Source organism: Polistes fuscatus, unplaced genomic scaffold (assembly GCF_010416935.1).
Source record: "Polistes fuscatus isolate 324 unplaced genomic scaffold, CU_Pfus_HIC Scaffold12, whole genome shotgun sequence".
NCBI classification, from domain to species: domain Eukaryota; kingdom Metazoa; phylum Arthropoda; class Insecta; order Hymenoptera; family Vespidae; genus Polistes; species Polistes fuscatus.
The window spans coordinates 527,094-599,182 of record NW_025113020.1 but is presented as its reverse complement, the minus strand read 5'-3'; the positions used below and the strand labels follow the sequence as shown (position 1 = coordinate 599,182).

Sequence of the window (72,089 nt, the reverse complement as noted above, 5' to 3'; positions counted from 1 at the left end):
TAATAAAAAAGAATGTTTAACGATAATATTATTTAGACGATTTATATTATCTATTGTATTTTTATTTGATTTTTGCTTTAAGTGAATATAGAAAATTGAAAGTTGGTTATGAGTAACTCTGTGTCTAATTTTGTTTATGTTTACGATCTCATGCCTAAGCTTTTGAAATTCATCTTTAAGGTCTTTCAGATCAATAGAGTGATGTACGTTTTGTAAAACAACATAAAACGATTGTTGATTGTTTTGAAATAGTTTTTTAACTTACTGATACTCTAATTTACTCTTTACTCTGATATTGTTACTCTACTCTTTAAACTCTTACTTTACTTTTTCAACTCTTACACTCGTCGATACTCTTTACACTCGTTAATACATTCGTCAAACTCATCAAACTCATACTCATTAAACTCATCAATATACTCAGATTACACTCGTCCAACTCGTACTCCTCTGCCCATTCTCTCACCTTATATCCTTTCTTCCTTTTGTCTTCCCCGCATCCACGCTAAATACATACATACATACATACTCTCTCATTCCCTTCATACTACAATAATAAAGGAAAACAATTCTTATACCTATACCTAACCGAAAAACAACTTTTTCCTGATTCTCGATTATTCTTGAATATTCATATTTCAACGCCTCTTGTTTCTATATTTATTCCAATCCCACATGTATGAAAACTAGCGTTAGATGATTTCAATATTCCCGTTATTTTTCTACAGGTCTCACAAGGGGACCTTACACTGGGATACCAACGGATTTTAACGAGCTTTGGTATATTAGTAGTATACTTTTAAGGTGTTATTGTGGTAAAATATTTTCGTCAAATGCCCAGCCAATTTTGAGAATAAAGCTTTAAAACATTATTTGTTATACAATTGCATGCATTAAAATTATTTATTTCTTTTTATACATTAAAATTATTTTTCAAATTTGGCGCTCCAGCGAGTGTTTATTAGTGGTCTTAGTTTTTATTTTTCTTCACCTTTTTCCTTCAGCCCGATATTCACGCGTACACCGGTCCGGATTTTGTAACGTGTACAGTTTTAAAACTATACCTGAAACTATTATGATTACTCTTTTAAGCCCTGTTGTCCTTCACGTCACGTGATTACTGCCAAAATAAAATATGCAATATTTAAAATCAAGATTCTTCTATACGTGAATACCTGGATGGGTTTCATAAGTTTTTCTTCATTAATTAACTCGTTTATAAAAAATATTAATATTTTTTGAAAAATAGTTCACCACGCGATAGTCTATTTATCCGATTCATGAAATTTCGAGTAGTTTGATACCACTGTTGTTTAATCAAAATTTTTGTTCATTAGTTATCTTATTGTTTATAAGAAATAGAAATTTTGTTGAAAAAAAAGTTCACCACACGATAGTGTATTTATCCGATTCATGAAATTCCGAGTCGTTTAATACCTATATTGTGGTACCGATTTTTTAAAACTAAGAAACGAAACTAAGAAAAAAAGAAATGCAGTCTCACTGCCTCTAATCTCGTTTATTACCACTAGTGGGGATTCGCGCATGCGCCGTGCAGCATATGAAAGATCCGAAGAGTGTGACTTTTGTCTTACTCATTGGCTTCGGAGTAAGCGACAGAAAAATTGAATATATTAAAACTGCTTTTTTCCATTCAAAAAAAATTTTTTTATATTTAATTTTTAGCTAGCCGTACGCATTTTGGTCTATAGAATCTGTCAATATTAAAAAAAAATTTATTTTTCAATATTGACTATTTTTTAATGCCAAAAAACTAAAATTCGTTTTTTGATAAAAATGGCCAAAAATTTATTGAGCTTTTTTGAGCTTTTTCATTATAAAGCTAGATTAAAGTTACAATTTAAAAAAGAAAATTTTTAATTAATGGATTTTTCGCTGAGTTAGAGCTATTTGTTTACAAGCGCTCGCACTCGGCGCCTATGTTTTTCATTAAAAAATTCATAACTCGTAAACTATTAGTCGTTGAGGAATCGGGTTTTACTCGTTCGATTTGTTATTCTTTTCTCTAAATTTCATACGCAGCATGTCTCGACTACTTTTTATTAGTTTTTGAGATATTTTAATCTAAAGCTACTTGCAAAATGGCTATTTCGTAAACGATTGAATTTCTGCGATTTTTTTCTGTGAAAATGATCTACATATTTTTCTGAATATTTAAAAAAAAAAGTTTTTAATTTTTGAGCAATTTTTTTTGGAAGTCGTAAACAAACCCTGTAATTTTTCTTGGCCGACTGGATTATATGCCGTGCTTCCTAACGTTCACTTCGGTAATGTCTCGTAGCCGTCTGCAAAGGTGCGACGTTGCACCGCTATTTACGCAACATGTTGCCGGCGAACATATTCTCCTCTGTACGCAATCCCTTCTGTGATTTGGCAACCGCGCACAATACACGCTCTCCGTGCCGTTCACTTCCAGCGGTTCGTTTGCTTTTCGGGATCTGCATTTTTCTCTGCACAAGGTATAAGAGTGGGAACAGACGAAATGTAACCACGTAACAGAACATAGAAGGCGTCAGAAGGGAGTCCTAATACAAATTAATACGGAGTTGGCCAATCGCAGAGCGAAGCACGAGTAACGTCGTGTGTACTAATTACTCCTATTACCAACAGCTCTCAATAATTTGCGTAATTTTAATGTGCATCATCTTGTCAACAAAAACGGTTCAAGGTTATGCAATAGGATCGTGCTCTGCACAACTGAAATGCCAGATATTTATTATGCCACATCGAAAGGGTCGTAAAGGATATAAACCTGATCATTTCTTTAGATGTCGAAAAGTTATTGGATAAATTAGAGAATCAAAAATAAATGTTAATATAAAAATATTATTCCAATATATATTATATGTCAAATTCATTTATGTAAAATATAATGAAAAATATAAATATTGTAACATTAGGGGAGAATAAGTGTTAAATTAAAAATTAAAAGAGAAAAAAAATATTAAAAGTATCTTAGCTATTATATTAGTAATTTGTAAATTATACATTTGGATATAATGTTAAAAAAGAAAAATTTTATTGTAGCAAGGGAATAAAATGTAAAAAAGACTTTTGAAATTTTTGCTTGAAGGTAAGCGCGACCGGAAACACGTGGGTCTGTCAACAATGTTGCCATATATGTGTCAAACCGGGGATTTATTGAGTAACGTGTTAAGATTGATGGGTAATATAAGAAATAAATTTGAAGATAAACGAATTTAGGTAGTTTCGATTATTTCGTATAGTAACTACCGGATTTAAGCATCGCTTGTCTATTCTTACACCACTGAATTGTGTTTTTATTATAATTTATTTTACTACTAGATTAACTTTCGCTTGTTCTTTTATTTCATTCTAATGATCTTGAGGAAAACAGCGAGAAGAAGAAGTAATAAAAGATAAGGCGGTAGGGGCGAAAGTATTTCAAAGGAAGAAAAACGTGATGTAAAAAGTGTGGAACGTCACAAAAGCCTAGGAGGCATAACTGTATCTACGCATAAACGATCTGTATATGTAGCTGTCCTAAATGAAAGTAACTATGCGTCCTACCCATGCACAAGGCTCAAGACACAATACTCCAACCTTGCTCTGCACGCCTTTGCATGCCCTAGCAATTCCCCTAACACCGCATTCATTAAAGCAATTCGACGCTAAGTACAAATTCTTCTCTACGGGTTAAACAATCAAAACAAAAATATTACATCGATGTTTAATAATTAATCGATTAAATTTTGATTATTATTCAATGATTTTAATAGTGTCAATAACTTGTTCTATCTTCGCAGATAGAATTAAAATAAAATATGTGAAGAGAGAGAAAGAGAAAATATAAAATATTTTTTACTTACAAAACAGAGAAAATTATAATCAATATGTGTTATTTTGTAACAATACCTTGCACAATATCGATTTGCATCATTTGTGCAACGATTACGATCGGAGATAGACATGTTAAAAGAAAAATTTTACGTGCGATTAGAGTATTAACAAGAACATATCAACCTGGACAAAAACCTGATGTAAATGATAGATGTCGACTAGTAATAAAAGTATATATATTTTACATATTTTTCTTCGAAATTTGTAATTTATATGTATATATCATTTTTATATTTTAATAAAAATTGATGGTAAGCAGATTCTTGAAATTCTAGTAATTAATTTGTCGATTATTTTTAATTGAATATTTACTTTTTATAATATTTGACTAAACTATTAACTCTTACAACAATGGATCTCAAGTTTTGTAATAATAGTAAATTTCCGATTTAAATTCGATTAAAACTAATTCCGAATTATTTTAAAGTTTGAATTAAAAAAAGAAAACAAATAAAAAATTGAACACACGTGGAATAAATGAAACAAGGTCGTTCTAAAAAGTATCGAATCATCGCTAATAAAAAACGAGTAAAATTTTAAACTTGGCATAATTTTTAATGTTAAAAATAACACTTTTACGATTGAGATTATTTCATAACACAAAAAAATTATTGGCGATTAATTTTGTAGATATATTATAGTTTGTTAGTATTTGAATTTAACGTTTTTCATACAGTGTTACGGACAAAAATTTAATTTAAAGAAGAAGAAAAAGAAATAATCTAGATACTAATAATCACATTTGTCCGGATATAGAAAAATTGCACTAGGTGTACACTTGGTGAAAGTTTAAATGTTTAATATTATTTATATCTCTTTCCTTGAAAGTTTCATTTTTAGTCGCCTTTTACGACAAGACGGGATTACTGAGGGGGTATTATTACCCGCCCACCCTACGTGTTTTATTATTATTATTTTTATTATTACATAATGATCTATTACATATGAAATTTTTTTGTCTGATTGAAACAAATGTAATTTCATTATTTCGAATGATATTTTGTTTTTCGTAAAACAATTTAAGAGAATAAAAATTAGAGAAATGAAAATGAAATATTATTTGATTCAGATCATTTTTAATCTTATCAGTTGCGGAACATATTTTTTTTAACAAAGTATAATGTTTGTAGAAATAACGAAGCGAAAAACGATGAATCATTGAAAATTTTAATATTTGGTAATCAAAATTACCACGTGTCGGTAATCAAACTAGTATTTTCAAGGAAATTCGTATAATAAAAAATAAAAAACGCGCTATGAAAAATGGGAGCTGCATAAAATTCTAAAAATAAATTTAACGTTTTCTTTAACGCATGATAACGCTTTAAACAATAAAATAATATTGTACTTTCTAAGATATAAATACGATGTTTGAATAGTGCAAAAGCAGATATTCGAGCAACACACCTGCATCGATTTAGAATAAAACATTTCGCTATAAAAAAAATAGAAAGAATAACTTCGAGTTTTCTGTTCTTTTGGACCATCTTAGTTTACGTAAGTATCGCAATAATTTAATGCTAGTAACGAAAATTAAATGATTTCATTAAACGTTTCTCACGTCACTTAGAGAGACTTAGAGAGAATTAACTGATTAATTTAATAATATTTTAAAGATGAAAAAGCAAGTGAATGATTTTTTCTGAAATACAAAATATTGTTTTTTTGTAATTTTTTAGGGAAATAATCAACATGCGTTTTCTTTCAATAATTTGCGTATTTTTAATGTTCACCATTTTTTCAACAAACATGGTTGACGGTTATACATATGATAAGAGATCCGCAGAACCTACAGCCAGCATAATCAATATTCCAATACTTTGTCCTCCTGGCAAAATACTTGTTGGAAAGAGATGTCGAGTTGTTGCTTGATAAATTAAGGAATTGAGAAATTTATATTAATATAAAAATATTATTACAATACTATATATGAAATTCATTTATGTATAAAATAAATAAAATTATAAATAATGTAACACAAGTGGCGCATAAATGTTAAATTAAAAATTAAAAGAAAAAAAAATATTAAAAGTATCGTTGCTACTATATTTTTTATTTCAGTTATATATTTTGATATAATGGTAAAAAAGAAAAATTTTATTGTAGCAAGGAAAAAAAATGTAAAAACAAAACAATTTTAAATACAATATTCATTGTATGGAGAAAATAAACAATTATTTTCTTTAATGCGTTAACTACCTAATTCAACGAATAATAATTAACGTACGTGCTTGCATTAGCTATTTAGCACTCGAAGCGATAAGACGTGTTTACGAGAAACAATAATAAGTGTTTACGTGAAGCCATAATAAGTTAGAAGAACAAATAGATATACCCGTATTGTTAATCTGTCTATACTTTGGCAGTTAGTAGTAGTGTGAGATAAACAAACTTGCCGTAACAGCAAGTTTGAATCCATACTGGAACAGAATATAAATTTAAAGCTAAACTTAATCAAAAATGATAAAAATTATGCTATTAACAATCGATGGAAATCTCGGAAATTAGAAACAACGTCAGAGTATATGGATTTTGATGAGTTTAACACTAGAGATGACGCTACGAAGAAATGGAAATTCAATCCATCAAATAGCAAAACACCAGTGAGCAACCAATTTAGCAAACTAAAGAAGTAGAAGAACTTCCAGGGAAGGATACAACGGATAGAAAAACTCTACAACCGAAACCCCCACTAATACATATAAAAGCTCAGATCAATGTACTGCTAATTGAACTATAGAAAGAAATAGATCAAAATGAGTACACGTTAAAGCAATTGAATAACAATCATGTCAAAATGCAAGTCAATTCATCTGATACCTACAGAAAGGTCACTAAACCTCTGAAAGAGCCCCTGTTACCTTTTTCGTTCAATATTTCTTTTTCCAAAGGCTTATATCAAGTAACCCGATATAATTTTATTACTGTAAGAAATATTTTAAGAATTAATATTAGTTTAGGGTAGGTATACGATAATCTAATTTTAGTTTACAGAAGAAAGATGAAAGATTTATAGCGTTATAAGACCTGTGGGTTAAGGCCCTCTTAAGAGAAAGGATCGGGCATTTGTTTCTAAACAAATAACACGTGGTGGTTTAGACTGGGAGATTCTGAGAACCTTTTAGACATACTCCCACTCTAAGGTATAACTTAGGTTGGGAAGCAAGACGGTTGATGACCAATGTTGGGTCGTTGAAAAAGGACTAGGACCGCCCTGCGTCTCCTTTCCCCCTCCAACAGCTGGAGGACCAGTGCTTAAGATAGGAAATCTTAAGGATTTCTTAGGCTAAGGGGTTCTTAGGCTTATCTTCTCATACTTCCAATCCTCTCCCTTTTTATCTGGTCACGTTATATATGTATATATATATTATAAAATTAAATAAATAAACGAATAAAAATACATTAATAAAAGAAAAATAATCAGCTAACATTAGCGAATATTATCGATAAACAAGCAGGGAGGGGGAAACAGGTTTCTTTATCAACTATATTCTATGTAAAAATAAAAGTAATAATAATAATAATAATAGTAAAAATAACATTAATTAAAAAATAAACAAGGAAAATTTAAAAACTAACAAGGAAAATTAATAATGAAAATAATAATAGTTATTATTATTTTTTTTTATGTTATTTGTTTGAAGTTATTTTTGAGGTTATTGAGGTTATATTCGTTTTGGTACGACAAATAAGTGTAACTTCTTACGTGCGTACATAAATACACACACCAGTTTTTTTTTTTTTTTTAAAGACTTTATTTGTTTCGGGGAATATACAGTAGCTTATAATGAAAGGTAGAAATAAATCTACTAACAAAAACCATAATATTAACTTAGGAAAATATACATTATAGAGGGAGATCTTGCTATTGCACATGAACGTATGTTCGGAATATTATGCGAGGAATAGCGGTGTTTAGAAGTAGAATGCAAATCCGCCGAGTATAACTTACAATATAGTGTTACTATACTACGAGAAAAAGCTTAGGAAAAAAACTTGTATACAATAATTGATATGGAGAGAATAGATAAATCTTCAATATACTAACAAATAACAATCGTATATTTTCATATACCTGTTAAAAAATAAAATGTTTACTGCAATTCAAGTAATCAATTTTCCTTTATTATTTACGCAAGATGTAAAAAAATTTATTATTCGTAATTTTTCACTAATAAATAATTTTCTCTTTCCTGTATATATTTAAAAATTAATAAATATAAAGAAAAAATTTAGAAAAAGATAGAAAAAAATTATTAAAAAAAACTTCCCCCATGAACGATCGAACACTAACTAGCGGCACAAGAAGAGAGAATGCTACTACTTACGCTAACGCGCCAATAGTTGTACGGCCGAATATAAAATAATATAAATATGTATAAAAACAAAATAAAAATTTTAAAAGTATTTTTTTCAAAATTAGCAGGGCATTCGACGATAATATTTTACCACGATAACACCGTAAAAGTATACTACTAATATACCAAAGCCCGTTAAAATCCGATGGTATCCCAGTGTAAGGTCCCCTTGTAAGAGATAGAAGAAGAAAACAGATAATAAGAGATAATTAAAGAATTTGAGACCCATGACGTGGTAAGATGGATAAGAGGGAGAAGAAGAAAGTGGCGAGACCATGTAGATAGGATGGATGACGGTAGGCTGCCAAAGGTGGCAGAAAATGAAAAAATAAGGACAACGAGATCACCTGGAAGACCTCGAAAAAGGTGGCATAAAAGCTGGACATCATCGTCACAGGAAAAACAAACGCCCTAAAAAGAGAACTATGTAGCTAATATAAAACAGGACGAATTCCCCTAATAATAATAATAATAAGAAGTGCTGCATCGTTATAAAAATAATAGATACGCATAACCTAATGTAAACATCCTAGAGATTACGTATATATTATCGTTTTTAAGAAATATAACTATTTGAAAAAGGATCAATTCTCCTTCCCATAGACGCAGACTCATAGAAATTCGTCGAACTGAAGTAGTCTAGACTTTACCCCCATAAGGATACTCTTTGTTAATTCTGTAAACCGGTGAGCCTTGTAGGCATCAATGTAACTAATAAGAAACTACGTTTTGGAAAATGGACGGGGATTATTCATAATTTTTTATAATCTAGTATTTCTGTTTTAGTTATTAAGTCGGTATTAGTCGTTAGTCTGTATTAAGTATTACTAATAAGTCCGTATTTAATTTCGATAATAAGTCTGATTTCCGTTTTCGTTAATAAATCTGTATTCTATTTTAATTAATAAGACTTAATTCGGACTTCGTATTAATTTCGTATAAATTTTTAGAAATTCTACTTTATTCATCAACATAATCTCCTTCAAAGTGATACATTCATTTTAACGCTCTTCTTACTTTTCGATACCCTTGCAAGCTGACTTTTAAAATTTTGGTCGCTTTGGACGAACTTTACCGGTTGCTGGATCTTTTTGATTCAGGCGTGTAGTGGTGGATCTATGTTTCATCGATTGTCACATACCAACACAAGAAATACTTTTTATTTCGCTGTAACAACTCCAAACAGTGCTATGAATCGTCGACGCGTTAGATTGTTTCTGGTCCGGTGTGAGGTGTGAACTTCGAAGGCAATTTGCGGTTGCCCAAATTTTCATGTAAAATTGTAAAGACACTACCTTCTGACATCATCAAGGTGTCAACTATTTCACGCAACTTCATTTTACGGTCTTTTAAAACTATTTTATGGACATTTTCTATATTTTCCGGACCAACTGCCGATTTTTGGCAACCAGAGCGTTCAGCATCATCGGTGCTTGTCCATAATGCTTATTTAGACACTGTTTTGCTTCAAAAGGATTTTTTCCCATCAAAAAACAGTGTTCAATCAACACACGAGATTCCTATCTGTCCATTGTCTTGAAAATTAAAGAACGGGGTCACTAAAACGACTTAACCTATAAATAACGGTTAGAATGCCATGAAATTTTGACACGTACTTTTTGAAGGTTAGTGCTAACCGGAAATCACGTTGGTCTGTCAACAATGTTGCCATATATGTGTCAAACCTGGGATTTATTGAGTGACGTGTTAAGATTGATGGGTAATATAAGAGAATAAATTTGAAGATAAACGAATTTAGGTAGTTTCGATTATTTCTTATAGTAACTACCGGATTTAAGCATCGCTTGTCTAATCTTCAATCACTGAATTGTATTTCCATTATAATTTATTTTACTACTATATAACTTTCGCTTGTTCTTTTATTTCATTCTAATGATCATGAGGAAAACAGCAAGTAGTAAAAGGTAAGGCACAACACTTCAACCTTGCTCTGCACGCCTTTGCATGCCCTAGCAATTTCCCTAACATCGCATTCATTAAAGCAATTCGACCCAAAGTACAAATTCTTCCCCACGGGTTAAACAATCAAAACAAAAATATTACATCGATGTTTAATCGATTAAATTTGGATTATTATTTAATGATTTTAATAGTGTCAATAGTTTGTTCTATCTTTGCAGATAGAATTAAAATAAAATATGTGAAGAGAGATAAAAGAGAAAATATAAAATATTTTGTATTTACAAAACAGAGAAAATTATAATCAATATGTGTTATTTTGTAACAATACCTTGCACAATATCGATTTGCATCATTTGTGCAACGATCACGATCAGAGATAGAAATGTTAAAAGAAAAATTTTACCTGCTATCAGAGTACCATCAAGAAATTATCCACCTGGACATAAATCTGATAAATGGTAGATGTCGACTAGTAATAAAATTATATATACAATGTATTTTTCTTCGAAATTAATAATATATATATATATATATATATATTGTTACGTTCGGAAACGCAAAACGTTAAACTTTATTAATTAACGTCTGTTTTGGACACTCTGCGTACACCGAGTATAGCCGGGACCAGGCAGGCTCCTCTTTCTCAAAGTTTCAATAATGGTAAAATTAGAGAATAAAGTTTGAGTATAGGTAAATTACAAGAGGAATGAGGAATAAATCAAAGGATTTATTAGGGGTGAATGCCAATTCCTGTTCACCAGTGCTCTAGTTCTAAAGATATTTTATGTTAGAAACAGTTACTTACAAAGAATGCGTCCTTAAACTTAGTTAGTAGCTTATTTTTACAGATTGTCTTACGAGTATCGTGTTTCTGGAGATTCTTCTTTTGTTTCTCAGTCAATCGAGTATTGCCAAAACTGATTGGTATTTGCAACCATTGAGCAGCACGCTAGCACACACACACACACACACAACATACATACTTCAAAATACAAACTTACAATTATTCGGATAACAATTATTAGTAATTAATAGTGGAATGATCAATAATAAAAATGATGAATGAAATATAATAGAAGAAATACTTCTGACTAAAGAATCAAACAAAAAAAATGAACTGACTGATTTTTGACTGAACCTCTGAACTCTGAACTAGATTTAAAAAATTATAGATTTATATATGAGACGTAGGGCCGAAAAAAGGCTCCTTACATAGGCCGAATATTTACCTTGTAAGGGTTCGCTTTTCACCCATTCCCGCGGGCGAACTCCGTCATCTTAAACAAAATCCGCGAGCATCAAAAATGGCGGATAGCTACACGTGCATTATCCGCCCAACAGCAGCTCGTAATCCAGCTTTTTTCTTTCGCAGGAAATTCATTTCTTGGCAACGGTTAATTTGTAAATTATATACTTTGATATAATATTAAATATAAAAATTATATTGTTGCAAGAGAAAAAAATGTAAAAAACCAATTTTTAAAATACAATAATCATTGCATTGAAATCTTATTGATTCATCGTTTAACAGTTCTATGTTTAGTTTTTCTAATGTTTTCCTTTTTGATTTAATTTTGATGTTAAGCGTGTTTTTCCTTATTTTCGCAAGAACCAGGTTTTGGTTTGTTCCCGTATTTGCAGATCGTATTGGCACTTTGACGTCCAGTATTTTTGTGGGGTGCATATTCCTATTGGCTATTATGTAGTCTATTGTTGATTTTTATCCTCTAGTGTTTTCGAGGGTGAATTTATGCTATGGTTTATGTGGATAAAATGTGTTGTTGATCCGTAGCTCATTCCTGGCGCAGAAATTAATCAGCGTGTCCCCGTTGTCGTTCAAGTTGTCTTCGTTGAAACGAATTTTGTTACATTATTTATTGATCTTACCTTGCGGCCAATTTTGTTTAATTCATTTTTTATTTTAATTATGTTGGACTTGGGATAAAGTCCTCGAATAACGATTTTATAGCTCTTCTCGTTTTTTTCTTGATACGTGTGGTATCCCGCGTTTTTAGTTTTTAGTGCATTTATTATCTTTCTGAACGTATCTGGTGTGGTAGTTTGTACTTTCACTTGGTTGTCTTTAAGTTGTTTTATTACATAGTTATTTTGTCCAGTTATTTCATCCAGTAACTCGAGCAGAGGGTCGATAATTTCCCCGTCGATGTATATTGGTGGTGGTTTTACTGCTTTTTTTCCTTCCAATTTTTCTGTAGTATTTTATGGTTCTGTTGACTTGTCGAGTAGATCATATGAGCTGCTAACGGGTATGTCTTGAAGCTATTTGGTTAGTAATTGTGCGGAAGAGTTATTATTGTTGTTTTTTGGTTCACCCATCCTCCGGTTTTTTAAACCCTGTAATTTGGTCGATTTAGCGGGAATCCAGTTTTGCGAATCTTCCGAGTCTGTATCCATTTCACTTTCCATACACGAGTTTCTATTATCTATTTTGATTATTCTCTTTTCTGTACGAGCAAGGTTAGAGTATTGTTTTTTCCATCGACGGTTTTCCTATTTCGGTATTAGCTCTTGTTCGAATAATATAACTGCTGCCGTTATTAACTATTTTAAGAGATGGGGTGTTGTTAATTTCCATGGTCAAAGCCTTTTTGCCATAGGCTTGAACACGCGGTTATTCGTGTGGTTGCAGTATTACATCGCTAGGAGACTGGTCACTTTACCCTTGTGTCTGCGATGTAAAACAAACGTACGTTACACGTTAAATACTTATATTCTCAGGAGCGGTAAATAAATACGTCCGTATTTACTAACGATTGAACGAAGAATGTGAAGACTTTTAAATCTTATTTCAGGACCCCACAAATATCCGATAATTGGAAATATGTATCATCTTCAAGTTGACGTTGGTGTAAGGAATATTATAATATTTTTATTTAGAAATTATACTGAAAACTGTGATTTTTCCCAGTCCATATAAAGTTTTCACTTAATATTAATTCTTTTTCCAATAATACAGAACATTTACTTAAGAAATTTTGGAGAATAAGTAATAAATATTATCCAATTCACAAGGTCGGGAGCTTCTTTATTTCTTCGATAACTTTATTTGATCCAGATAATATTCAGGTAAATTATTATAAAATAAAAATAATTATAAATTATTTTTTATTTAATTTGACTTGAATTCTACAAAAATTAAAAAAAAATATTATTAATTTATAAACCTATCGCCATCTTTGTTAGACCCCGTTTCGCAAGTTGTGCTTTGCAGTGACCATTAGAACATCTTACTGGATCATCCAAAAAAACAAAAAAAACTAGTTTGTGTACTTTTGTACGCACGTAAGAAATTATAATTCTTTAGCGTAACAAAAGATTTATTTTCGCAACCTATATGCCTTACAACGTTCACGTTTGTTTGTGATGGAAACTTCCTTTTAGATACATTTTTACAGTGATAGTAATAGGCATTAAGTTTTTCTGAATTAGTTTTAGAAATCTCAAAACTGAAACAAAATTTAAATGTATACTGATATTGGTCAAAAAGCTGTAAGAGATTATAGTTTAATAAGAATTATTGTAGAAAATAATTTATAAATAACTAAGATGTATTCATTTTCGAATTTTTCTGATAAAATATTAATGTACATGACTTCTTCCTAGTGTGAATAAAAAGAAGACGGTGTCTTCAATACTCTTTCATAATTTCAGTATCGTCGGCTTCTTCTAACCGTTGTTGAAAATAATGCCCTGTCTCTTCCAGTAAAATGATTGATCATCTATGCGGAGAGAATAAGTTTTTTAATGCTTTGAATAAATATTTTTCAAGATAATTATAATATTTGTTTCTTAAAGAAGCAAGATTATTATTTTTACCTTTTAACAGATTCATATCTTGCTTATTCCTTGTAACTGTGCTCGACTTTTGTGTGTTTCGTACAGTTCAATTTTTAATATTTTCAAATAAATATTAATTGAGTCTTGAAATGCAATCGCCGGATAAGTGTCAGTTAAAGTTTTTGCTATTTCAACTTACAACCAACCATTATAATATTTCAGTAAGTACTTAAAAATACCTTCTAGTATATGCACAATCAATATTCTCTCTGAACTCTCTTAATGTGTTCCCTCGTCGCTCGTTTTTCGAAAATTGTTCTTTGATCATCTAGACTTACTATCTGATGCATTCTTTACTATTTTTTCCAGAACGCAAACTCAGGCAAAGCAATATGCACAAACATAAAATAATCTTTAACAATATCGCATCAAAATGTTAAACGTTTTTGATGACGTTCTCCAGGGTTGTAGGAGCACTAGTATTTCATGTTCTGCTTATTAACATATCCATTAATATGGAAATCTGCTTCGTCAGTAAACCATAAATGTTACCAAGGGTTTGTGGTGAACGAAAACGTTTCAACATCGTTCTCGCTGAGGTTTCTCGTAAGGATTAGTCATTTTCGTTGAGATATTACACGATTAGCATTTTGTATGAGTGAAACTGTAGTCTTTTTTTATAATTACGTACACTGTTTGTTCTTTTATTACCGTAAAGGCTGCAATTTCCTTATAGATTTACGTCGATTGCACATATTTTCACGTTGTACTTGATCCATGCATTCTGGTGTCGCTACTGATGTTAGTGGTCCTGGATACGTCTGGTTAACCATTGTCCCTATTTGTTTGAACCTTTGAACCCATGAACAGATAAGTTGCGTGCTCGGCCCATCACTTATTCGTCGAATATTAAAATGAGTTTAAAAAGTGCCATGCGCACGAACCAACGATTTACCGCAATTGAGATATTGCTCAAGCGCAAATGTGTGATGCGTTCCCGACCAGTGACTCATTGCGTATGGTAAATTCGCAAAGCACACGCATCGAACTGTACCTCTCTTACTTACTTCAACCCATTAGTTTACGCGCAATGACAATTTGTTAAAATTGAAAGTTATTTCATATGTGATCTTTAAATATTAGGTTATCAACTATAAGTGAGTGCGGTTATTTTAATAATAATCTATAGACAAAATCCGTATTTATTTCGTTTCCAACCAAATAGATATATATATTTATAAAATATTAAATTGTTGTATTTTGAACATTAAAATATATTACCCACTTATACAGTGTAAATTAAAATTTCATTTTATTCTCTATCAATATCTACCGATTACGAATAAATTATCTAAAACTGTATTTGCATTTATATTATTTTTTTAAGGACAATATATATAAATATACCTATGCAATAGGTATAAACTTTACTCGAAGAGGTTTAGACGAGGTCAGAGTGGCATCTGCCACAAATGTAACGTCGTCTAGTTCATCCACCGGTTCCAACTTAAAATTGTACAATATAAATGCTACAAACAGTTTAAGCTCAAGCATTGCGAATCTTTGACCTGCAAAATGAGGAAAAGACGAATATAAAAAAGCAATTTTAGGGTAATTTTAGATATTCATTTCTGCATGAAACATTTACCAATACAGTTTCTCGGTCCCGCACTAAATGGTATGTAGGAGTAGGGATGTCGCCCTGTAATATTTTCCGGTAAAAATCTGTCGGGATCGAAAACATTTGGATTTGGCCAATATTCTGGATTTCTGTGCACGCCGTAAATATTTACAATACACATAGTTTTAGATGGAATTAAATAATGTTCTACAAAATTAATACGATTACATAATGAATAAAATAAAGAATCAATAGGATACACGAACGAAATTAACGTAAAGACATAATGCATTTATTTTCATACTCAGCTGCATATCCTTAGAAATATACCGAGATATTAAATGGACGCTTGGATACAAACGAAGCGATTCCTTTAAACATCTCTCTAAATACGAAAGTTCTTGGAACGACGATATCGTCAAATTATTATCTTCTCCCATAATCGATTTAACCTCGTCTCTTATATTTTCCTAAAAATAAATACATCATTTATTATTATCGTATGAACTGTTTAAATCGCAAAACCTAAAAACATTGTAAATTTTAATAATTTTTGCTAGAATTCGAGTACTGACGAAACTTTTTATTTAAAGTTAATATCACTATTAATTAGTATTAGAAACAAGTTACTAAAATTAGTGTTACAATTAATTGATTATTCTTTGTAAATGTATTAAATGTAAAATATTGTTTCTTTTGCTAATAATTTCTACTTATAATTGTTGTTGGAAACATTACCTGGATGTCTTTGTGCTTAGCAAAAAGACTCAGAGCAAAGTTCAGTGCACTTGCAGTAGTGTCGTGACCCTAGAAAATGTTACTGCGTAGAATGTTTCTCCTCTTTTGTTTCTAAATGAATACATTTACAAATACATACTTCAAACATGAAAGTATCAACTTCTTCACGAATTCCTTCCTCATCTATTTGATTATCTTTCCAAAACGCGGCTATAAGCAGATCTAGCAAAGAAAGTCTTTTTTGTTTTGCCTATCTGTAACATAAAAATTTTATTGACCTTGCTTCTTTAATTTAATTTTATTCTTATTTAAAAAATGCGAATACTTTCATTGTCATTCTCCTTCTCTTTATTAAAAGTGTCATCTTCCTCAATATTCTCATAGATTTGCAAATATTTTCCATTAGTTTGTTTATGAAAACGTTTCCTTTCCGCAATTATCTAAAAAAAAGTAACATTTTCCTAATCTAAATATTTTCGAAAAACATACTTATAAATGATTATTATGAAAGACGTACATTTCTCGAAAAATTGTGCAAGGTTTTCAACGTTTCTTTTTGTACTCTACCGAGTGGTGTAAATGCAAATATTTTATCGTAGAAGTACCAAGGTCTTACGAGTCTAGTGAACAATAAATCACATTCTTTATTGGATCGACTTCGTTTCTTAACAAAACATTATTCAATTACCTATATGCAACAATTTTGCCATAAACATGGACCGCATTACGATATTCAGATTCCAGCTTGCTTTTTCCTGTCAATTTTGTACCGAAAGCTGTTTCTACAAAAGAGATATGGCAATTAAAAAATCATTACTAATATTATTAATTATGTATACAAAAAATTGTTTTTTTCACTAACGGCATATTGCGTTGAGAGTGTACTGGCTGATAAATGTTTGTAAATCTTTGACAACAGGGTCTCCATCTCCCTCCTTTTTAAGAGATTCGACAAGATTTCGTGATTCCTCATTTAAGTTATTAAAGTAATAATTAATCATATTGAAGTGAAATGCAGGTGTTAACATTTTCCGTCGTAAGTGCCATTTTTTACCTGTCAAATAAGGATATATTTAAAATATTATTTAATCTATTCAAATATTTTAGGGCAAATTGCGTCTTATTCTCTTTTTATATAAGGATCTTTCCTTTTTTAATCGTTATTAAGTACAAACGTGTCTACATACCGCTCTCGAGTATATACAAGTATTCAAATAGTATACGTTGAGGTATAGTTTAACGTACTTAAGTTTACGTCGCATATACAAGGGTTAAATGACCAGTGTCTTTGTGAGGAGAAAAAGTGCACTCTCTTGGCTAATCGCGTGTGCAAGTTTATGGCTTAACTCATTGAACATTGAAATAAACTATATTTAACCTATTAAAATCGTTAATAACGCCCATAGTTTCATTATTCGAACAATAGCTGATACCGAAACAAATCAACCGACTATGGAACTAAAACATCATCTAACCTTGTATTAGGTTGGTTATACGAAATGTCGGATTTTAAAGTAATATATAAAACTAGATGTCTTTTTAAAATCTATTTATTTAATTAAAATAAATTCTATATTTCTCACTACACTTTCTCCAAGAGATTTTAATTACATAGCTGCCTGTCATATTTGAAAAATTAAAGTTATTATACGAAATGTCGGATTTTAAAGTAATATATAAAACTAGATGTCTTTTTAAAATCTATTTATTTAATTAAAATAAATTCTATTTATTTCTCAATACACTTTCCCAAAGAGATTTTAATGCATAGATGCCTGTCATATTTGATAAAATTAAAGTCTATTAGCGAAAAGATCCGGTGAATAAGTTGGGTGCTGCACAATTTCATATATAAATTCATTTGTAAAAATCGGGTTAGGAATGATAGGCATACGTTCAACCGATCCAACTTATTTCATTCGGTTAGTTCGTTCGATGCTCACTTATCAATTTTATTAAACTTGCCAATTTCAGAAAGATTTCGCAATATTGTTGTATGGTCGATTTTTTCTGGAAGCATGTTTTTTCGAAGATACAGTAAGATTCTTTTCCACGAATGCTTTCAGAGTATCATTTTTCATGGACATTACGACTTTTCGCGGTTTTTTTTTAGGGAAAATTCAGCAGACTGAAATTTTTTCAACCAACGTTTGTTAACAGTCTTTTTCCCAAATGTCTGATTTATATTGCGTGCAGCCTTTGTAGTATTATTACCAAGTTTATGCTCATAAAAAAATTGCACGAATATATCGGTTGAATTCAAATCCTTACGAAATTTAAAAAAAATTATAAGATTTAACATTTTTAGAAAATCTACTTTGTTGAAATGTGACTCTAACAATGGACAATACGATATAAACGAATACATATACAAAAACAAAAACAAGAATAATGCAAACCAAGAGACAAACGTTCGCTGTAAAGAAAATCCGACATTTCATATGAACCAACCTAATATATACACAAAAGAGGCTAATCAAACTCGATAATAGAAACTCGTCTATAGAAGGCGATATGCAAACGGATTCGGAAACTTCGCAAAATTGGAAACCCGCTAAGTCTTCAAAAATTTTAAAGTCAAAAAAGCGTAAGATTAATGGACCGAAAAACAACAACAATAACTATTACGTATCATTTGCAACACAATGGTTTCAAGACATTCCCCTAAGTAATATTTCCGATCTACTCGACTATTCAACAGAACCTTAAAACACAAAAGACAATTTAGAAAAAGAAAAAGCATTGAAACCACCACCAATATACATCTACGCGAAAATCAAGGACTCTCTGCTCGAGTTATTGGATAAAACCAATTTTTGTGGGTAGACTCGTTCTAGTATATCCGGGCGGTTCGTGTTTTGAGTGCTACAGTTGCAATACGAAGGTTAAAAGGTACCTCGAGACGTATTTGCGTTATTTCTTTCTCTATCTAGTCTATCTTCATACTAATTTATTTATTATTTCCTTCTGCAATAAAGCAATAATTTGTCCCGGCTTTTCTCTCAATTCCATGAGAGTTTTTATGACGAGACAAATTGTTTCATTAACGAGTAAATTGGAGTACATTGATTTACGTAACCTTCCCTATCTCACTATTCCTACGATAAAACTACTGTATATTTTGCCGACTCATGGCTTTGATAATTAGTGATTTCTTTCTTTTACTTTTTTTAAACATTACTGGACAAGATAATTATATAATAATACCTGAATGATATCCAAGTCAAAGTAAAAACTAATTTCAGAAACGCTCAGAAAGATAATTATAACCAATGCATAAACATTTAAGACGGAAGATACATGTATCAACAAAAGAACGAAAAGAGTTACAAAATGTTGGTTCAAAAGTCATCTAAAATCAAACGCAATTAAAATAATAAATGAATTAGACAGTGCTGTATTTCTTAATTGTCTAACAATTTACCAGATGTCTACGGACAAATAGTAAAGAAGTAAGGAGATAAATAAAAACAAAATAAAAAAATTGTAAAATTGTAATTAAGAAATATCTCCAGTTTACTGATTATTACGACATTTGGCTTGCACTGTTAAAAGATAAATAACTGATCCGGAAAAGCTGCTCCTACCAATCAAGCTCTACTCGAGGATAGAGTACTGGTGAAACTTTCTCGATATATGTGTTTAATTATTAAAATCGTAAACTCTAATTGTAATAGAAACGGATTGAAATGTCGAAAAAAGGAAAAAGTGCTACGAACTCTCTTTGTAAGACACAAACAAATATAGACATTACTAACGTGCCATTTTTCATTTTATTATTTAGTATATTTTATTTTAAATATATAATAAAAAGATTATTTTTAGTTTAAATTACTTACCGCTGCTAGTTAATAATCCATAGGAAAGCCAGGGCTTAAGATATTTGTAAAAGGCTGCTTTCTTAATATGTTCATTGCTCTTTAATAGTTCCTACGATGAAAATTCATATTTTTTAACTTATATGAATTGATAATTTTCGATTTACATTTAATTCTTTGAAGCAAGACATTTTACTCTTATAAATATCCAAGTTTTTTTTATCATTATCTGAGAATTTTTATTCCATAAAATGAATTAGCGAAAATTAACAATAAACTTTAGTTATGTAGCAGTAGAAAGATACATAGGTAATCCTGCTATGCTATTTTAAAGTAATGTTAAATTTTCGTGCTGGTTTGAAGAATATTTGACTATGTATTTTTTATAATGAATGAAATTTATAATAAAATTTACCTTAACGTCCTCGGATCAAGTAGAACTACTGCAGGAAAAAAAAAGATCCAAAGCTTATAAATTGGATAATACTCATTACAATCTCCAGAATTTCTCAAGTAAATGTTCTATTATTTTAAATAAGTTATTAGTAAGTGACAACTTTATCAACTGAGAAAAATCACAGTTTACTGTATAATTCCTAAGTCAAAATATTTTAATATTCCTCACCATTTTCAATTTGTAAGTGATACATGTCCCAATTATCGGATATTCGTGAGGTCCTGGAATGAGACTTAAATGTCTTCCTACTCTTCTATATCTTATAGCACAATGTAATCCAAATAGAAATAAAATTGTACCTAAAAAGATTGCGAGCATCATTCTATCTGGAACATAGAAAAAGTTAAAAATTGAACTATGAATTTTGCAAAAGCTATTTTACGTATTAATCATTATTTTCAAGGTTTATATTTTTCTAAAGATTTATGTGCTTGTTAATGATTAATCCCTTTACAAATTAAATAGTTTTATTATTCGTTTCTTTTCTATTAGTTTTTGGCACACAGATACATACAAACGATTTATAATAGTAAAATGTCAAGAGAATAGTTTAACAATATCTACAAGATTTGTTTTTCCTGTGTTTTGTATAAATATAATTTCTAGCGCATTTATGAGAAATTTGCTAAATCGTTAGACTACTACAACGTTAAATGAAGAATTCCCGAAAAGAAACGATAATATTTGACAAAATATTAGCAACATGTAGTTATAAACTATTTAATTAGTCCAATAAACATTATGAGATATTGTCTTTTTTTCTAGATACCAAAGCTATCTTATAAAATCAACAATTATTTTAGAGGTACCAACTTAATATTAGCGTTTTAAAATGTTAATAAATTAGTGCAACATGCAAAAAAATTGAAAATTCCGGTACGTGTAAAACAATAAACTGAAGTAGTATATAAAACAATACAGTTGTAAAACAAAACAGTGTTAAGGATCTATGATATAACAGTACACGAACGATTTTGAAATAAGTAATTCGATATATCTCTCTTATATTTAGTGTGGACTGATATCTATATTTGATTTTTTTTATTCTTTCTTATATATATATAACAAGGAAAATTAAAAAGGTATAAGAAAAATTAATAATGATAATAATAATAATAATTATTATTATTATTATTTTTTTTTTTTAAGTTATTTTTTTTCTTTGAAGTTATTTTTTTGAAGTTATTTTTGAGTTTATTGAGATAGATTCGTTTTGGTACGCCAAAAAAGTATAACTTCTTACGTACGTACATAAGTACACACACTAGTTTTTTTTAAAAGTTTTCTCTGGTATCTTTCTCTTTGTGAATACGATCAGAATTATCCGTTGCGATAATTCTTTTAAATGTTCCGGCAAATGACGGAACAATGTATGTATCAATTCTTCTTTCGTATCTGCAGATTGTTATTTCTTCTTTCTGTCTCCTTTTCAACGAATTCGTTCAATTTTGGCATTTATATGTTTTTTCAATGTTAGTTTGGAATTTAGATATAGTCCCAAATACTCTCTCTTGAACGTCGTTACTTGCGGAATTTCTGTATTACATAGTTGTAGTTTCAGTATATTTGGTTTTCCTCAATGCAAATGTGATATGTTTACACTTAGTAGAGTTTACTTTGATTTCCATTACGTAACCTTTCTTCGAAGGAGTTCATTTGGTTTTGTAACGACTCAATTGCTTGTTGCGGGTCTTTGTTTATGATGCATTGCTGTGGCGTCTACAAATGTTTGCAGAAAAATATTTTCCCGTTTTTTTTCCATTTTTTTTAAGTTGAGTACTCAGAAAAAACTTCCATAATTATGAAGTGTAACGTCCAACCAAGACTCGATAATATTAGTATAATTTTTATCTGGCATACTATTTCAATCAATAGATTTCTCGCTATTGTGAAATTAAATAAATATTTGAAATAGGAATTAAAATTTTAGTAAATAAAATATTGTAAAGCCAGAGACGACGTTCACCGATTTCAAATCCCGTAAACGTGTACGAAAGTAAAAGATGTAGTTTAATTTCGTTGAAAGTTGTACCTATATGCGTTTCGAGATCGCTGATTACGAGTTTAATATTTTGTTAAAAAACAATTGCGGAAAAAAATTTAAAGATAAATCAATAATTATGATGATTTTTAATTTCTTTTTCATTTTTTATGTTTTAATAAAATTTTTTCTTTAAATTATCTCTTTATTACATTCGCTTGTAATTTTTTTTATTTACAATTACACAAAATGGTGAAAAAAGTATAAGTCATTACGGTTGTGCAATATCGTAAAAAGCCCTACATAACATCTGAAAATACAACTAAAATCACCTAATTTTTTAATATAGGTTTTTTTTAGAGGTTCAATGAACATTTAACAATAACGGAGAGTGCGAATTGCGGCAGTATACGTAACTATAAGCTCGTTTGAAAACATTTTTCTCATATTGCATCAGTTAGTGACTATTATCTTTTTTATGTAAATTTCTAAGTAAGAAATAATTAAGTCTATATTTATATGTTGAAATCGGACAAATATTAACTACAATGCGCGTTTTAATAGACCGTAATTTTCGGGGCGCAGCAAATCGTAAATGCGTTATACTGTAAAATTACTAGCGTGCATAGTCATTTACTTATTAAAAACCGATGATAAAGACATTAAGAGGTCCACCATAGATATTTCCATGGTTAAAACTCTAAAGAAAAACTTGATTTTTTGACTTTTCCACGTTTTCAGGATTTGAGACCAATATGCATCGCCTAAATAGTTTTACATAAAAAAGAAACACATGCACGAACTAATGACGATTATTAATAGGATAATACAAAGACAATTAAAGAAACAAAAAGAAAAACGAAGATATTGAAAATGAGGGAGATATCTTTTACTCACTTCATATTAAAAAACATATTACGAGAAAGAGGAAAACGTACGAAAAATCAATAAATTTGATACTTACGAGCACTCGTTTTATTGCACAATGGCAATAAAAAGCAATAATAATAATTTATTGTTGCACAAGAAGTATACGTCGATGCGTCCTGTAATTTGTGTTAATCACTGGATCACTTTGAGTAAGAGAAATAGAAAAATGAAACAATTAAGATGAAGTAACTTAGAAGAATGTTATTCTAAAAATAATAATTTGTTGAGCTCAACGCCTAACAAACTGAACGCAGAACATATAATTAACTTTATTGATGTAATAACCAAACCGGTTCTTCTTCTTTATTCGCATATTTATTAAGTTTGTTGTGAATGAGAATGAGATATAAGTCGGATAAGCACGCGTTTTTATTTTATAACTCCATACATCTTTACAATTTGTCCGTAGACATTTGATAAATTGTTATATAAGTGAAAAAGATAAACGAAGAAACGAATAAATTATAGTGTTAACTCTAAACTTTATATTCTTATTAGTTTTGTTTATTAATTCTGTTGCTTAGTGAAAATAATATTAAATTTTATATCGACTTGATAAAATATAAATAAATTTACCTTTATTGAGATTCGAAAAAAAGATAAACAGATTTCAAAGTATCATTGATATGCATTTGAACACGTAGAGTTAGATTGCCCAAGTTGTACCCTATAAAAAATTAAGCGTATGAAATATGTAATTTTAATAGACAGGAAATAATTGTTTATTCGTTACTAATCTTAACCGATTTTATTTATTTTAATGAAGTTCTAATATCGACACGCGCTACATAAAATTGGATAATATGGAGAAATAAAGATGGCCACAATAACAGAGGGAATCAGTTTGCCTAACATCGGCCACTAGCTAGTCTACCTCAGAAGAAATATACGAACCAAGAAGGTATTTATATAAAAGAATTATATCTAAAGATTTTATTAGATAATTCATTGAAGTCATAAGGGGGGGGGGGGGGGGGGGGGGGTGGGGGGGGAGGGGGGGGGTGGGGGATGGGGGGGTGGGGGGGTGTTGGAGTGGTGGGGGGGGGGGAGGCAGGGTTTTTGCGCAACTTCTCAGGAACCTAAGTTCTCCCACGGAGCGGCTAGCGGGCTCGCGGCTCAGATCAGTTTATCCAACCGTTGAAACACTTGGTGGTCCTCCCGTAGAATTGTTCACTGGGAGAACTCTGTCAGGAGGACGTTCCAGTCGCTATCAGATTGCTCAAATCCCCAAATAAAACTCTACAATTTACTAATATATGTCTCGTTCTTTGGTAGTGCCTTGTTCGTAAGCCTCTAGAATAACGAGAATTTCGACAACAAGGCCCTAAAGCCCTGGAACCAATAATCCCTTCTCAAGAGAGCCTCGGTTTTTTCAGACAAAAAAAATGCCTGTTCTCGTGCACTCGGCATATGAGTTGTGATTGTAAGGTTTTCGGCACGACAAGTCGTATATCGTCGTCTACAATCTTGTATAGAAGTCCGTTTCTTGTTAATATCCGTCGATCGTCTTCTCCGCTAAATCAAAAATTCGTCGCACCTTCTCGTCATCAAAGATAAATTAATAAATTTTCGTTACATGTATAATTCAAATTCGTTATCTTGCTTCGATATGCAAGTTTATCATGATTTTTAAATCTTTAGCTATTATGTACATAAAATTATATAAAACTTAATGATGGAAAAATCATAGGTTAAAAGTTGAGATTTTGACGCTTTTACTTATGCATTTATCAATAAATATATATTAGCAGAAATCAGCGCTGTGGCTCAGTTGGTTAAAGCGCCTGTCTAAAAACAGGAGATCGAGGGTTCGAATCCCTCCGGGGCCTACTGTGTAAACCAAATCGGGTTGACAAATATATATATCAGCAGAAAATTATCTTCATATTTGTATATGTTAGTAAATCTCGGATTTTTCAATATTATCATTTCATCAACGGAAGTTGTTCATTTAACATTCAACGGACGTAACAAAGGTGAGGAATATTATATATTTTTTTATTTAGAAATTATACTGAAAACTGTGATTTTTCCCAGTCCATATAAAGTTTTCACTTAATATTAACTCTTTTTCCAATAATACAGAACATTTACTTAAAAAATTCTGGAGAATAAGTAATAAATTATCCAATTTACAAAGTCTGAAGTTTCTTTATTTCTTCGATAGCTTTATTTGATCCGGATAATATTCAGGTAAATTATTAAAATAAAAATAATAATCAATTGTTTTTTATTTAATTTTAATTTTTAAGGAACAGAAAAGCTAAAATGTATTCCATTCCATTCATCACAAAAATGCATATGGTAATATTTTTTAAACTACACGAAAATTTAAAATTACTTTATACAAAGCATGGCTTGTCAATCTATGTATCTTATACAATTTAGTTTAAAAAGACTATTTAAAATTTTTTTTCTTTCATTTTATGTAATACAAATTCTCAGATATAAAAAAACAAATTTCGATAGATTTATAAGCATAAAATTTCGTGCTTTAAAGAATTAAAACGTAAATCGAAAAATCAATTTATATGATTTAAAAATATGAATTTTCATCGTAGGAACTACTGAAGAGCAAGGAACATATTGAAAAAAGAGTTATTTACTAACCTCTTAGGCCCTGGCTTTCTTAGGATTACTAACTAGCGGCGGTAAGTAATTTTAATTACTAAACAAAATTTATAAACAATATATCTAAAATTAAGGTTTCTAATTGATGCAGTAAAATCACGCGCAGTATAAATACATCTGTGTTCTTTTGAGTCTTACAAAGAGGTATACGTTTTTTTCTTCATTTTTCTACATTCCCATCTGTTTTTTCTTATAATTAGAGTTTTTGATTTTTATTACTGTGACAATTATTTCGAGAAAGTTCGATCTGTATCTTATCCTCGAAGTAAGCTTGCTTGACATAGGACAACTTTCCCGGATCGGTTATTTATTTCTAACAGTGCAGCAAAATTTTATAACAATAAAAAAAAAAAAAAAAAATAAATAAGCACATAAAATCAAGGATGCATTTATCCTATATATCAGTGGTGGCGAATCTGTAATTTGCGCACATCTTTGAACTGACCTACGCGCCGATAATGATCAGACATTGAAAATTGAAAATATTATATGAAATCTATGAGAATATTTAGCAAATAATTTCAATTCAATGAAGAAACTTGCTCTTTTAACGGCAACTAAGTGATTGTGGATTTGTCGATAGATGGTTTTTGTACTTTCTTTTGTTGCGTTTACGTGTTCAAAGACCCTAACCTATATTTTTTTCTTATTGTTTGGACTTCTACCCCTTTAATTTAGTAATAAAATTATATCAATTAATTCTTTAGTTTTGTGTTTAACTCAATTTAAAATGGAAAAACAAAACGGTTACTTCAGACATATTTTATTGTATTATTGAAATAATAAAATATAATTATACGCTTTTTATATTGTTCAGCGCCTGGCGATAGGCAATACGTTCGTACACTCATGTAATAAGTGACAATCTACTAAAAATCGAAGCTTTTAGAAAAAATTACCGAGCACCATTGGTAATGATACATTCGATACATTATTACAAAGTTGATGAACATTCATGAATATCTATATTTGTTCTATTTGTAAACATACAGTCTTGTTGCAGTCAGCTTAAGAGAGGAGATGCTGTCAGAGGCGTGAAAAAAGGAGAATTCTGAATGATTTTTTGTTATAATAATTAAGTTTATTTTATAAAACTAATTACACAGCGTTTTTTATTATTTTTTAATTTGACTTCTACAAAATAAAAAAAAAGAATAATTTTATTTATAAAAATATCTCTATCTTTGTCAGACCTGGTTTCGCAAGTAGTGCTATTAGAACATCTTACTAGATCATCAAAAAAAATATAAATAATTAGTTTAATAAAAACCTAGTCCTCTATTAACGCTTTTATTTTTTTGGAAAATTAACAAAATAGCAGCTTTTGGCATTTTTTTCGATTTTCGACAAAAATCATGAGTTTTTTTTAAAAAAATTGTAAAAAAATTCAAATTATTCACATAAACAAAAATCCTTCGATGAAGAATAAGTTTTAGTAGTGCAATTAATAGTAGTAGAAATTTCAATTAAATACATCGAGTGGTTATTGAATTATAGTGGTCAGCTACTTGAAAAACAGTTTCGAGAAAAACGCATTTAAAGTTTTTTTATTTGGATACGGTATTATATTTCGTAAAATTTTGAGCTCGATGGATGAAGCCAAACTTTTATTATGTATATTGATCGGCTGAATCCGAACATCACAATTATTTTGCCGAAAAGTTGAGCATTCAATTTTTCAGAGCCAATTGATTAAACAATTTTTCAAAAATTACACTTTTTCAGGATGAATTAATTTCTTTTTTAAATTTTAGGCAATTTTTTTTAAAGTGCGCTTACACCTTGAATTTGTGTTTGCGCATGCGCATAATATAACCTCTTCATGACGTTTTTGATTTTTAATTAATAACTAAATAATAATAAAACAATAAAGTTAAAAGTTTTGTATTTTAAATAAACATTTTGTTAGCAATTTAGCGCACTTATTCATTTTTTTCTGCTGTGGCAAACTACGTTGCTTTACTGAGAAATAAAAAGTTTTTTTGAATTTTTAATTATCAATAACTAATTAAATAATTCATTAAAAGACATAACAAATATGGATTTCGAATTAGCAAATAGCGAGCAATAAAATGTTTATCTTCTTTTTTCTTAGTTCTAGCGGTGTCAACTTTTTTACGCTCCAGTCTTCGCCATTAATCTTGCGTGTCGTCGCTGTTAGACACAATTTAGTATAACATTGTTTATCTACTTTACTGTCCCGTTTGCACGCGACGTGGCTTAAACAACCACATTAGATTCCACAATCCTAAAAGAATTATTCAAACTTCGAGTACTGATGAAACTTTTCATTTAAAGTTAATATCACTATAAATTAGTATTAGAAACAAGTTACTAAAATTAGTGTAACAATTTAATGATTATTCTTTATAAATGTATTAAATGTAAAATATTTTTCTTTTGCTAATAATTTCTACTGATAATTGTTGCTGGAAAATTACCTGGATATCTTTGTGCTTAGCAGAAAGACTTAAAGCAAAGTTCAGTGCACTTGCAGAAGTGTCGTGACCCTAGAAAATCTTACTGCGTAGAATGTTTCTCCTCTTTTGTTTTCTAAATGATACATTTACAATACATACTTCAAACATGAAAGTATTAATTTCCCCACGAATTCCTTCCTCAACAATTTGATTGTCTTTCGAAGACGCGGCTATAAGCAAATCTATCAAGAAAGTCTTTTTTTTCTGCATATCTGTAACATAAAAACTCTCTTGACCTTGTTTCTTTAATTTAATTTTATCCTTATTTAAAAAATACGAATAATTTCATCGTCCCTTCTCCTTACCCTTATTAAAAATCATCTTCCTCAATATTCTCATAGATTGGCAAACATTCCCATTAGTTTGTTATGAAAAACGTTCCTTTAGAATTATCTGGAATAAATGTAACACTTTCCTAATTAGATATTTTTTGTAAATGTAGAACTAATTAATTATTATGAAAAACGTACTTTTTTTCGAAAAACCGTGCAATGTTTTAAAATCTCTTTTTGCAGTCTACCTTATGGATTCAGTGCAAATATATCGATGAAGTACCAAGGTCTTACAACTCTTTCAGAATCTACCACCTTTAGATTTAGTTTCTGAAAATTAATTTCACCTCGTATTTCTTTTATGCAGATCAGACGTCAGAGACATGTAAATGGTCAATACGGCATTTATGGTCAAGTAATTAACGTGCCTGTTTCAGTTAATACAATGGTCAAATCTCTTCCAAGAAAATTGATGACATTATTGTTTAAATGTACATATTAAACGTAAGAAAATTCACCGATCTAGTTAATTACATGGCATTGTTAACAAGCGTATAATTAAAGCTTGGCTACAATTTTTAATACCGTCTCCGTTATACAATCTACGATATTAAATTTTTTTATGATAATCAAATTCACGACAAAGTTGAGCAAAATGATGTCAGAGAATACATTCCCTTGTAGAAAAGAGTCTTACGGCGCACTAACAGACATGAATTGAGGGATAAAGAACAATATTTACCCGTATTGCCACCGAATTAGTATTCCAATACATTGCCTCCTGGCAAAATGCTTATTGGAAAGAGATGTCGAGTTGTTCCTTGATAAATTTAGGAATTGAAAAATTTATATTAATATAAAAATTATGCAATACTATATATCAAATTCATTTATGTATAAAATAAATAAAATTATAAAAAATTTAACACAAGTGGAGAATAAATGTTAAATTAAAATTTGAAAGAAAAAAGAAATATTAAAAGTACCGTGCTATTATATTTGTAATTTTTAAGTTATATATTTGTATATAATTCTAAGTAGAAAAGTTTTAAGTAGCAAGAGAAAAAATGTAAAAACGAACAATTTTAAATACAATAATCATTGTATGGAGAAAATAAACAATTATTTTCTTTAATGCGTTAACTACCTAAATACCGAAAATAATTAACGTATGTTCTTGACAAGTATTGGAATACTGATTATGCTGGCTGTAGGTTCTGCAAATCTCGAATCATATGCATAACCGTCGACCATGTTTGTTGACAAAATGGTTAACATTAAAAATACGCAAACTATTAAAAGAACACGCATGTTGATTATTTTCCTAAAAAAATACAAAAAAAACATTATTTTTATTTCAGAAAAAATTATTCACTTTTTATTTCATCTTTAAAATGTTATTAAATTAATCAGATAATTCTCGAAAGAAGTGAGAAACGTTTAATAAAATCATTTTATTTTCGTTATTAGCATTAAATTATTGCGATACTTACGTAAACTAAGATGGTCCAAAAAAACAGAAAACTCGAAGTTATTCTTTCTATTTTTTTTTTAGCTAAATGTTTTATTCTAAATCGATGCAGTTGAGTTGCTCGAATATCTGCTTTTGCACTATTCAAACATCGTATTTATATCTTAGAAAGTAGAATATTATTGTATTGTTTAGAGCGTTATCATGCGTTGAAGAAAACGTTAAATTTATTTTTAGAATTTTACGCAGTTCCAATTTTCATAGCGTGTTTTTTATTTTTATTATATTTATTTTTTATTATACGAATTTCCCTGAAATATTAGTTGATTACCGACACGTGGTAATTTTGATTACAAAATATTAAAATTTTCAATGATTCATCGTTTTTCGCTTCGTTATTTCTATAAACATTATACTTTGTTAAAAAAAATATGTTCCGGAACTGATAAGATTAAAAATAATCTGAAGAAAAATAATATTTAGTTTTTATTTCTCTTATTTTTATTCTTTTAAATTGTTTTACGAAAAAAAAATCATTCGAAATAATGAAATTACATTATTTAAATCAGACAAACAAAATTTGATATGTAATAATAAAAAATAATAATAACACACGTAGGGTGGGTTGGTAATAATACCACTCAGTAATCCCTATTTGTCGTAAAAAGCGACTAAAAAGGAAACTTACAAAGAAGGAGATATAATAATATTATCATTTAAACTTTATCAAGTGTACACCTAGTACAATTTTTCTATATCCGGACGAATATGATCATTAGTATTTAGATTGTTTTTTTTCTTCTTTATTTAATTACATTTCTATCTCTCTTTTATTTAATCTACATATATATTGTTTATTTTATATTATTTTTTGAAAAACACGCAATATTCAATAACTAACAAACTATAATATATTTACAATATTAATTGCCAGTAATTTTCGCGTGACGAAATAAACTCAATCGTGTAAGTGCTATTTTTAAGATTAAAAATTATGCAAAGCTTAAAATTTTACTCGGTTTTTTTTGCGATGACCGGACGCTTTTTAAAATTTCGTTCCACTTATACCACGTGTGTCTAGTTTTGTATTTGTTTTTATTTTCATTAATACTTTAAATTTAAAAAGACAAGCTAATTTTAAATCCGATAGTTACTATAAGAAATAATTGAAACTACTTAAATTTGTTTATCTTCAAATGTATTTTCCTATATTACCGATCAATCCTAAAATGACACTTAAGATATCCCCGGTTTGACACATAATTGGCAACATTGATGACAGACCCACGTGATTTCCAGGAAGCACTAACCTTCAAACAGTACGTGTCAAAATTTTATGCCATTTTGATCGTTACTTTATAGGTTACAGTCGTTTTAGTGACCCTAGTTATGTAATTTTCAAGTCAATGCATAAAAAGAAATTTCGTGTGTTAATTAAACACTGTTTTTTGATAGGGAATAATATTGTTGGAGCCAAACAATGCCTAGATAAGTATTATGGACGAGCACTGATGATGCTAAACGCTTTGGTTGCCAAAAATCGGCAGCTGGTCCAGAAAATATAAAATGTCCACAAAATAATTTTGAAAGACCATAAAATGAAGTTGCGTGAAATAGCTGTAAACTCCCCAGCACATAAGATTTCATAAGACCGTTACTTTCAATAGTGGACAATTCTTAATAATTGTAATAACCCGTTACCGTAAGATACATAAGACTCATAAGAAGGGTCATCATAACTAACATAAGAACCGACAAAACTGAATTAAACTCCTTCCTCTCTATTGTCCGACTGCCCTTTATACTTTTCCATCGAACAACGAAGCATCGGCCTCCCTCCACGGGTGACGCATACAGCCTCTGTTCCTCACACTTAATCTTAAGAATATCGATATCCTAAACAAACATCCGCACGCACTCACACTAGTGCAGGCGCCAACGTGCACGAACCTGCATGAGACGTTTACATAGCTGACACCATGACGATGTTAGAAGGTAGTGTGTTTACTATTTAACATGAAAATTTAGGCTACAACAATTAGTACTACAAATAAGCTACTATAAATAAGGCTACTAAAATTTGTAGCTACTACACTACTACAGCCAAAAAAATACGTATCTACATAAAATTTTAAAATTAAAAAATTTTAAATAAAAATTAAGAAATGTAAAAAAAATTTATATAGCTTGAGGATAGAAAAACTTATAAAAAAAATAATTCGACCCACTAAGAATCGAACGTTAATAACCGGCGCGAGAATCAAAGAGGATACTACTTACGCTAACGCGCCACTTGACAAATATTTAATTTTTTTTCCTACAATTTTTATGATTTTGAAGCTCAATAAAAATGCATTACTGTTTCCTTATAACATAATAAAAATGAATTCAAATTATGTCTAGACATAAAATAAATTCCACGTTTTTAGAATATCCTTTCCTGTATATCTTGAATTAATTTTATGTGTAGATATAAAATTCTTCTTTTTTAAATATGTATTCAATTTGATACACAAATAAATTTTTGTAAGACAAAAAATTTATATCAAATAATTATACTAATTAATTTTATGTGTCTAGACACGAAATTAATTCATTATTTTTATTCTCGACTAAATAATAATAGTTTCTGTTAAAATTAATTATTGTTTTTCTGTTATTGAAGGTTTACTATTTTTAACAATAAATAAAAAAACAGCGTGCCATAAGCATCAAGATTCGATTTAAAAACGCCGCGCTTCTACGTCGATATATAGATATACAGAACGTGGCAAGAACGTAGATCAATTGTTATTCGGTATTAGGTAGTTAAATAATTAATAAAACAAAATTTTGATTAATTCAATGCAATGATTATGTATTTCAATAATTTGTTTTTACATTTTTTTCTCTTGCAACAATATAATTTTTATATTTAATATTAGATCGAAATGTATAATTTACAAATTATAAATATAATAGCAACTGTACTTTTAATATTTATTTTTTCTTTCAATTTTTAATATAACATTTATTCTCCACTTATGTTACATTATTTGTAATGTTCATTATTTAATACGTATATGAATTTGACATATATAGTATATTGGAGTAATATTTTTATATTATTAATTTTTTATTCCCCAATTTATCCAATAATTTTTCGACATCTAAAAAATGATCTGGTTTGTATCCTTTACGACACTTTCGAGGTGGCAAAATATTAGGAGGACCGGAAAGTAATGTCGTTTCTGCGCATGCCAATACTTGATTGTCATTTGTCAGCTCATTGTTTGGTTCAGAGGCGTACCAAAGACATTGTGAGGTTATAGTGATTTCTTTACTTATAGACAATTGAATTACAATTTTTTTTGTAATTTTGGGTAAAATTGCCAGCCAAATACCAGAAGAGGTACACATCCGGCATTGCATGCTCTTTGAGTTTCGCAAATGAAATAACGCAACAGTTGCTACCAAAAACATTTGCGATGTTTATCCAAATGCACTGGACATTCGTAAATGCCAAAGGTGGTTTTCCAAGTTCAAATCGGGTAATTTTGATCTTTCCGACTCGTATCGATCAGGAAGACCATCAGCGTTAGACAACGACGTGTTAAGGGCGGAAGTGGAAGCAAATCCGTGTCAGACGATCGAGGAATTGTCAAACAGTCTCAACCAACCTTGGTCGACCATCCAAGAACATTTGAAGCAGATTGGGAAAGTAAGCAGAGCAGGTGTTTGGGTCCCGCATAATCTGTCCGATCAGAATAATGCTAACCGATCAATCACATGCAACTTATTGCTTCAACGACACAACACAGAAGCGTTTTTTGATCGCTTGATCACAGGAGATGAGAAATGGGTCCTGTATGATAACCCAAAACGCAAAAGGCAGTGGCTCTCTCCAAATGAAATCCCTCGGAGTACTGCTAAGCAAGGTTTACACCCCAAAAAAGCGCTTTTGTGTGTTTGGTGGAGTATTCGCGGCATTGTTCATTTTGAATTACTGAAACCTGGACAAACTGTTACTGCAGACCTCTACAGCGAACAATTGCAGCGAGTCAATCAATCTTTAATTGAAAAGTGGCCAGCGATTGTCAACCGAAAAGGCGTCATTCTCCAACATGACAATGCAAGACCGCACTGCGCAAGGCGAACTCTAGAAAAAATTAATGAATTGGAGTGGGAGGTGCTGCCTCATCCACCATATTCGCCCGATGTTGCACCATCGGATTTCCACTTATTCCGAGCGCTGCAACACTTTTTAAGTGGCAAAATATTTGCAAATTTGGATGATATCCAAAATGCCATCTCTAGATATTTTGCCGAAAAACCAATTAATTTTTATCGATCAGGGATTGAAAATTTACTCACTAGATGGCAAAAGGTTATTGACAATGATGGGGAATACATCATTGATTAAAAATAAAGACTCGTTAAAAATGTATGTGTTTGTATTTAGCGTAAGAAAACGACATTACTTTCCGGTCCCCCTAATAAATATCGGGCTTTTAGGTTGTGCAGAGCTCGAACCAATTGCATTACTTTGAACCGTGTTTGTTGAAAAAATGATGAGCATTAAAAATACGCAAACTATTAAAAGAACACGCATGTTGATTATTTTCCTAAAAAAATACAAAAAAAACATTATTTTTTATTTCAGAAAAAATTATTCACTTTTTATTTCATCTTTAAAATATTATTAAATTAATCAGTTAATTCTCGAGTGACGTAAGAAACGTTTAATGAAATCATTTAATTTTCGTTATTAGCATTAAATTATTGCGATACTTACGTAAACTAAGATGGTCCAAAAAAACAGAAAACTCGAAGTTATTCTTTCTATTTTTTTTATAGCTAAATGTTTTATTCTAAGTCGATGCCGTTGAGTTGCTCGAAGCTTTTGCACTATTCAAACATCGTATTTATATCTTAGAAAGTACAATATTATTGTATTGTTTAGAGCGTTATCATGCGTTGAAGAAAACGTTAAATTTATTTTTAGAATTTTACGCGGTTCCAATTTTTCATAGCGTGTTTTTTATTTTTATTATATTTTATTTTTTATTATACGAATTTCCTTGAAAATATTAGTTTGATTACCGACACGTGGTAATTTTGATTACAAAATATTAAAATTTTCAATGATTCATCGTTTTTCGCTTCGTTATTTCTACAAACATTATACTTTGTTAAAAAAATATGTTCCGGAACTGATAAGATTAAAAATAATCTGAAGAAAATAATATTTAGTTTTTATTTCTCTTATTTTTATTCTTTTAAATTGTTTTACGAAAAAAAAATCATTCGAAATAATGAAATTACATTTATTTAAATCAGACAAACAAAATTTGATATGTAATAATAAAAATAATAATAATAACACACGTAGGGTGGGTTGGTAATAATACCACTCAGTAATCCCTATTTGTCGTAAAAAGCGACTAAAAAGGAAACTTACAAAGAAGGGATATAAATAATATTATACATTTAAACTTTTATCAAGTGTACACCTAGTACAATTTTTCTATATCCGGACGAATATGATCAGTAGTATTTAGATTGTTTTTTTTTCTTCTTCATTTAATTACATTTCTATCTCTCTTTTATTTAATCTACATATATATATTGTTTATTTTTATTATTATTTTTTGAAAAACACGCAATATTCAATAACTAACAAACTATAATATATTTACAATATTAATTGCCAGTAATTTTCGCGTGACGAAATAAACTCAATCGTGTAAGTGCTATTTTTAAGATTAAAAATTATGCAAAGCTTAAAATTTTACTCGGTTTTTATTTGCGATGACCGGACGCTTTTTAGAACGACCTTGTTTCTCTTATTCCACGTGTGTTTTTTATTTTTTGTTTTTTATTTTAATTTAAACTTTAAATTTAAATCGGAATTAGTTTTAATCAGATTTCAATTGGAAATTTACTATTACAAAACTTGAGATCCATTGTTGTAAGAGTTAGTTGTGTAATCAAATATAAATATAAAAGAAAAAATTCAATTAAAAATAATATCGAAAAATTAATCGCTAGAATGTCAAGAATATGTTGTACCATCAAAATTTTTATTAAAATATAAAAATTATATATATATATATATATTGTAACGTCCCGCCACGCTTATAATTTCTGGATATTATTTTTTTCCTTTTGCATTACGTAATCTTTTTCGATACTTTTCAACTATTTGACATATCAGGAAACCCCCTCCCTGTTTCCTGCACGTGTGCGACCCGTTTGTCCTCTACGGTGCATGTTCTTCTATTTTCTTTGCACATTCCTATTTGCTTGTGCTGTCATCATCATTATTTCCGTCCAATCCGAGGCTTATTGCTAATTCCAGGAGCATTTTTATTGTTCTTTACCGAGGGTAGGTTTCTAGCCTCGCCTCTGAAATCTCCTCCTTTGTCTGGGCTTGGGACCAGCTAAGAATTAACAAGGAGGTATTAACTAGATATTAACGGAGAGTCTTGACGTCAACGGCACATCAACGGTTTTTTCTCAAGCGGGTCACCCATCCAAGCACTAATTGTGCTCAGCGCTGCTTAACTTACATGATCGAGCGGAAGCTAGTGCTGTCACCGCGCCATGGCCGTCGAATATTTTTTTTTTGTTTATTTATGGCAACAACACACGGTGTTCCCAAGCGGTCATCCATCGAACTACTAACCGTGCCAAGAGATGTTTGACTTTAGTGATCGGACTAAAACTAGTACTCTCAGCGCGATATGGCTGTTGACGATCTGAAAGTAATCTCTCAAACACAAGCAGTTCCGTCAGATTATTTACAAAAACAACGGCCGTTAGTTTTTCGTGCTTTAATTTCGTCGCTCCCGAATAACTCGTCGGATTGTAATGTATTACTCACAGATTGCGGATGAATTAATATAATCTTATCGATCGTGTTTTCACCAATTTTCTCCCAAAATTGATTCACCTTTTACTACAAACTATTTACATGCGAACTTATTGTGCAATATAAGTCACCGAATCTCATTTCAAATTAACTTAAAATTAATTATTTTTTTCGTTAAAACTATTTATATATTTTTATTTAACAGTTTTAAGAAAACAACTGTCTGATATGGACATAGATCACCTTAAGAAAACTTGGATTTAATAATGACGCTAGAACAAAGAAAGTTTAGGAACCGCTGCCGTCATTTCGAACAACACGATCCTGTATAAGTGCTTCAGAAATTTATTCTCATATTAATAATACAATCAAGAGTTAAACAATCAATAGAAAAGAATAATCAAGAAAATGAGTTAACTTTCAATCTTGAAGTTCTCTCTGAATCTCTATGAAAGTCTTGCCTTTGGTTTCCAGTGAAAAATGATACAACAAAGCCGTACTTAGCCAAACGAGAAGACAGAATCCAAAAAAAGGAAGACCATGACCATAATTCAAGGATATTGCTAAAAGAATATAAAGCTGGTCATTAATCATTGCAAGTATACCACCAATGATACCGAGAATACATGTACTAAGTACTTTGACTTCCGCAGCGAAGACCTCAGACATCATGATCGACAAAATACTACAGAAGAAGATTGATGAAATAGATGCTATTATTGGTATAAGAAAATACGATGATACGTCAATGTTAAAAAAATCCTTGGCATAAAAATAAGAGCTAATCGTTAAATCACAAATGCCAACGATGATACCTGATACGAGAATTATTAGTTTACGACCTAGTCTATCGACAAAACAACCAGTTACGATAGAAGATAGTAGCAACGTAATACCCGCAACTATATTTATTGTGTAATCTGAAACTGTACTTAATATTTCTTTAAAGATCAATTGTCCATAAAAAATTAACGGTAAGTAACTACTAAAAAAATTATTGAAGGTTAAGAGAAAAATAATAAAGAAAGCTCGTCGATGTCTCCTGATCGTAAATATGTCTTTCAACGTGCTCCAAAATCTAATTTTGTTATTTTCTTCTTTCTTTATGAATTGGTCTATCTTTGTTAATTCATCGGATACATCTATTCTTCCTCGAAGTTTTTGTAATGTCTCCTCAGCCTCCTCCATTCTTCCTCTCATCGCCAAATAATATGGCGATTCTGGTATAAACGAAAAAAGAAACACAAAACAGATCGACAGAAAAATGAAACTAGCCGTTGTGTTTCTTATCGAATAATAGGGCACTATTATAAAAGATACCAAGATACCAATATTGCACATGATGCTAATCATGGTTCCGTTAGCACCTCTCGTTTTTACCGATGATATTTCGCCTAAGTATATTGGAGCTACGACGAATCCTACTCCTACAGAGATGCCAGACAAAAATCTTGCTACGTACCACATCTGTAAGCATTAAAAGAGAGAAAAGAATATTAGACACTTTGTCGCACAAAATTTTTATTATTTAGATTCAAATCAGGTAAAGTTTATGTACAGTTACTCTTTTTATCTGATTCTGTGTGATAAATGAACTAATTGTGTACAACAGAAATATACAGCAGACGAATCAAAAATGAATCTTTACGAACTATTTTACTAGAGCATATATTTTACTTTGAAAGACCAAAATAGAAAAGTGTCAAGATTAACATGCAGTATGTCCGAAATAATATTGTATAATAATAAACTCAAATATTTGGTCTTTTACCGACTGAATCTGTTGACATTTTACTTTGTGAATCTTGATATTCCCTAATTTCGATGTTTTACGATAACATATATATACAAAGTTTTTCAGCAATATTAGATAGCATAAATATATTTTTTGCTTATAGTTGTATGAAAAAACTATATTCGTAAAAGTGGCACTATTGAGTAAAGGAAATATAATATTTAGAAGAATTTTTCCTTAAAGTTTTTTTTTTACGAAATTTTAAGAATATTGATGTTTTTCAAATGGAACCCTTTATTTTTGGCGATATTCATAACAATACGAGTTTAATAATTTTAAAAATATATATTGTAATCTCCATCCTTTCTTACTGGGCCATTAGCAAAGATACTCGTCCTATTCTTCAACTGGACGCCTGCGATCTTACAAGGAGACATTATATTGAAGCACTAACGGATTTCAACGAGCTTTGGCATATCAGTAAAATACTTTTAAGGTGTTATCGTGGTAAAATATTTTTATCCATTCGCAAGCAAATTTTTAGAAAAAAGCTTTTGAAGTTCTGCATTTTTATATATCCGTTTTATATTCTTTGAAATCTATCAATTAATTAAGCGGCACTCTAGCGTAAATAGTAGCTTTTTCGCTTCTTGCGTCGATTGTTAGTCTTCAAACCTTTTCGGGGGAAGTTTTTTTTTGTATTAGTTTCTCCATCTATAAATTTAAAAATTTTTTGTCTCATTTCTTAATTTTTAACTATATACAGGAAAGAGAATTAAAATAATTACAAAACAAAATTAGAAGCAATCAACTTCTTAACAAGTATATAAAATATATAAAATTTTAACAGTAAAAAATAACAATCATATATACTCTATTTATTAACAAGTTCATGTATATATAATATTAAAATCATGCCTTCTAACAGATCAAGTTTCCTTCCTTCGTTAGCAAGAGTTTTATTATAACTACATTGATAATACTAGCACTCTAAAAAAGCAAAGGAAATGAGTTATTAGAGGGATATTGAAATTTTATATATTTTTATATATCTGTTAAAATATAAAATGGTAACTATAATTCAACTAATCGTCTTCCTTTATTATTTGCGCAAGATTTTAACAATTTTATTGTTTCTAAATTTTTGTTATAATAACTTTATTTCTTACTTTTATATATTTAGAATTTAAAGACTGAGAAAAAAAATTTTTTTAACTTACAGATAGAAAAAACTTATACAAAAAAAAACTATTATGTGTACTTATGTACGCACGTAAGAAGTTATACTTCTTTGGCATACCAAAACGAATATAACCTCAATAACCTCAAAAATAACTTCAAAAAAATAACTTAAAAAAAAATAATAATAATAATACTATATTATATATATAATATATCGATATATCTATATATATATATATATAAAGAATAAAAAAATATCAAAATATAGATATCAGTTCACACTAAATGTAAGGGAGATATATCGAATTACTTTATGCATCAACGGCTATAGCACGATGGTAGCATTAGTTCTCGCTCAATCATTTAAGTAAAGCAGCACTGAGTCCGATTAGTATTTGGATGGGTGACCCGCTTGAGAAAAAATTGGAAGAAGAAGAGAAGACGACTTCATGCTGTAAATTTCGCTTTGTCGCGCATCGTAAATACCGACAAACTTCGTGGTGTTGTTTTTACTGACGCTCGGAAAAAAATCACTCTCGTCACATTTTCCCAAACGCGCCAAAAGAAGTATAATTACAAAAATTTCTCCTAGAAAGGATTGAACACTAACTACCACAGCGCGAGAAACGAGAATGCTACTATTTACGTTAGCGCGTCTCTTCTTAATTAGGTAAATTTCAAAGGATATAACACGGGTATAAGAAAAGTAAAACTTTAAAAGTTTTTTTCTCAAAATTGGCTAGCCAATGAATAAAAATATTTTACCTCGATAACAACTTAAAGGTATACTACTATTATACCAAAGCCCGTTAAAATCCGTTGGTGCTCCAGTTTAATGTCTCCTTATTAGACAACCGGCGAAGAATCCAGGCAGAAAGCGATATAGCAAGAGAATTACTTCCGGAACAAGTATATCAAATACTTATATCAGCGATAAGAGTGAGACAGGAGCCATAGGTGAGAACCTTTAGTACTTTGTACACTCGAAGTGAGACGGGAGCTATAGGTGAGAGAACCTATAGTACTTTGTACACTTGAAGCGAGTGAGAGGCTAGCCACAAGTCCAACCTTTGTTTGGATACCATTACTTTATATTCGAGTTATCAACCAGGGTTTTTATGTCATAAGGCTTTTCCCTGACGAGCCAATAAAAGATCACATTTTCTATTGGCTCAATCACGTGTTTTAATTTTATTTTAATTCCACCTTTACCTTCCTCATCATTAGCTAAAACGAATCACCAGAGGACTCCGCGTTGAAGAAATCTGCGTAAATACAACAACTTTTGTTGATATCTGATTTAAAGAAATGGTATAGGAATATAATATGGGAATACTGGTAAAACTTAAACCCTAATCTTCTTGATAACGGCTGCACCTATGGAGTTTTTGATAATATTCGAGTACGTAGGGTCTGTAGCCTGAAGGAACCTATATAAATTTATAAAGTTTCATAAACATCAAATAATAACAACTCCTTGTAAGTGTTGACATGCAATTGGAACGGTAAAGAGGCTTTGGTGAATAGCATGAGTATACACGTATGACCGAAAAGATTGTAAATTATCTTTACTTCGTTACAAATGAAAATGAAATACTTACGTATGCGCTTTTTGTCATTAAGATTATACTCCAGCTTGCAACGAGTGGGAGACTGCACAATAAAATTGTATATTTTCTTCCAATTTTGTCAGTTACTAATACATTTATCACTGGTGCTAGCATTTGACCGGTTGATAGCAAAGCCGTTAAAGTTGAAATATCCAATTTATTATCATGAATAGGCGAATCCGGTGATGATAACAACACGACCATTGGTGAATTCCATCCTAGCACAATGCCAAGAGATAATATTAACAGTGTGCCTAAAATTGTTTTTACAAATAAACATATGTTCACATTTTTGCTTTTATCATTTCTATTAACATAATTTAAAAAAACTTACAAGCGAATATTGAGAGGTATTCCCACGTTTTCGAGCCATGTGGTGATATGTACCTTCCTCTTCTTCTTTCCCTATTCATTTTTAATTTTTAAGAATCACAGCTTTTGTTTCCTCACTGAAGACGAATGATCAAAAGACGAAATTCGTTAATATCCTTTTGTAAACAATTTTTTTATTCTGAATCGTCAAACTAATTAAGAAACTATTTTATTTCAGCTCTTTCAACAAGTTACCTGAAATAATGCGATTGCCGTAAAAAATATTTTTCTGTAGCAACTAACAATTTGAATCTAACAAGGGAACTATCAATGAGAGACACTCTCAAGATTTTTTTCAAACTTTGCACACTTGTAGTAGTCTATGCAAATATTTATTGTGTAAACATGACGTATATATTCAGCCATTGGCGATAAATCGCGGAATGAAATTTTACGTAAATTCTTATTCTTTTAGTTGTAGTAGTGTATTAGTCTATGGTTAGCAGTGCTGTGTGTATCCTTGATGCCGTCGATATACATATCTTATCTCGACAATGTCAAGTATGTTTTCTTTCTTTGGAATTTACTCCTTAAGAATCGATTTTTATAGAAGGCGCCCGATATGAAAAAAATATGAAGAGTAAAATTTAGTGATCGAATAACATCGTTACGTTTTTTGTGCGAAACCTTTCATGCGCACCTTTCATTTTTTTGTAATGTGTGTCTATAACTTGTATACTTGTGTGCTGCCGACGTACACAGGGTATGTTGCGAAGCAGTAGACGCATTTAAGTATAAATGTGTATATACCTATATGTTATGTATATATATATATATACTGTACAGCGTCTATACAAATAATAAATATGTATATATATATAATATATCAGTTTTATTGCAGTTATACGGATAGTGAGCATCATTTTTTTATATTTTAAAGTTTTGTTGTGTTATTGATATTGATATCGATAATTAATATTATTATTATTGTGGATTATTAATATTTGTAATTATATTCACATAAAGTGAAGTGAAAATTATATAAACTATGGAAGAAACTGGTGTATATAATAGTGTCGAAACATCCAATAAACACGTGGGTGCTAGATATGTTATAATTCATGTATTATGCTCCTGAAATTAGTAGTAGATCCTCGGATAGGACGGAAATAGCGATGAAAACACGGCAAGCAAAAGGAAATATATAATGAAAACGGAAGAACATGAAAACGCTTAGAATAGGATGCTGGAGCGTAACTTCCATAAAAAACAGAGACCCGTAATTAATAGAGGAAATGAGAAAATGCAAAATAGATATCTGCAATTTTTCCGAAACAAAAAATAAAGGCAAAGGAAACCTTCGATATGGAAAATACATCCTATTCTATAGCGGGAAGACAAAGACGAAAGAGCCACCTCAGGAGTAGGCCTTACTGGTACACAAGAGATACGTAGATAATGTACTAGAGTCCAAATACATCAGCGACAGGATACTACAAGTAATGCTACAGCTCCAAAGAAGACAAGATACCGCCACACACAATTAGTGTATATGCTCCAAATATCACAAAATCACAAAACGAGAAAGATGAATTTTACGATCTGCTGCAAGCGCACCTAGACAACATCTCTAAACGAGATGAGATTGTTGAAATACCCGGGAACTTAATAAATAGGACTATTGGGAGAAATTCTCGGCCGACATGGAACACGACCTACTCGAAGCACAGAAAAAAGTATGGAATATGCTACGAAACCGAAGAAAACATGTAAACGTGTCCATGCAGACCACCAAAATCACAACAGTTGAATAGGAAAAACAATGCACAGAGCTGTACAAAAACGAGACGAAGGAGACTTATAACAGATGCGAAGAAGAAGAAGAGGAGGCACTAAACGATTGAACTATCTCATCTGGAGAAATACAAAAAACATAGACAAATTAAAAAACCGAAAAACACCAGGAACAGATTAGCTAACAAATGAACTAATAAATATAGAGGAAGACAACTAACAGAACAACTAAGTACCTATTCAATAAAATAGTAAAAACATAAAAGTGCGAACCCAATGGAAGGAGAGTATAACAGTTCCCATATTTAAGAAAAAACTAAGACAGAACCGAAGAACTACCGCGGAATTAGCCTCCGAGATGCAGTACAGAAGGTGATAACTACTAGAGTGTGTACTTATGTACGCACGTAAGAAGTTCAGCCAATCAATTTAAAATTTGCCACTATATTAGTGTAAAGCTACAGAGTTATGCTGTCGTGTATTCCTTTCTCTATTACTTGTTTCAGAATCCACTATCGTGTGCCAATAAAGACGATCATGCGAGAATGTGTTACTCTTTGAAATTTATTAGAATAATAAATAAAAAATAAGGTAAACAATAAGTAGATTATAAATTGAAGTATTATTATTTAAGGTTATAAGTAGTAATAGATAAAAAATATATTTTGAAGTTATTTGAAGAAAAGATAAGAGAAGAGAAAAAAAATAAGAGAACAAAATATAGAGTTTTCTTTTCTTGTCATATTATTATCACGCCCATATCCAGCTATATGCGTTGCAATGCCTACATTTAATTATAACAAGAGTGAAAAATTTCTTTGATACTCAAAAGCTTAAACGCTTTGAGACCGAATACTTTTTTATCTATTTTCTAACTAAGTATTCTGTTTGAGTGATCTGGGTCAATTTCTGGTTTATTAACTATAAACTATTTTAATGAATTTATTGTTGGGTGCTACTTAGATTATAAAACTAACATACCTATTATGATTTACTCCGTGTATTCTCAACTAGCTCGACTATTACTTGAGACGATCAAAAGACGGGTAGGACTAAATGATCTGAAAATTTATTTGTTGCGACAACAAAGGAAGCAATTTATTATTTTCTTAAACATGAAATGAGATTAATTAAATGATACTTACCTGCGTTTATTCGAATTTTGAGTGCTAATCTGTTTCATTGACGAATGAATCTGTTATTGCAAGTAGCAAAATGATGAAAAACGTATTTAGAAATTAAGATTATTCGAGATTGACTCAAGAGAAATCAATATCTATTTACAAACTATCTACGAGACTCTTCTGGAGCTGACTCTCATCGCTCTAAGACGGACGGTGAAAAAAACGTTTACTTTCCGCACTTTATGACAGTCTATTGAAAAATATTCGTTCTTTGTCAATATTTCACAATCCATATAAATTTCGGCGTACATGCAGTACGTTCTAAGGCTGCCTTATCGAACCCGTGAATTAAGTGGCCACATTACTCAACTTGTTCTGGCTCGTTAATGCTATGCCTATCTTTGTCGGTAATGAAGATTTCTGTCTTCGAAATCTATAACAATTACAGAAATAAAGATAGTATAGAAGATAAAATAATTTCAATAATTATAATCTAGTGACATGATTTACTTCGCTCGTGCTCAAGGAAATATGACGAGGCCGATGACCTCGAGAAACGTTTCATTTTCCAATTTTCTGTGAAAATATATAGTGTAAAGTTTATCAAGTCGTAGCCTATATGAAAAAAAGCGTATAAATTGTGTGGTTTGATGTATGAATAAGAAATATTTTTTTTTTCCATAGTTTCTGTCAACATTGATTTCATTTATTTTAATAATATTCGTAATATCGATACGTTTCTCAATGAAAGTAACAAAACTTATTAATTAAATATAATATCAGCACGACTAAAGAATGTAATAATATAATAATGTAATAATAACTTATATAAATTTTGAGGAAGAGGAATCGGATGCAGCGAAAAAATTACTCACCGATGAAATGAAAGTTTTTAAGGATGGTATTGCGCATGGAGATTTAAGTTTAGATGCATATACAACGATGTGGGAAGAATGTTTATCGCAGATATTATATTAGGAAACACACAAAAACGGTATACAAGAGCAACCTTAGCCTTCAAAAAAGATAGAGTAGAAGCTTTCGAAAGAAAATTAGAAGAAAATCGGATGCATATGACTGGTGAAGCTAAAAAAGCCGCTAGAATGGAATAAAAATTGATAGTTTTAACAGGAGGTTATCAGATAATTATTTAACATATATATAGTTAAATATATATAGTTAAATATTGACATTAATTGCAATCTTAACATAATTTTTTTTTTAGACCAGGTCACAAGCTTAATCAAACAATTACACGATTTGTGTGAACAAATAGAACAAGCCCATTTGGAACTTTCGACATTTAAATTTTTACAAAATCAAGAGGAAGCAGCAATTCCGAGGAGAGTCAATGCTCTTATTGAAGATGTTAAAAAGACAAACTGAACGTGAACGTATATTACAAATGCGATATGCACAATTGCAAGATAAACTTCAGCAATGTTAATATTATAAAGCAATGTTAATACAATTGTATTAATCTTTAAACATAATATTTTAAAGGTTACATGTGATATAAGTATGCTTAAAACTTTACTAATCTAAGTATGAAAGATTATTGTGTGGATGTTGCGTATGTGGATAGTTGCATGTTGAAATTATTATTAAAATATGTATATATTTTACTATGTATAAATTATTTTAAAAAATAATAAGTAAAGAGAGAGAAAAAGAGAAAGAGAGAAAGACAATTCAAAACAATGAACCTATAATTATTGAAAATTTTTGAAATTATTAATATCAACTTCTAAATATCAGGGCATTTTTAAAAAATAATTTTTTCAAAAATAGTTAAGATAAAATATTTAAAAATTCTGATTTTATTAGCTTTATTTTATTAATTACGTGGTAAAACTTGTATACTTTATAATTTTAACTGTCTCTATAACTCTCCCTTTTACGAGTTTGAGGGGTTCATTCCCTTTATAATCGTTTAACAAAAATCATTACAATCTATCTGCATTACTTACCAATGCTATCTTTGTGAACATAAGATTAGGCTAATAAATAAATATATACAATATATATATATTGAACAACACAATTAAACTTTAATAAGAAATAAACAAATATATACAATGAACAAAACCATAAAACTAAAAAAATCATAATTAACACCCAAATAAAGACACATCATATCTTACAGAGGCTGTCCTACTTCACTCTGCTATCTATTTTTCTCAATCGACTTTCTCGCTTCTCCCTCTCCTTCTAAATTCCCTATCCTTTCTTCTCTCTTCCAGCTCCTACATTCACTTTTCCCCACCAGAATTCAACTGATTCTCACCCCACGACTCCACTTATCTTACACATCCTGCATAGTCTTTCCTTCTTATTCATCCAATACTTACGTTCATTTATGCCCTCACCCATCTTGAAACATATCACTCTGTTGTATTTGTTATGATCGTCTCCTTGTTAAAGATAAAAAAACTTATAAAAAAAAAATTCCCCCACAAAGAATCCAACGTTAATAACCAGCGCCTTAAATCAAATTTGCAAGCTAACAACTAAAAAAATTGAATTTTGGCATTTTTTGACTGGCCTATTTGCGAAAAAACGCGGATTGAAATTTTACATAGATACGTATTTCTTGAACTGTAGTAGTGTAGTTACTTACAATATCTATATCTTATCTTAAAAGGGTTAAGTATGTTTTCCTTTTTCGTTGTTATGAAATAAGCCTAATAAATTTTTCTTTTTTTATTTTTTCTAGAGTATTCCATATTAATTTTATAGGGACTATAATTAAAAAAAAAAAAGTGCATTTGTATAATATTATAGGAAGTGTGAATTTTGTTTTGCTAACGTTATAAATTTGGTTAAGAAATCAACATTATTACGCAAGTAATAGAATTAATAATTATAAATTAAATAATATATAATAAATAACAAAAATTAATTTTTTAACGTGCCCCAAACGATATATTTTTCAGGATGATATTCGTCGTGTAGATACACGAAACATACATTTTTTCAGTATACACTGCATTTTATGAATGCAAGCTTCTCACACGTACACGAAGATTTCAAATCTTCCAGAGGGAAGCAGACTTGGTTAAGATTTAAAAAACTGGTCTTTCTTTACCTAATTTCGAGATAAAAAATGCATATTTATTGTAAATAAGAAAGATACAAGTACAATTACTAATATTTAAAGATGTATTCTGTTATTCTGTTATTGTTTTACAATGAGATCAGCATGGTGTTAGATCATATTACACTGACTGGTTCCTCGACCGTCTTTGAAAACATACTTTGCCCCAGCCCCTGCCCCTTTATTCTGTCGAGACAAAATATAGATTTTGACAAAATCAGAGACACACACAGCGCCGCTATTGTAGTCTACTACACTACTACAGTTAAAGGAATACGTATTTATGTGAAATTTCAATCCGCGTTTTTTCGCAAACGGCTGAATATAAGTATACGACATGTTTAAAGGCACAATGAATATTCTTATGGAGTACTAGAAGTGTGAAAAATTTGAAAAAATCTGAGATGTGGCCCATTGACCATCTCCTTGTTATTAATAAAAGAAAAAAGGAGAGGATATATATTTTATATATTTATTTAAAGATACAATTTGGTAGGATAAAAACGTAATTGTCTATAATTTGCCAAATTACTAATTTAGTCCAGTCAACGCGGGCCGTTTCCTTCATATCTCAGGAAAGAAGGTGAAAACTTGATATAAGGGTAAATAGACGACGCTGAATCGAATGGTGCTAATTTTTTTGAGGTGGAAAGTGCCGTTTTTGAGAAAAAGGGTAAAAAAGGGTCAAAAATAACTTTATCTTAGAATCTAGGCATTTAATCGAAAAAAGTTTCAAACAAAAGTTGTAGAGAATTGAAAAATACTAAAAAAATGTTCTATGAGTTATCTTCGTATTTTCAAAAAAAAAGCGAATAAAATTGGATTGAAGATGGGAAAAAATTGTAAGAGTGGGAGAAAGCAAGCTTATCCCTCCGTCGCGTTTTACACGCGAGCGAGCTAGTATGCGTGCGAGCGTCCGTGTGCACTAATACACAAACGAAGGATCTTCGGCAATCTTCGGGACTCTCGGTCTTGAATGCAAGTGAGAGTGAGAGAAGAAACCGATATTTCCCTCTTTCTATTTGTTTAGGCGATAACGAGTATTATTGTCCTTGGCCATCGATTGTTCAGCGTTCTGATATTTCTCTTTTTATATTTTTTCTTTCGGTAGCAAGAATTTTACGTCTTGGCCATCGAGCGTCGAGCGTTTTGTATACGAGTGCGAGTGAGAAAGAAAACCGATATTTCTCTCTTTCTATTTTTTCATTTGGTAGCCAGAATTTTACGTCTTGGCCATCGTGCGTCGAGCGTTTTGTATATCTATATATATCGGCGTATAGCGCGGCATTTTAAATCGAATCTTGATGCTTATGGCACGCCGTTTCTTTATTTATTGTCAAAAATAATGAACCTTGAGTAAAAAAAAAAATAATTCATTTTAACAGAAACTATTATTATTTAGTGAGAGTAAAAATAATGAATTAATTTTGTGCTCGCCATAAAATTAATTAGAATAATTAATTGATATAAATTCTTTGCCTCACAAAAATTTATTTGTATATCAAATTGAATACGTATTCTCTTTAAGACGAAATTTAAAATTTAAATATTTTTCCTATTAAATTATGTATTTTATAAAATTTTAAATTACTGACTTTTTGTCTCGTAAAAATTTATTAGTTTATCAAATTAAATACATATTTGAAAAAGAAGAATTTTATATCCACACATAAAATTAATTCAAGATATATATGAAAAGATATTCTAAAAACGTGGAATTTATTTTTTGTCTATACATAATTTTAATTCATTTTTATTATGTTATAAGAAAACAGTAATGCATTCTGATTCATCTTCGAGGTCTTAAGAATTGTACGAAAAAAATTGAGCAATTATCGAGTGGTGCGTTAGCCTAAGTAGTAAGGTCTTTGCTTCTCGCGCCGGTTATTAACGTTCGATTCTTCGTGGGGGAATTATTTTTTTTATATAGAGAAAAAGAAGGATCCTTTTTATTTTTTGAAATATTACATTGCACCAAACGAACATGTAACGTGAATAAGAAACGTCGTTATTTTTTGGAACTACGAAATCTATGACTAACGTGGTAGTAGATCCTAAAACTACTTTTTAAATGGAATCTACTTATCGACTGATCAAAAATATATTGAAGAAATGATCTGTTTAAATAAAACCATATGTCAATAAATTTTCAAGGAAAGCAAATAAATACGTTTATCGAATTTTTCACGAGCAAGAAAAAAACGGAATGAAGAAAAGAGAGAGAAAGAAAGAAAGATCCTTTCCATCGTGACGATTCACGAAACGGAAAGGATCGTAACCGAAGGTAAAGCTGGAAATGCGGTAGATTCTGCATGCAGGCGTGGTATACATTCTGCATCAGATAATTTGCACGCTTCGCGAAGCAGAATACTCGATTTTGAATTTACTCGTAACAACCTTGAGAGCAATAGAAACAAACGATGAAAAAATGGTAAAAGTACTATAAAACCGATATGCGATCTCTATCCTTTTGTGTCGATAACTTGAACGATCGATAAATTGAATTTACTACCCGTCCAAATTTCCTTCATCTATTCGTTGTAATATTCTCTAGTTTCATTACAATGAACGATTCTCGTAATATTATACAAAGTTAAATTATATTATACCTGGTTAAAGGTAGAAACTTTGATGCGTACATTGTTTGTCATAATAGACATGGATTATTAGAAATTCCTTGTTCTCTATAATGCGTTATTTTTGAAAATGGTCACATTGTTCAATCGTTTATGATATAACCTTATACTCGTAATATTCGTTGAATATTTCATTAACTAGTAGAAACCACATATTACCTTAAATTCAAATTGAACTATTAGTCGAACATTCCTAGTGATAAATTGCAAAGAATTTCTGGGTATATAAAAAAAAAAAGAAAACTGATAATACGAATTAAAAATATCGCATTATTAACTTACTTATTATTCTAAACTTGTGGCGGCATCTACAATTTAAACGATACTTGCTCTGTCGATAAAAACACATTTTTTAGTTAAAACTTTTCTTCAGCAGAGGGCCGGCATTTCTAGTGTTTCCTGTCTTTTTAGAACGTGATAAATATCCGGTACGTCTGTTCCTTATGTGCTTCTATAATTATTTAAACATATCTCTATAATTAATAAAAAAGTAAGACAGATAATAGTGAGAATTTGTTTAATGTGATGTTAAGGTGTAATACGAAATTTAATTTAACAACATTTTGCAAATAATCTTACGATTTCAACAGATTCTAAAAACTGCTTTGTATCACGATGTTTGTCTTCAACATAATAACGTTAAAAACAGTGAAATAAATATTTCATTTTTTCAATCATCAAACAATCGTTATTACAGATCACACTTGTGTGTTTATAAAAATAATACATTGATTGATTTAAACATGGTATAAGTTCTTAAAAAGAACTTAAAAAAATAAGTTTTATTGAAAAATTAAATGAATACTTATGAACCTCAATATATTTATAAATAATATAAATATTGATTATAGTGATATATAATTGAAATGCACAAAACTCTATATATTACTTATTGTAATAACCTTTTTTTTACAGAAATGGCAGACGTTGCTGCGACTCCTAAATCCAAAACAAAAGCTCAGAAGAAGCCAATAGAAAAGGCTTCAGAACCTGTACCGTTAAAAAAACGGCCTTTCAAAAGACATGGACGTCTTTATGCTAAAGCTATTTTTACTGGTTACAAGCGTGGTCTTCGTAATCAACATGAACATACAGCTTTATTAAAGGTTGAAGGAGCGAGAACAAAAGGTGACTCTGATTTTTATATCGGCAAGAAATGTGTTTACGTATACAAAGTAAGTGTTTTAATATTGAATTATAATAATTTGACAATGAGAGCATATAGTTACAAATATTTATCTTTTCAGGCTAAGAACAGAACACCTGTTCCTGGTAATAAAACTACAAAAAAAACTAAAGTAAGAGCCATTTGGGGTAATGTAACGCGTCCACATGGTACCAGTGGTTCAGTTCGTGCTAAATTCAAGAGAAATTTGCCAGCCAAAGCTATGGGTCATCGCATTAGAATTGTAAGTAGAGATTTTTTTTAATTATTAACTATAGATCACAAATTTCTCTAAATTTAAATCAGAAAGGTATAAATTTTTATTTTCTTCATTCTATTGCAGATGCTGTATCCTAGTCGAGTTTAATTTTATACGTAATATAAGTTTTAATTATAGTTGTTACAATAAGTTTAATTATAAGTTTTTCTATCCTTAGGTTATATAAATTGTTTTTACATTTCCTAATTTCTAATTATATATAGAAAAAAATTAAAATTATTACAAAAAATTAAAAGCAATAAATTTTTTTACATCTTGCACAAATAAAGGAAGATTTATTACTTAAATTACAAATTCATCCTGTAAATACCATCCTAAAAAATGTCTCGTTTCGGCACATTAAAAATTAATTTTTGTTATTTATTGGATATTATTTAATTTATAATTAGTAACTTTATTACTCGCGTAATAATGTTGATTTCTTAATAAATTTTATATCGTTAGTGCAAAAGTTGAAAAAAATCTGAGGTGGGACTCACTGACCGTCTCCTTGTTAAGGATAGAAAAACTTATAAAAAAAATAATTCCCCCACGAAGAATCGAACGTTAAATACCCAGCGCGAGAAGCGAAGACGTTACTACTTACGCTAACGCACCACTTGGTAATTGTTCAATTTTTTCGTACAATTCTTAAGACTTCGAAGATGAATCAGAATGCATTACTGTTTTCTTATAACATAATAAAAATGAATTAAAATTATGTATAGACAAAAAATAAATTCCACGTTTTTAGAATATCCTTTCATATATATCTTGAATTAATTTTATGTGTGGTTATAAAATTCTTCTTTTTCAAATATGTATTTAATTGATAAACTAATAAATTTTTACGAGACAAAAAGTCAGTAATTTAAAATTTTATAAAATACATAATTTAATAGGAAAAATATTTAAATTTTAAATTTCGTCTTAAAGAGAATACGTATTCAATTTGATATAGAAATAAATTTTTGTGAGGCAAAGAATTTATATCAATTAATTATTCTAATTAATTTTATGGCGAGACACAAAATTAATTTATTATTTTTACTCTCAACTAAATAATAATAGTTTCTGTTAAAATGAATTATTTTTTTTTTACTCAAGGTTCATTATTTTTGACAATAAATAAAGAAACGGCGTGCCATAAGCATCAAGATTCGATTTAAAAATGCCGCGCTTATACGCCGATATATAGATATACAAAACGCTCGACACACGATGGCCAAGACGTAAAATTCTGTCTACCAAATGAAAAAATAGAAAGAGAGAAACATCGGTTTTCTTTCTCACTCGCACTCGTATACAAAACGCTCGACGCACGATGGCCAAGACGTAAAATTCTCGCTACCGAAAGAAAAAATATAAAAAGAGAAATATCAGAACGCTCAACAATCGATGGCCAAGGACAATAATACTCGTTATCGCCTAAACAAATAGAAAAGGGAAATATCGGTTTCTTCTCTCACTCTCACTTGCATTCAAGACCGAGAGTCCCGAAGATTGCCGAAGATCCTTCGTTTGTGTATTAGTGCACACGGACGCTTGCACGCATACTAGCTCGCTCGCGTGTAAAACGCGACGGAGGGATAAGCTTGCTTTCTCCCACTCTTAAAATTTTGTTCCCATCTTCAATCCAATTTTATTCGCTTATTTTTGCAAATACGAAGATAACTTATAGAACATTTTTTTAGTATTTTTCAATTCTCTACAACTTTTGTTTGAAACTTTTTTCGATTAAATGCCTAGATTCTAAGATAAGGCCATTTTTACCCTTTTTTACCCTTTTTCTCAAAACCTCGGGATCAAATTTAAATAAAATTAGCACCATTCGATTCAGCGTCGTCAACTTACCCTTAGGACAAAGATGCACGCGTTTGCCTAAGAATCTGGAAGTTAGGCCCGCGTTGACTGGCCTAGTATAATCTCTTTGCTTTTGGTCACGTACGTTATAAGCACCCAACCGCATGCGCAATACATACATTCTTATACACTCATACTCACACCATACACACGACAAAAGAAAGAACATATTCCTTAACTTTCCTTATAAGGAAATAGTCTGCAGCTATTATCGGAACATCGATTGGCAAACTTCTAAAAGTAATCGCTCTTCGTTATCTACGTCTCAAATTTCTTTCCGTTTCCTCGGGACAGGAAATACTGCTTTATTGTTCACTCTCGAATTTCTCTTATCCTCACAATACAAAGATAAAGTATTTGTAAGTTTTCTTAAAAAATAAGAAAAAAATTCCCTCCAGAAAAAACGCAAGGATCAGTCTGAAAGTTGGACTAAAATTAAAAGTGTTCCTTTGACTCGTTGAAGAAACACTTGTAGCGCTGCGTTATCTAAATCTCTAAATTTCGAATTTTCACTTTTTGATATCCCTGAGCAGAGAAAGGATTTTAAGTGCGTAAATTTTACCGTTATATCTGTTTCAACATATAATACGAATTATAAGATCAAAATCTAGGATTCTTCAATTATATATAGCCTATGCAATATTCAACTTCGCTTAATACAATACATTAAAACTGATTGAATATGTTCGGAACGCTTATTATAAATTAAACGGAAAGATGTTTGATGATATTTATGTAATAATACAAACGTGTATGAAATTAAAATAAATCAGTTGAATTAAGCAAATTATATAAGGACTGATTATAGTTTTAAAATTTATTTAAATATATTCGTGGTGAACAATCTGACAAACTAACACGTCCAATCAATTAGGGATTATTTATTCTCTTTTCTCATCATTTTCTGAGCTACGAATTTTCCTGCACACTTTGTCCTTTCTCTTGTTCTAATTTATATAAATTACTAATTTTAATATAGTAATTATAACTCACAATTGGTTTTATCTCACGTAGTTACAGTGCAGCTACTAGTACAAACGACGTAGCCCCTAACAATGTAATCTAAAATATGTATATCAAATAGCGAGTAGTGTAACAAGTGCTCACAATCACAGTTTGTAATTTACTATCCATAACTTTTGAGATGGTGCTTACAGCATTAACGCTACAACTATACGAACTAAGTTAGTCGAATTTACTGGTTCAAGTAAAGCTAGTTTCTATTATTTGTATATTTTTTATAATATAAATAAGTTTAATAGGTAGGTATATTTTTAGCAATATTTTGTTAATTTTAATATTTTTTTTTGTTAATTTTGTTAATTATTTTGAATTGACATTGAATAGATACTTAAAAAAATATTAAAAAGTTTGTATTTATATTATTTATTTATTTTAATTAAATTTATATACCAGTCAAAAATAGTTTAAATGAAGTGAGTCTCTATTATTAATTTTTTTTACATTATAATATTATTTATATTATTTACGCATTTTTATAACAATAATTTTAACTTGACATTAAATAAAAGTTAAAAAATATTTGAATAAACATTTATATTTATATTTTCTTTTTAATTTTCTTTAAAATATATTATGTGGTTAATTTAGTTCCTGCGTTGTAGGTTTCGTTACCATTTTTCTTCGTTATGAATTTTTCTAATTACATGCAAGAATTTTGAAACAATCATTGAAGTAGCACTTAACGCTTTCAAAAACTCTAAGATCGTCGGAACTGAATTTTTATTAAGTATTTAAGCAATTCAAAATTTTTTTAATTTTTTAGCTATCCGAGACGTTCATTGTCTTTCACTTTAAAATCACTTTTTTAAAAGCGTTTAAACAGAATATTAGGAAATCCAATCCGTTAAGACTGAATCCCTTTCAACAATGTATATGTTACCGTTAAAGCTCGAAAGTCGTATATGTACACATTACCTAGTTAATCTACAGATTAATTGATTTGTTCCGTTAACGAGCGGAACAAAAGTTTTTAACATTTTACCTAGGTAATGTACACATTAAAGTAAGTTGCTAGTCGTAGAAACCAATTGCTATGTTATTAAAGAAAAAACAATATTAAGATTGCATTAATAATTAGGCATAATTTTTGGTAATGTTAATGAGGATATTATCGTATTTATTTCTTCTATATAAATTACAAACACACGCACACTCTTATCGTAGAAACAATACATAATTTTCGTCGTTTATATATACTCATTTTCCCCTCCATCATCTTTTGTTATTTTCTCGCATTCTTAATCGAAGTTTCCCGACCATTTCCGATCATATAAACTCGAGATTCTTCCTTGCTTCCCGATCGAGAATATTCGGAAGGTTTCAGTACGACCAAACATCAGACGATTATCTCACGCGACGTCGCCTGACAAATGAAAACACTCGTACGCAACAAAAGAGTCGTATTTAGTCTCCTAGCAACCTTTTCTCACACATCAAACACTATTCACTCTCTCATTTGATAAAATAAATTCAATACATATTTCACAAATTTATTATATGGTTTGTAAATTCATTTCGTTAATTGTAATTAATATTTTAAACCGTTTGATTCTTTCTATTATAGTTTTTTAATTGATTGATGATTAATACAATCAACTAATTTAATAATTAGTTGATCGTATTAATTTGATTAATTGAATAATTAGCAGATTACCTAGATAATTTGAGAAATGAAATAATTTTCGATACTTTAACGGATCACCCTAGTTAATATCACATACCTGAGTAATTTGCAAAATAACTGATTTCTGCACTTTAGCAGTAACATATACATTTCAAAAGACACTCGATTTTACAGTTGAAACTTACTAGCATTAAGACTGGATCCTTGTATCATAGTAGCAAGTAGCAGGAGTTAAATTTATCACGGTAATATACGTCTATCCCAACATTTACGCGGTCCTTTTTAGACAAGAATTTTTTTTACTCGAAAATTATATCTCTTGTAATGTTCTAGATTGTTTTTTATTTTTATCTGCTACGCTCGAGGTTTCGTCCCGAAGGCAATTGTCAGCTCTTTCTTAATTTCCTAAGCCAATGAGCCTCGTGGGCGTTAATATAACTATCCAATGAGGAAGTTCGTATATCCTGAAAACTGATTCGTTGTGGAAAGAAAGTGACTAGTCAAAGAGGTGGGGATTGGAATATGCTTATAAAGTGGATCAGAGAGTTACGCGAGTCATTTTCGTTTGTCTCGTTGGATCTTGCGCTTGTGTCTTTCGTTATTAAGTATATATTTGTTTTATCGTACAGACAGTGTATTTTTTATTTTTTTTTATTTTTTGAGTGATTGTTAACGTGAAAGAATAGATTTGAAGACAATCGAATTTGAGAGCATATATTTTAGTAAAATTAGTTATTTTTACCCGCGACTAGTACTGTTCTATTAGTGTCGAACGATGGTGTGCCAGAGGCCCAATTCCACGAGCTACTACAGAAAAAGGTAAGTATCTTGTTTTAATTCTTAACTATTATGTGCGCAGCTCTATTCCTTCAGGAACTGCATATTTTTGGGTGCTATTTTATGTTTAATAACAATTCAAAATCAATTAAAAAATATCGCAATTATCACTAATAGTAAGTTCATTTTCGTCTATAGTATTATTTAGTGCATCCAATAAATTTTCAATCAAAAATGTACTTTAAATTTAATTTTCGATTGTTCTATGCACGTCATTTTGCAATTATTTTATGTACGTATAATTCATATTATAAATTATCAAAAAAAGACTGTAAATATAATTAATTTTTAAAAGATATTTTCCTTATGAATTAAAACACGACTATTGAAATAACAAAATACTTTGCAACTTTATAAGGTGTGATAAAGAGCTACCGATGTAATGACTATGATAACCGATTGATTTTTACGCTAATCATTAATCACCGATGAATTTCTTCTCGCTAATCATTTGTTAGGGGAATATACGAGAATTCGTTATCATGGAATGTAACAAGAAAATTTATTTTTAATTCGTTATATCATCGATTGAGTTGAAGAAACCTGAAAACTAGTTGTGTGGAATATGTTAACATTCTGATAAAATACTAACCGATTTTCTGCTTAAACTACTTTCTTACTTCTCTGTCGTTTATCATTTATCGTCTATTATTTATCGTCTATCATTTATCGTGTATTGTAATTTCTTTTCGGCGTCTTTTTCTTTAATCTTCCTTTTCTTTGATATCTCTACTCCGCTCCATCGCTGGTAACTATCGATGTGTATGGCGCTCTTTCTTCGGTTACGTACGCGATGAGTACGCACACATACTTTTTCATACTTATAATTATATACTATTCAACACGACAAAAGAAAAAACATTTCCTGTAGCTTTACTTTCAAGAAAATCGTCTTTTGTTATTTTAGAAATATCTATTTGTGCACTTTCAATAGCGATTGTTCTCTGTTATACGTCTTAAATTTTTTTTTCTTTTCTTTTTTTTATTTTGTTGTTTTCTATATTATATTCATTCACACGAGACACGAAATACTGCTTCCCGTTCATTTCTGAATTTTTTTTTATCCTTACAATCTTTTTATTTATTTCTTGATCACACTTTTGTCATATTTTTATACACAGTCAAATATATTTACAATAGTTCAAATCTTGTCACCGATTTCCTTTGTTAAATTCAATTATCTTAATTTCTTTTGGGATTTCAATTTTATGATCTCATCATAGATTATTAAATAATACAAATTTTATTTCAATTTTCACACAAATCATTATTCTTGGAATATTTTGAAACTTCTTTTACAATTGCTGATTCAATTTTTAGCTTAATTTTTTTTTTTAATCACATGATTTCATGGAATTCATGTTATTATAATTGGAATAATATTTTTAATTATTTGCCTAATCCAATGAATAAATGAACATTTTTCTTGTAATCATCACTTTGGGTATGAATCAGCAATCTGATATTAACATTTTGTTGATATTTGTTTGATTATTTGTGTATACTTAATTTATTGATGATCTTTTTAAAATTTATTAATTTATTAAATTACATGTTTAGTATAAATATGCATTTAACTTCTAATTAAGGAAATTATTAATTTAATAATATAAGTATTAAATTTTATTTATGCATAAATCATTTTAATTTTAAATTAAGATGATTATTTTTATTATATAAATTATTATTACTATTATTTCATTATATATTATTTCATTAATCTTAACTTTAATTTTAATATTATTTAATATTTTTTTTCTATAAAAATTAAAAAAGATCGAGAAAAACCATCAACATATGAATATGGTTTTAACCCTTAAACTTTTTCTCGATTACCTTTTTTTGTTTAATTTTTTGTAGTTGCATTAAATTTTTTAATTTTTGATATTGAAATTATTCTTTTACTTCAATTTATTCAAACTATTTTAAAAAGAAATACTTTTTATTTTTGAACTTTATCAATATTAATTATTTATTTGTGCCTGATAATTTGATTACGTTATGAATAAAATGAACAATCAATTATTTGAATTAAATAAATTTTATATAATCTTTTAATGATATTAGTTAATTTATAACATTTATATTGCAATTAAAATTATTTTTAATTTTTAAAATTATCTTTATTATGAAAGAATTATTTTATTAATAATTATAAGTAACTAAGGTATAAGTATAATGTAAGAAATAAAATAGTAAATATCTATAATCTAAAACCAATGACCTAACGCTACGATATATTAACAATAAGTGTAACTCTCTACGTCCGAAAACAACAGCACGGAACACCCGAACCGGACTCGTCGTCGCCTATCGTAATCCTTCGCCGTTCCCCGTTTTCTTCCGTACTCTCCGTTACACTTATCACTCGTCAATTATTACCGAACTCACAGAAAAACGCCCACCCAGTCCTTTCCGTCGCCTACTTATACCTTACATCCACTCCATCGTCTCCCGTTGTTTCCCGTCACTCCTTCTGGAAACTTCCCGATAATTCTCAACACGCGCAAAGGCTTTTCCTGTATTTAATATTATCGAGAACGTTCGGGAGACTTCGATGTAGCTTCACAAAGGCGACAAGTCCGGACGGTGTAATCCTAAACCTAAACTAATATTCTTATCTAACGCTCTTACTTTATCCTCGCCCGGATGCATTCTTTCATTTCTTTCAATCACTCTCACACTCATACCATTCACACATTCATATCTATACTTCTTAAACAATTCAAAACTTCACATATATATATTTAATTGAAACCAAAATAGAGGTAAATTATTGTTTATAATTTAATTGAATTAAACTTTCTTATTAAAATAATTAAAAAAAGCTTCTAACTTTTAAATTAATAAATAAAATTCATTTTATTTCTTACTAGTTTATATAGTTTAAAAAAAACAATTTAATTTTTAAATTTATAAATTTATTTAAAATTAAATAATAATTACTTTAATATCTTCAATAATAAACTCCTCTCCTCTCTCTTAAGCTCTTTAAATAAAAAATTAAAATTAATAATGATATTAATATAATAAACGTCATATTAAAATTTAAATAGTAAAAAAATTTTAATCTGAAAATTTAAAAAATCTTAATAATATGAATTTCTTTAATCCGTATGTAATTCTATGTTCTATTAAACCCTTATTAACCCTTAGCGCTCCGTAGGCCACGCTGTGGGGCCCAATTTTTTTAGCATGACTAGGAAAAAAAAAATAAAAAAAAAATGGAAAAAGAAAATTTTTAATTTATTTTTCATTTACAAAAGGAAGGTGCATATGTGTATAAAAGAAATAAAATAAAAAATATTCACAAGCACGTGTAATTCTTCTCACTTAAAATAAAACTCCTTCATACTCGTTCCGCTGCGAAAATGTGCCCGAGTTGCTGGTAGACAATGGTACAAAAACGTGCGGAGCGCTAAGGGTTAAATATCTCTTATATATATAATTAATGAGTACTTTAAAGGATAAAAAATAATTAATTCATTAAGAAAATCTTAAATCTTATATTCTCATTAAATAAATTTTTATATTTTTAAATCAATTCCAAAAACTTAAATTTCTCGTAAATATTTAAATAAAAATTCCTATTAAACAAATATAAATAACTAATATTTTTTGAATCAATTTAAAATAGTAATTTCCAAAGAAACTAAAATGAATAAAAATATCCAATTATTAAAGATCTTATAGATAATAAAATTATGAACTTTTTATTAAATTATTTTCATTTAATAATATAAAATTATTAAATATATTACTTTTATTTAAGTAAACAACTAATAACAATCGACCTCTATAAGATACGGTAAATAAAGTAGCTAAAAATAATATAATTATAATAAAATAATTTATTTTACTTGTTAAATATATTTCTATAATTAAATCCTTTGAATAATATCCTGAACAGAAATCCACACAAAGATAATGTTCATGTAAAAAAAATTAAACTGACAAAATGATAATTATTAATTACATTACCCATAAAACGAATATCTTGATTATTTATTATTTGATGAATTAAAATTCCTCTACATAAAAATAATAAAGATTTAAATAAGGCATGAATAATTAAATAAAAATAACTTAAATCAACTTTACTTAATCTTAAAATTCTTATTATTAAACCTAATTGACTTAAAGTTGATAAAGCAACAATTTTTTTTAAATCACGTTCAAATTTTTCTATAATTCCTGATATGAATATCGTTATTCTAGAAATAAATAATAATAATTCATTAATGTTATTATAAATTAAATAAAAATTATAACTAATTAATAAATAAAGGTATTGGCTATTGCCAAAGGTAACCAAATTGAAAAAGGTAATTGAGCACTTTTTGTAATTGATCTTAATAATAATAATAATATTGATAAAATTAAAAAATTGAAATCATAAAATAAACCATTTCAAGATCCTAATATAACATATAACCTAATAATTATTATGATACCAACATCTCCAACGTGATTTATTAAAACTGTAACTATTCCAGAATTAAAAGATTTTCAATTTTGATAATAAATAATTAAACAATAAGATGTTAAACCTAAATCATCCTAATAATAAACCTATAAAATTTGGACAGATAATTAAAAAAATTATTCTTAAAACAAATATTAAAACTAATATAAAAAATCGTTTTATATTTATATCACCTTCTATATATATTAATCTATATATTAAAATAAATCTGGCAATTAATATAACTAAACTTAGAAATATTAAACTAATTTAATCTAAATAAATTAATAATGCTAAATGTATTGAATTAAAATTTATCAAAATAAATTTTACATATAAATTTAATTTATTAAATAAAAGAATTTTTGATAATATAAATATAAAAATTTTAATAATATATAATTAAATAATATTTATAATTATAATAAATTTTTAATTATTAAGTATAAATTAATTAATCACATTAATCATTTAATTCAATAAGTCTAATTGAAGTAAAATATTTTATATCTCTAATTCCACAAATTAGAATTTTTAATTTTAAACTATTTAAATTTAATTAAGTAAATAATTCCAATCCTAAAAACACCATTAAAATTTAAAGGCATTCAATATAAAACTAATAATTAATCTATCGAATTAATAACCTTCTAATTTATTAATAATTTTTTTTTATACCATGTTGACTAAATCTAAATAAATATAAAGAATAAACCGCTCTAAGAAAAACATAACATTATTATAACTACATAACAATTTAAAATTTCAACATACTAATCTGACTAATAATAATATTTCTCTAATTAAATTTAAACTAACAGGAGCTAATAAATTAGATGAAGATAAAATCAAAATAATGCTAATTTATGATTAATTAATCATGACCCTTTATTTATAAATATTAATCGTCTACCTACACATTCAAATTTAAATTACCTACATAATTAATCCTGATGAAAATAACCCATGAACTAATATTATTGTTAATCTACCTAAAAATACTAATTTTGTTAAAGTTAATAAATCTCCTATTAAAATTCCTATATGAACAATTGATAAATAAGCTACCAATATTTTTAAATCAATTTGAATTAAACAAATTATTCTAATTAATAAACCACTAATAATTCTTAAAGAAATTAAAATATAATTAATTTTTACAGCATCAATATATATATATAAATAAAATTTAAGAAAAACGTAATACACCATATTTTCTTTATTTTAATAAAATTCCAGCTAAAATTATTGAATCATAAACTGGAGCTTCAACATGAGCCTTTGGCAATGAAATATAAAATAAAAAAATTAGCATTTTAATAAAATGTCAACATAAAAATTAAATATATCAATAACCTTAATTCAATTATTTTAAATATTATAAAAATTATTATTAATCTCTCTCTTTTATAATTTATAAAAATTTTATTATTAACCATAAAAAAGGTATAAAGGTATACATCAATATATATATAGCTTCAAATCGTTCCAATTTGACCACCAGCAAATAAATTATAAAAAAAATTAGTAATAGTCTTATTTCAAATATTGAATATGTAAACGAAAGATGATGATCGATTGTTCTTCTCTGGATGCAAGGATTAAAGGGCGTTACTATTTAGATAACAGTTTGTCAGGATTAATAGTTAAGAGTACACATATATTTAATCATACATAAAATCACTTAAACATAAGGCTTCGCAATAACATAATCATAAACGTAAAAAAACATAAGGCATAAAAGACGTAACACATAAGACATAAGAACTAATAATCACTCAATAAGAACACATAACACTTTCACATAATACGACCACTTAATATCTCGACATAATACCATAAGACTTCCTAATACTTAATCATAATACATAACTCCAGTGCAATCATAAGACTTACTCTTTTCTTATGCATCGGTCCAACCGCCGTCGGAGGGGGAAAGGTTGACGCAAGGCGGTCCTCTAATCCCTTTTCCGACCCATTATTGGTCATCAACCGTCTTTCTTCCAAATCTACGTAACACCCTAGAGTGGTGGGAGTGCGTACAAAGCGTTCTCGCAATCTCCACAGTCTAGACCACCAGACGTTACTTGATCGGAAATAAATATTATATCCTTCTTTTAAAAGGACCCTTTCTTACGAATTCTACAGTTCCATAAATTCTCTATTCTATCTTTAACAAACTAAGATTAGATTATTCTATATCCTATCCTAAACTAATATTACTCCGTTACAAATAAAATATTATTACATTAAATGTTAAATAACATAAAAATACCATTCTCATTATTAAAAAAATCAAAAATTTTTTTAAATAACTTAAATTTATTATTATTAAACATTATATACATTATATTATAAAACAGTTCAAAAACTTATTAAAATTAAATAAAAAGAATATATAAATCCATATAAAATGAATTTATCCCACGAATTAATAAATTTGATGAATAAATGTTTAAAATATTATTATAAAAAATAAAGAAAAAATTATTAACTTATTAAATTTATTTTAAATAAGAAAAACCTATTCTAAAAATTATTATTATTTAAAATTTTATCATAAAATTAATATTAAATTTTCAATTAAATCATTCCCATAAAAATAAATTAATATAACATTATTAAAGTAATTCCAAGAACTCCCTCAATGACAAATACAACTATAAAAATTAATAAATAATAATCTATAAAATATATTATAAAAAATATTTATTAAATTTGTAACCACTAAATATTTAATTGATAACAAAATTATCAATAAATGATTATAAAATTTCAATAATAATATTAATCTTAAAAAAAATAAAATAAATTATATATAATTCTATATATATTTTCTAAAAATAAACTTTCATAAAATTAATATAAAAATAAATTTAAAATTTATTTTAAAAGCTTTATAGTTTAAAAAAAAACATAAATTTTGTAAATTTAAATTTTAATATATCTTTAATCTCCAAAATTAATATTTTTAAATAAACTACATTTTGTTATATAAATTAATAATTAAAAAATATTTTAATTTTTTTAAACATTTTTAATGAATAAAACTCATATTTAACTCTATTAATTTGAATAATTATAAAAAAAACTGTTATTATAAATTTAATATCATCAATTCCTTAAATTGGAGCAAATTTAGTTGAGTGAATCTGAGGGGGGGGTTTTTCAGTTAATTCACCTACATTAAATTGATTTTATTCATTACATTTTATTATACCCTTCGTAATTTTGTTTTAAGGGGTTATATCCACTTGTGATTTTCAAAAAAAATTTTTTTTTTTTTTTCCATTTTTTGAATGTAAATATATTCAAGAATATTCTCTGAAAATTTCAAATCGATCCGACAATTAGTTTCGGAGATATGAGCGTATTAGTAAGAACGTCTCCGAGCGTTCGAAAGTAGGCGGAGCACGAGCCGGAGTAGCAGCTGTTTCTGGTAGCCGCTATACTTTTGATTCGACTTATATTGTGTTTGGGACCCTAAGATAATAATACAAAAGGTCTAGTTTATACGTGAAACCTATGTTGAGGAATTTTAAGTTAAAAATATGTGAACTCATCAGTTAAAAGTGATCTTCCACGTGGACAAGTTGTGTTTTTGCTCAGTTTGTGTATTTCTCAGTGTGTATAGTTTAATTAATTAAAGTAAAAAATGCCTCGTAAAATTAGCAGAGAAACTCGTAGAACTTCCAGTGAACAGTTGTCTCGAAGAAATAAACGGAAGAACGTTTTTAATCCGAAAACCGTGGAATATGATGATAGCAGTTTGATTATGAGGCCTTACCACCTGATGTTGCAACAGCTATTTTTCCAATTTACGAAGATCTAAGTAACAAAAAATTATTGGAACGATGCGTTGGTGGTTTTACCCAGAACAATAATGAAAGTTATAATCAGCTGATATGGAAAATAACTCCAAAAATTATTCCAGCTGGCTCTAAAATTGTGGAAATAGCTGCAAACATTGCAGCCGGGGTCTTTAATGAAGGTAAAACATCTCTTCTTTATTATATGAGTGCTATGGGATTATCACTTGGACCCAATGCTCATTCCTTCGTGAGTAAAGAGGACGCAAGCGCATCTCAATTTCGGACGCAAGAGCGCAAGGGTCGACGCGCGAGGGGAGAATGGCTCGTAGACAACAACAACTAAACATTTTGGAGGCAAACGACGAAGCAGAGGGTTCCTCTTATGTGCTGGAATAGATGACACGATGTAAGTTGAAAAAAAAAATTTTTAATTTAGTGTAAATCATTCCCGAAACTTTAAACGCGTTTATCTCGAAACCGTGTTTTCAGAGTCGGTGAGGAAAATTTCTCCGAAACCGCTAAACCGATCGGTTTGAAATTTTCACACGACTTACTCAGATATATTTTTCAGGTAATGATCGAAGGAATAAGGTTTTGGACAATAATTTCGATTTTTTAAGCCACCTTGAAATGAAAAATTTTCATGAAAAACTGAATTTTTTTTTGAACAGCCGCCATTTTGTCAAAAATCAAAATTTTGACTAGTCCTTCGATCATTACCTGTATTTATTTATTACAAAACTAAACATTTTTGGTTTTTGGTTTTCAGATAATTTGGACCAGAGATATCTTGCTCACCGCCAAGCACTTTTTTTGGAGGTCTCTCCGCAGATCATCTACAGGAGCTAGGGGATCCAATATTTTTTTAAATAAATTTCTGATTGTTAAAGTACATTAAATTCTGCTTAAGTACATTTTTTTCATTAATGTATAAAATTAAATGCCTCTTTGGAAAAAATTCACAAAAAAAAGCGTTTTTTCTGCCTCGCAAGTGGATATAACCCCTTAATTATTATTCACCTAATATATCTTTATAAATCAGGATCAACTAATCGCCTAGGATTAAATAGTAATTAAGTAATATTTTATTTTTCATAAATTTTTTTTAATTAAAGATTCAATCACATTTATATTATTTTAATAATTTCAATTATTATTTTAACACTTTAAAAATCTTATATACTAGGAAACCCAGATAATTTTATTAAAGCTAATCCTATATAACTCCTATTCATATTAAACCTGAATGATATTTTTATTCGTTTATGCAATTTTATTAGCTATTCCTAATAAATAGGAGAAGTAATTGCTTTATTAATGTCAATTTTAATTCTAATATTAATACTTTTCATATCATCAAATCCTAAATCTTTTAAAATAAATTTTAACATATTCAATAAATTATATTTTTGAATATTAGTGTCTACTCCAATCAAACTTTCAATTAATGTAAATAAATAACTTAATTAAATATATAATATTATTTAAAATTATTATTTAAAATTATTTAAAATTATTATTTAAAAAAAAATATTTAAATCTTTCTTCTTCTTCTTTCTTTAGTTTAGGCAAATTGCCTGTTTCGTAAAAGACGTTTTTCTGCCTATTGCACTGTTAAATTGTCGCACCATCGTTTTCGTGGGCGTCCCGTGCTTCTGCGGCCTACAGGTGACTTATCCCGTGCAATTCTGACAATTCTTCCGTTGTCCATTCTGTTAATATGTTCGTTCCATTCTTTTTTTCTTTTTAGTATCCATTCGTTGATGTTTTCCACTTTGCATGTTCTTCTTATATCTTCACTCTCTCTCGATCCAGTAGTGTTTTCCCAGCTATTCTGCGAAGAATTCTCATTTCGGTTGTCTCTAGTAACTGTTTCGTTTTCGCCGTGTCTGGTCGAGTTTCTGCGGTATGTGACATAATAGGTCTTACCATTGCCTTGTAGATTCTTGCTTTGGTCTCTATGTCAATGTTTTTGTTTCGCCATATTGTGTCATTCAAACAACCCGCTATTCTGGATGCCTTCATTGTCTGTTCTCTTACCTCTGCTTCAACATCACCATATCCTGAGATTTCTATTCCTAGGTACTTAAATCTCATTTCCTGCTGAATAACCTTCCTTCAATTTCCAGTTTGCATCTTAACGGCGTCTTTGATGTTGTCATGCATTTAGTTTTCTGGGCCGATATTTTCATGTTGAATGATTTGGCTATGCAGTTAAATCGGTGTAGTAGACGTTGTAGATCATCCTCATTTTCGGCCACTAATACAGCGTCATCAGCATAGCATAGGATGGTTATTTCTTCGCTGCCCATTTTATATCCTTTTAGCATCTTACGTTTCTTATTATTTCGTCCATAATGATGTTAAAAAGCAGGGGACTTAAGGAATCCCCTTGTCGGATACCGCGACCTGCATCAATCGGTTCAGTCAAGGCGCCATTTATCTTTGCTTGGATCTTATTGTTTCTATAGATGTCCTCTATGGTCTTGATAAGATTGTTCGGAATTTGCCGGTTATAGAGGAGGTGTATAACATCCTTTAACTGCACTCGGTCGAATGCCTTTTCCAAATCAATGAAACACATATATGCTGGTCTGTTGTATTCAATTGATTTTTCTGTTATCTGTCTTATGATGAAAACCGCGTCTGTGCATGATCTACCTGATCTGAATCCCTGCTGTTCGTCTTCTAGATTCGTTAAGCTGTTAATTTTATTCGTTATGACTTTTGTTGTTAGTTTCAATGAAGTATTTAAAAGATTTATTCCCCTGTAATTTGTAGGTAGTTTTTTGTCTCCTTTTTTAAACATAACTATAGTTGTGCTGATTCGCCATTCATCAGGTATTTTGTGTTGGCATAGTATTTTTTGGATTAGGAATGTTAACTGTTGTGTGAGACGTTGGCCACCATATTTTAGTAATTCGTTTGGGATGCCATCTTGCCCTGAGCTCTTCCTATTCTTTAGTTTTCGAATAGCTGTTTCTACATCACTGGACTCAATTTGTATGTCGTTTTTAGTTACTATTTCTGGCGTATTTAGTTCCACTTGAGGTTCTTCTGATTTATAGAGTTCTGTTAAGTAACTAATCCAGGTTTCTCTTGTGATCTGATTTGTTTCGATCATTTCGTTGACCTCCTTTCTTTGATTTCTAATAAATCGCCAGATTTGTTTTTGTAGTCCATAGAAGTCACTCTCCATTCTCTTCGAAAAAATCTCCCAATGATGTTGTTTTGTTTGCCTTACTAATGTCGCTGCTTGATTCCGGATTCGTCTATACATTTCGTATGATTCAGGTGTTCGTAATGTCCTATAGTTAAGGTATGCCATTTTCTTTTTTTTGCATATTTCCTTAATCTCTGGGCGGAACCAAGGAGTCTTGATCATTCTAGCCCGGTTTTTTACAGTTCGTGTTCCCAGGGCTTCGTATGCAGCTTCTAAAATGTTGGTTCTTAGTTTCTTCCAGGCTATGTTTATGTTATCTTCTTCTTTTATTGGGTCTTTTTCGATTTTTTCTTTCAACCTGTTCTCGTATAGTTGTTTGGTTGGTAAGTTCCATAGTGACTCGATGTTTATTTTCGATTCTTGAGTTGCTCGTGCAAGATTCCTTTGGGGTTTAAACTTCATTCTTATTTTTGCTAATAGCAGGCTATGATCGCTTCCTACATTCGCGGAGTTTAATGTCCTAACATCTAGTATTTGGTTTGGTTGGACGTATCTGTTAGTAACAATGTAATCAATTGTAGACCTGAAGCCTCTGGTGTTGCTATATGTGAATTTGTAGTGCTCTTTGTGGTTATAAAATGTATTGTTAATCCTTAGCTCGTTAAATGTGCACAATTGTGTCATAAGTTCTCCATTATCATTTAACACATTTTCGTTGAACCTTTGTTTAATTCCAGGTATTATTTCGTTTCCGATGCGGGCGTTAAAATCTCCAAGGATTATTATTTGTTGATTACTTGGTAATGATCCGACTAAGTTTTGTAGTTGGTCGTAGAAGGCTTCTCTTTCTTCCTTCGATTTGTTATCTTCGGGTGCATAAATTGACACTATATTTAACTTTTTGTCATCCGCTTCCATTTTTACAACCAAGATTCGTGAAGATATGTATCACATTCTTGTATGTTGTTTGATACTTCTTAGACACTGCGATGGCTACCCCTTCCTTTGCCCTGATTTGTTGTTCTACCCCACTATATATCACTAAGTAATCTTCGTACTGTATTTGCCCTTTGCCTTTCTTTTTGGTCTCTTGTAAGGCGCAAATATCGATGTTATTATCCTTCAGTTCTTTCAGGGTCTCTTGATCTTTATTATTGAATGACTTGATGTTCCATGTAGCCAGTCGCATTATGTGTTCTTTCTTCCATTTCTTTGTCCATTTTCTTGCGTGTGTCGTCATCTGTATTTCCGTCCTGTTCCGAGGCCAAAACTCTTTTCTATGAGCAATTTTCTTTTTTTTTTACGTTGGGTAGGGAGCTAACCTGATCCAACACCTTCCTCCTTTTCCCGGGCTTAGGACCGGCAACATGATCGCTGATCTGCGATCATGCAGGCGGAGTTAAAAAAATATTAAATAACATAATTAATTAAATTCAATATTTTTAAAAACTATTTCTTAATTTAAGTCCTCTCGTACAATAAAATAAAATTTAATTATAGATAGAATCCGATCTGGCTTACACCGATCTGAACTCAAATCATGTAAAATTTTAATAGTCGAACGGAGTAAAATTTTAAGCTTCTTCACTTAATTTTTATTTTAATTCAACATCGAGGTCGCAATCAATTTTATTAATATAAACTGTCCAAAATTATTACTCTGTTTTTTTTATCACTAAGGTAATTAATTCTTTTAATTATAAAAATTATCATTAATTTTCATTTATAAATAATAAATGAAATTATTAATGTTTATAATCAATAATGAAATATTAATATTAATAAATGAAAGTTAATAATAAATTAAAGTTTCAAAAAACTTAATTACCCTTCCAATAGAAAATCTTAAATTATAAATTTAAAAAATATAAAATTTAATGTATAATTTAATATTTTCAAATTCGTAGGTTCTTGTCGTCTAATAAATTAATAAAAGCATTTTAACTTTTAATTTAAATTCAAATTCAATTAATTTCAGGCAGTCAGTCTATATTTTATTAATTCTTTCATTCAAGTTTCCAATATAAAACTTTTGATTTAACTACCTTTGTAGAGTCAATATATACTGCAGCCTTTTAAATTTTATTCAATGGGCGGAATAAACTTATTCACATTCAACAAGACATGTTTTTGATAAACATGTAAATATATGATATAAATTATATAAATTTGCCCTAATTCATTAAATTAATTTTATCAAATTATAAAATAAATCAAACTATAGAATACTTACTAATATAATCATTATTACTATTAAAAAATAATTATTTAATTTTTATAAATAATTAAAATAAAAATTACATTTTTTAATTAAGAAATTTTGTTTTCATCTTATTAAATTAAGACATTTTTTTAAAAGAAAGAGAATTTTTTAATTACAAATAAATACCAAAATAATAATTAAATTTAAAATAATTTATTTTAAAAAATTAATATAATAAAGATTTAAATTTTAAAGCTGAATTTCATTTAATTATAAAAAAAAACTAGACATATTTAAAATCGTTTCGTATTTCACTTTCAATTAAAAATTAATAATAATAATTTAACAATTACTTGAAATTTTTAATTAAATCATTTAAATTCGAGATAAATTTAAATTTAAATACATTTATTAATCAACCCCCTGAGATACAAAAGGTACACAAAATTAAAATTACTTTCGAATTTTATAATAAAATGTTAATTTTATTACTATTTTATAATTTAAAAAATTATTTATTTAATTAATTATCGAACTAAAAAATTTTAAACAATATTAATTATGAATAAATTATTAGTAAAAAAAAAATAATTTAAATAAAAAATTTAATTGAATTTAAAATTGAATTTAAATAAATTTAAATTCTAATATTAACTTTTTATATATTATTCTAATTATTATAAATAATTTATTTTATTTAAACTAAAATTTTATCTATAACCAACTTTGTAGTATTTAAACTATGTTACGACTTATTTCATTTTATTGAAAGTGACGGGCAATTCGTACACATTTTATATGTTATATTCAAATCAATTAATTAATTAAATTTGCTATTAATCCAATATCTAATTGAATTTAAATAAATTGTCCATGTTTAAAAAAAATGTAATCCATGTGAATTTCCTATATAAACTATTTTTGACTTAAATTTAACTAAATTTTTAAATATATATATTTCATATAATAATA

At 29.2% G+C, this 72,089-nt stretch overlaps 4 protein-coding genes across 5 annotated transcripts; 2 read left to right on the top strand and 2 right to left on the bottom strand.

The window, feature by feature from the left end:
• Positions 1–15,296: 15,296 nt before the first annotated feature.
• LOC122513541 (cytochrome P450 4C1-like) lies at positions 15,297–30,143 on the bottom strand. The gene is made up of 13 exons (XM_043629946.1): positions 30,086–30,143; positions 20,764–20,921; positions 20,554–20,562; positions 20,160–20,250; positions 17,183–17,374; positions 17,009–17,102; positions 16,838–16,940; positions 16,637–16,760; positions 16,460–16,563; positions 16,321–16,389; positions 15,887–16,052; positions 15,610–15,789; positions 15,297–15,529 (listed from the first exon to the last, which is right to left on the bottom strand). The coding sequence occupies exons 1-13, from the start codon at positions 30,141–30,143 to the stop codon at positions 15,369–15,371; spliced, it is 1,509 nt and encodes a 502-aa protein (XP_043485881.1). The 3' UTR covers positions 15,297–15,368.
• A 3,438-nt stretch (positions 30,144–33,581) lies between these two features.
• On the top strand, positions 33,582–34,762 carry LOC122513540 (histone-lysine N-methyltransferase SETMAR-like). The gene is made up of 2 exons (XM_043629945.1): positions 33,582–33,664; positions 33,868–34,762. The coding sequence occupies exons 1-2, from the start codon at positions 33,582–33,584 to the stop codon at positions 34,760–34,762; spliced, it is 978 nt and encodes a 325-aa protein (XP_043485880.1).
• A 2,871-nt stretch (positions 34,763–37,633) lies between these two features.
• LOC122513539 (facilitated trehalose transporter Tret1-like) lies at positions 37,634–42,145 on the bottom strand. Its single transcript, XM_043629944.1, has 3 exons — positions 42,128–42,145; positions 41,732–41,958; positions 37,634–38,680 (listed from the first exon to the last, which is right to left on the bottom strand). The coding sequence occupies exons 2-3, from the start codon at positions 41,942–41,944 to the stop codon at positions 37,634–37,636; spliced, it is 1,260 nt and encodes a 419-aa protein (XP_043485879.1). The 5' UTR covers positions 41,945–41,958; positions 42,128–42,145.
• An 8,886-nt stretch (positions 42,146–51,031) lies between these two features.
• On the top strand, positions 51,032–52,252 carry LOC122526700 (60S ribosomal protein L35a-like). Of its 2 annotated transcripts, none has more exons than XM_043650253.1 (4): positions 51,032–51,131; positions 51,619–51,878; positions 51,951–52,112; positions 52,212–52,252. In XM_043650253.1, the coding sequence occupies exons 2-4, from the start codon at positions 51,621–51,623 to the stop codon at positions 52,233–52,235; spliced, it is 444 nt and encodes a 147-aa protein (XP_043506188.1). In that variant the 5' UTR covers positions 51,032–51,131; positions 51,619–51,620; the 3' UTR covers positions 52,236–52,252. The 2 variants fall into 2 exon arrangements, with proteins under 2 accessions (XP_043506188.1, XP_043506189.1); XM_043650254.1 differs by having other exon boundaries at positions 51,105–51,193.
• Positions 52,253–72,089: the final 19,837 nt, after the last annotated feature.

Coding starts and splice junctions, on each gene's coding strand:
- LOC122513541 (XM_043629946.1), bottom strand. CDS start 30,143: ATGGTCGACGGTTATGCATATGATTCGAGATTTGCAGAACCTACAGCC. Junction 20,922..30,085: donor ACCTACAGCCAGCATAATCA/GTATTCCAATAC, acceptor TCTATGTTCCAG/ATAGAATGATGCTCGCAATC. Junction 15,530..15,609: donor GGGACCGAGAAACTGTATTG/GTAAATGTTTCA, acceptor CTCATTTTGCAG/GTCAAAGATTCGCAATGCTT.
- LOC122513540 (XM_043629945.1), top strand. CDS start 33,582: ATGTCGTTTCTGCGCATGCCAATACTTGATTGTCATTTGTCAGCTCAT. Junction 33,665..33,867: donor CGTACCAAAGACATTGTGAG/GTTATAGTGATT, acceptor TAAATGCCAAAG/GTGGTTTTCCAAGTTCAAAT.
- LOC122513539 (XM_043629944.1), bottom strand. CDS start 41,944: ATGGTCGTGTTGTTATCATCACCGGATTCGCCTATTCATGATAATAAA. Junction 38,681..41,731: donor TAATGACAAAAAGCGCATAC/GTAAGTATTTCA, acceptor TAATGCTTACAG/ATGTGGTACGTAGCAAGATT.
- LOC122526700 (XM_043650253.1), top strand. CDS start 51,621: ATGGCAGACGTTGCTGCGACTCCTAAATCCAAAACAAAAGCTCAGAAG. Junction 51,879..51,950: donor AATGTGTTTACGTATACAAA/GTAAGTGTTTTA, acceptor TTATCTTTTCAG/GCTAAGAACAGAACACCTGT. Junction 52,113..52,211: donor TGGGTCATCGCATTAGAATT/GTAAGTAGAGAT, acceptor ATTCTATTGCAG/ATGCTGTATCCTAGTCGAGT.